At 32.4% G+C, this 72,089-nt stretch overlaps 1 protein-coding gene and 1 long non-coding RNA gene across 8 annotated transcripts in view; one reads left to right on the plus strand and one right to left on the minus strand.

Moving 5' to 3' along the window:
* The first annotated feature begins 15,733 nt into the window (after positions 1–15,733).
* Positions 15,734–52,822, plus strand: LOC143068435 (cytosolic phospholipase A2-like). 7 transcript variants are annotated; one of them, XM_076242498.1, is made up of 19 exons: positions 15,734–15,850; positions 30,935–30,991; positions 33,567–33,671; positions 37,271–37,295; positions 40,607–40,685; positions 41,203–41,349; positions 41,829–41,947; positions 42,597–42,634; positions 44,867–44,999; positions 45,142–45,278; positions 45,702–45,924; positions 46,600–46,714; positions 47,251–47,388; positions 47,759–47,851; positions 48,404–48,629; positions 50,100–50,230; positions 50,509–50,687; positions 51,080–51,266; positions 51,852–52,822. In XM_076242498.1, exons 1-19 carry the CDS (start codon positions 15,822–15,824, stop codon positions 52,538–52,540), a joined length of 2,850 nt encoding a protein of 949 aa, XP_076098613.1. In that variant the 5' UTR covers positions 15,734–15,821; the 3' UTR covers positions 52,541–52,822. The 7 variants fall into 7 exon arrangements, with proteins under 7 accessions (XP_076098613.1, XP_076098611.1, XP_076098616.1 ...); XM_076242496.1 differs by lacking the exon at positions 15,734–15,850 and adding an exon at positions 22,533–22,628; XM_076242501.1 differs by lacking the exon at positions 15,734–15,850 and adding an exon at positions 25,287–25,309.
* Positions 52,823–65,499: 12,677 nt separating this feature from the next.
* LOC143068436 (uncharacterized) overlaps positions 65,500–72,089 on the minus strand; it is a 7,017-nt gene continuing 427 nt past the window's right edge. The window contains exons 1-2 of the long non-coding RNA XR_012976169.1: positions 71,673–72,089; positions 65,500–66,066 (exon numbers count right to left, since the gene is read on the minus strand). The exon at positions 71,673–72,089 is cut by the window's right edge and continues 427 nt beyond it. This is a non-coding gene — a long non-coding RNA (uncharacterized LOC143068436). The remainder of the gene's footprint in view (positions 66,067–71,672) is intronic.

Raw genomic sequence — 72,089 nt, forward strand, 5'->3', positions numbered from 1 at the left:
TTGACGATGTCTAGATTGCAGGGAGTGCATGCACCCCATATATCCCAATGAACTTTAATTCAAAACTAGAAGGTCCCTTTCATATTGTAATCGCTTTCGCGATACCGATACAGATGGCCGACATCAAACAAAATATTTGGCGACAATGATAGGATTTCAGATGAGTGGATAGCTAGACTCGTCTGAGCTGGAGAATGACGAGGGTTTGTGAATGTCAAAATTTTTAGTACTTTGACCGGTCCACCGTGAATGGTGCTCTTATGCTGAGATTTTAAGAGCAGGTTGCGTTCATAGAAATGGAAGATGAACCCTTTCTGTTTGTCAATTATTATACGAAGAGAATGGCAATACTACCAGGTAGAAAATGAAGATAATGATCAAGACCTGAATGCACAGAAGGGAGTAGCTCCGCCAGTATGACAAGTTGATGAGAAATCTAAGAGAAGAAAACCCAGAAGCTTTCATTAACTACATTAGTCTGTCCATAGTACTTTACGATGAAGTCTGCATCACCAAACAAGATACAAGGTGGAGACAAACCCTTGATCCAGGACTGGAAATTGCCGGGACCATGAGACATCTAGTATCCGGTGACAGATAATGAATTTCTCCGCAGATGAAACTTCCCACATGCGTGCCGTCATTGAACGAAAAGCTCGTTGCGTGCAAGTGCCCTCAAAATACCGGATCTACTAATCATAACTCAAGGGCTAATTCTCCTAAGTCCTGATGGCCTTAATAGATGCGGACTATTAACTTACCTCGCTTGATGTTGGGCCAGATGCAGCAGCTACAGACACACAAGTGTACAACGAGTGTGAGCTGAAAAAGAAATACGGAACAAGAACATTGGGTTTCCTAATCCTGAACCACTTCCTGGAGATGACAGAAATATGCAATTTATTTTGTTGCTGAAAATGCATTTCAACTGAGAACTGACATGATGAAACCTTTTCCTTTCTGTAAATGGCAGCGGAAATATCTTCATCTACAGGCTGTCAAAAGCACGTAGAGTTGTTGAAAAATGCTGGACATTGCCAATGTTCATTGTGCTAACCGTGCACCAACACGGTGTAGAATGGTAACGGACTTATCAGTGTTTTGTCGGCGTTTCCGCACTTATCGTGTTCGGCAACGGACTTATTCGTGATCATATCAACACAAACACTAACGACTTTTCGTCTATTTGGCTCATTTTGTGTCACACTGTCTGAAAACAAAACGCTTGACTTTGCCACTGAATCTGTACATGATCAACATTCACCGTAAAAGTCCATTTAATCATATGAAAGAAATCTATATCTTGCTTCACATCTAGCATCTTGTTTATATCATTATCCTTTTAAATTAATAGAAAAAAGTAAAATATAAAAAATACTAAACTCCGAGGTAAATACTAAACGGGGAGTCCCTACGCAAATTGAAAAATCAAAAGCTCAAACCGATCACATGAATGGATAACAGCTGGCATATTCCTGACTTGGTACATTCATTTTCTTATGATTCACAGAATCTTGATCAGACTTTTGATAAATTTTCATCGAGAATGGTCCTTAAAACGCTATACTCAAACATGAAGTATAATTCGAGTAGCAGTTTACTGCATGCATTGCAGGAGATGCTTCAAAACCCTGTCGAGACACCTGGGATTGAAGTCATAAAACTTTGCTCAGTGCTTGGAGCACAAAAATCATGCTCGAAACATGAAATCAAGGATTTTGATTGGTTGATTTTTTAAGTATGAGTATAAAAAACTGACTCGAAAGTTTTATGACTTTCGGAGCAAATGCGACTTACTTTTTATTGGTCCTTGATTTGTATCTTCTTCATAGATTTTTGACAGTTGACTTTTGCTTCGTATTATACATACCCTTATATGGATTTATTGTGAACTCGTCACTAGAAGCTAAACAAAGTCTACCTCACTTTTAAAACAAATTATCGCCTGACATTACAGTGCGGAGTTATGACTACGCAGTCACGTCCGGTTGGAATGTAAGAGTCGTTTAAACACGTGCCTTGTGTTTTGGATTAAGATTTATTCGGTTTTTTTTTTAATCTTGAAGAGATTCTTAGTTGGTCCGATATAGATATAGATATAGAGTAGATATGCCCATCCATAAAACGTCACCAGTGTCTGAGCAGAAAGTTGATGAACCAGGGGTATGTCAAAGAACGTCTCGTCCTTTTTCTAAAAAAGTTCATCGGAAGATACCCAGAACTTGTTGATAAATATTCCGTATCAACTTCACAAATAATACAATATGGTCCTGAAGTATAGATTTTGCGAACTGACGTTGGTTATCATCTTAATAACGTGTAATAGTATTATTTTATTTGTCTTTATTAATATTACTTGTACTGTTAAGTCAATTTTTTGAGATATTCTTTTGAAGTGACTCTGTGGTTTTGTAAAACATCATACTTTGAACGACAAAATTATTTCATTTATTAATATTACTTTTACTTATGGATCTTGACATACTATGAATGACAAAACTATTTTATTCAATAATACTACTTTTTCTGTTAAGTCTGTTTTTATGATATACATTTGACGTGAAACTGTACTTATGTATCCCGTCATACTTTGAACCACACAATTATTTTATTAATTATTATTACTTTTACTGTTAAATCTGTTTTCTGTTATATCTACTTAACGTGACTCTGCATTTATGTATGCCGTCATACTTTGAATGACAAAATTATTTTTATGTCAACCTGTGCGAATTTCAAACGCGCAATTTTACACCAGTACTGAAAACATTATATCCTTTATGGGTAGACTTTACATAGATAAATTAAGTCGTATAAGAAAAACAAAATGAGTATGTTAAATTTGATGTATGCCTTTTTGTGCTTCTTCGTTACATTTGTTGTTTTCATAGTGATATTAAGATGATAACACAATATTGACTGCTGTACCCCTATTTTTGACATTTTTTACTCTTTGAGTACGTTTGTTTTGTTCATGCATCGTTGACAATGTAATGGAATTTGATACGACTGTCATACAAGTGAGAGGTTTAGCTAGCTATAAAACCAGGTTCAATCCACCATTTTCTACATTAGAGAATGCCTGTACCAAGTCAGGAATATGACAGTTGTTATCCATTCGTTTGATGTGTTTGGACTTTTGATTTTGCCTTTTGATTTTGGATTTTCCTTTTTGAATTTTCCTCGGAGTTCAGTATTTTTGTGTTTTTACTTTCCATTACATGGCTCAATGCTAACCCCTGTCAAATATACAATCTGTTTTTCAGAAACATTCCTTAGTGCCTTTCATTGATCCATAGATGTAATGGGTATTACATCTATGATTGATATATGCCTACCTTGTGAACGGGCTTGTTCATATTGCCTTAAATTGAATGCAAATACTAACCGTACAACAATGTGTATTGAATAATAAAAAATAAGTACTGAACTAAAGTTGTACAAAATTGCTTGACAATATACAAATAAATAAAGTATTGATCTATTCAAATTTAGTTTTGTCACTTAAAACGAAATTACAACATTCTATGTACATTTGAATTAACCCGTCAGATTATTTTTTTCAACCGCAATTCACAAAACCAATACTTTAAAAAAGAAGCTGGTTATAAAATGTCAATATGGTGAATCATCACTCAAATAGTTATAAATAATAAATTTTGAAGGATATTAATATGGTGTTTATTATCCAACTTCTATAAATTGGTTATACAAATTTTGATTTACTTCAATTCCTTTCACAGTCATTGTTGAAGATAAATTCTTTAATAACATCTCAAGCGACTTCATTCATTACGTTGGTTAATTTCCTTCTTTTTTTCTTTCTTTTTTTTCAAAATTTCTAGAATTATCTTTTAACTAGGTAAACATGTTCTTTGTTTAGAAATAAGAAATGGAATGTATTGAACCTACGCCTTTTGAAATGATACAATTAAACCCAAAGGACTATATTCATCAACGAGGCAGGTTTGTATACAAATAATACGGTTCTTAAACAGAAAACTGAGACTAAAACTTTGAACACTGTAAAAATTCAAACAACCAAAAACTGCAATACTTTTAAGTAGCCCTGAAAGAAAATAATATCATTGTCTTTTGTATTGGACACCTGTCGTGTTCACTTAGTCATATGAAATATGAAGACATTCAAACAGATTCTTACGACCGTATGTAAATTGAATTACCCCCCTTACGTTATATACTTCTGTATGAAACATTCAAGTTACCTGAATTCTTAATGAAATGACTTGCATATTAGATAAGGTGGGTTTTTTTTTCGATATTCCAAGTGACATTTGGACGGTGTTTTTAGTTTCAAAAATATGGATTTATAATAACAGATCTATTCAGACAAACAGATATGGCGGTCATGACTACAGATAGATGTCATCCTAAGGATATACTTGGGTATCGCCCAGCAGGACAATCAACGACAAAGAGAAGTGCTAGTTTGACTGCAAGGGTTGCCACGGTCTATACACGTTCCAACGTCAGGTCTGAACAGGGCCGTTTAATCAAATACCTTGGGTGGAAAGGTATAACATATATTTGAGGGGTCATAGGTCGCCTGTTATAATGCAAAATGCTGTCATTTTCCTACAAATGATCATTTTTCTGTCGAAACCCGTGTCTAAATAACATGTACAATACAGGGAAAAAAAACAGAAGTTAAGGGTTCGTATATCTGAACTGTTTAAAATAAATATCAATCAGGTTGTTGGGGAAATTTTATATACGGGAAAATATATATGCAGTAGAATGAAAATAACACTGGTGTGGCATGGACCGCAACATACGGAATTAATTTAATCTCATCTATCAGCGTATGAACAAAAGAACAAGTTGTTATAATAAAGTTTTATTTTAGTTTGATTACTCGTTATATAAGATGGAACATGAAATTGACATTAAAACGAAACCTTGAAACCGATAACAAAAAGATGACTGATGAACCATGGGCGTGTGGATGTCTTATCAAATGACCGAGTATATATGAATATAGACCGGTGTCTTTATAAAATGGCAAGCTCTAATTCGCTCCGAGTCTAGTATATTAATCAAACAGACTATTTCAGAGATATGCCATCATTATCAAATCCTCTATTGTATGTTTCCAGAAATGTATTGTTTTTTTTGTGTTTTAGTTTGTCACAAACATGTTTAATTTCTTTATATGACAGTACAGATTAATAGTAATAATATTTTTTTCGTCGGTGATTTATTTCAAGTTATCTCATATTTATATAACTTTTTAATAACAGTAAAACAAAAATCATGTTCAATACACGCAGGCAAACGGCCAAATCGGTTTTGATTTTTAAATTCACTTTCAAATAAGGTTATGCATAAGTGAGAAAAAATAATCAAAGATATTATGTATATTGCATACATTAACATTGTGTCGTCTGTCTTTAGAATGGTTTTGACTTATTTATCAAACGTCCATTTTCTTGCTCTGATATTTCCTCATACCTACATGTACTCAAACCAAGAAAAGGTTAACTAATTGTCAATACTAATAGTTTGTGTGGCTAATTTCGTATTAATTGTTTCCCTTTATTAAACTTAGTTGCACATTTAATTAACTACATTTTTAAACTTATTGCGTAAGCTTTGACCGAATCACCCAAAGGCCTATGTTTTTAAGCTGTTCTATAATATATAATTAAGTACATTGACGCATGAACTTATAAATATAAGAGTATATATAATTTTCAATATTAAAATGTTTTTATTTAAGATATGAACGATTTTATCAGGTAACAAGCTTTACAGTAATATTTATGAATTGTTCTTTCCTTTTTTAATATGAATGCATAGTAGGTTGTGTCCCTAGTGGACTTTGTTTGAAAGAACTAATTACTTACTCTGAGGCGAATTAGGACCAATTTTGCTGTTGAGTTCATGTCGCATTATTATATGTTACGGTTGGAACATTCTCCAACATCAATTTGTCAGAAATGGTTCTATTTAGTTAAATCTGATTCATATGTTGACTTAAATGAAGTCGGGAATATAGAACTAGTTTTTCACATTGTCCATTGATTGATAGCGTTTGACTTTGTCCGTTTATATATAGTTCCACTTTAAGAATTTGCCTTTGATATCGGTATTTATATTTTACTATTTTACATCTAATACTTGACAATGAGTGTCGGTGGAGAATTATACATTACGACAAAAGAGATAAATTCCTCCGCCTCATTTTTAGACATATACTCCGAATTTTATATAAACAATCGTCTCAGTACCCGAATCTATGACACCTTCATATGGGATATGCATTTCGCCAATTTGCAGTTGCTACCTTAGACTTTGTGATAGAGGGGAGACAGATACCAGAGGGAAAGTCAAACTCACAAGTGTCTGAGCAGAAGTTGATAAACCAGGGTGAAGTCACAGAGCGTCTCATCCTTATTCTAAGAAAAAATCATAGATACCCAGATGGTCTTAAAGTGTAGATCATGTGTACTGACGTTGTTTATCACCTTAATTACGTGTTACTGTGTTCTTTTGTTAATTTTTGTAAATATCCATTTGACGTGGCTCGGTACTTATGCATCCAGTTATTGTAGTATGGTAAACATATGTATTCTTGTCTTTCTTTTATGCTTATGTGCTTTGTCTATATGACTTTTTGTTTGTCTTTTTACCAATTTGTTTGTTATATAGTGATTAAGATCATAACACAATGGTGACTGCTGTACCCCTATTTTGATTACCTTTTATGTCTGTTTGTTTTGTTCGCACACAATTATCAATATGATGGATTTTCTGGCGGCTGTCAAACAAATCAGAATTTTGGCATGATGTAAAAAAAAAAGTTCAATCAACCATTTTCTACGTAAGAAAATACCTTAACCAAGTCATAAATATGACAGTTGTTCATTCGTTCAATGCGCTTGAGCTTTTACCATTTGATTAGAGACTTTCCGTTTTTATTTATCCTTGGAGATCGGCATTTGTTTTTGTTATGTTCCTTTATGATACATTGGTTAATGCAACATGAACTTTGGTTATAAAGAGTAACATTGCGAATGACATTAGAACAGCAGAATCTGCTTACACATCCGTCTTTTTCCCTCGTTTTTATAGTTGTAAACATTTTAGCGTGAAGAGTAGTCCCACATCATCAATTCGACCTGACATGGGTCTGTTTTTATACACCACGCACAACTAAACGGATACCCCGTTATGCATGAGCATTACTGCTGGTTGTGAGAAGTCAAGGAATTACCATGTAGCGACCCATCTCTCTAACATCATGTGTGATAGACTCGTCGTTTGGCTGTACTTTATTTATTGTCAGTTGACGCTTAGTGGCCAGCTTGAACCATATCAGTACTTTTGAACTTTTAAAAGGTCAGTTTGAAGGACATATTATCTTAAATTAATCCCTTGTAGGTTACTATATTTTCGAATATAGATTTTTATCATATGACTACTGATTAATAGCTCTTTTTTCTATTGATATAAAACCAGTTTTCTTCTTTTAAATATTTCATTGCTTTTAATTGACTGATTATGTGTAGTGTTTGAAATTCAACGGATGACAACATGAAATGAAAAGATTCTTTAAAGGATTGAGTTTTTTTTTTTTAATTTATATTGATTTTGTAACGTATACAGCCACTTTTCTAGACTTGTTTTGGTGGTCTTACAATATTTGTTCATATTTTAATCCTTTGTACTTAGACCTTGAACAGGGTCAAGTAGTGTAATGTCGTATTATAGAACGTCTATAGTAACACTTAGAATTAACACCAATATTGAGTTTCAATTCGAAAAATATTGATTCATTTCATCAAAATTTTGTAGTTTTGGTCCTCACACTTAAAAACACGTAATGATAAATTCTTGAGAATCTGCAACATATTAGTTCCTCAAATAAATATATATATTATACTCAATTTTCTGATTTTAAAGTTTTACTACGACAAACCTTCATTTGCGACGTTTACAAAACAGACTCGTTTGGTCTTAGATTTTAAATGTTTTGAAATAGTTCATTTTTAATTCTGCAACATCGTTTAATAACCAAAAACCCGAAAATCATGTTCTGTATTTTATCGCTGTTTTACGAAATTTTCTTTTGCATCAGAGTCGATTGATATGAAAATTATCGCTAGAACTAAAAGAGCACGTGGCGTTGCTAATGAAATTGACAACGTCGTCATAGGTAAAATAGCGATCAACAGATCTCAACTTGATTGCTTTTCTCACTTTCGCCGTCCCCGGTTCATGCAAGAAAATCAATCTCGTTGAGATGATCAACGATAATCTTTAAGTATTCTTATTATCACAATGGTTTCTTTCTCGACATATTGTGTAATTGCATTTTTTCTCTCTCAATAAATCAGTGGCAGTAGCGTATCAGTACATACACTTGAAATTCCCGTACAAATTTCGACCCACTTGAACCTAATGATTGTTAGTTTATTTCCGATGATAAATATATTGATATTCAGAACAGACATTTAAAAGTATGTCAAGTGTAAATGTCAAAGAATTTGCGCTACGAATCTATCCCCCATTTTAACAAGGATGATTTGGGGAATTCATAGGCTGTATTAACGCTACGGGACAATTTTTATGGCTGTTTTTACTACCCAAACAAATTTTCTGAAAATTCAGTTGAAAAGTACTAAATGTAGGTCATTTCTGAAATGCCCTGTGTGTGTATTAACCAAAGTGGTAAAAAGAATTTTAATGTCCTTGTGAGGTAACGAAATTCACTTCAATACATGTAGATGTTTGTACTATCAAGTTTTAACCATTTACTTAATAATATATAAGACTGATTTAATCAACCCTGTAAAAATAAATTCTACAGATTCGATGGTAAAATTCGTTATAACGAATAATACAATTCATGATAAAGATTTGAATCCGTGATCACGACTTTTCATTTTCGGGATCTATACCTATTCCTATTTTTAATATAGGGGGTCCAAATGGGCTTCAGTAGTAGTCTGCTTATCTGAACACTGTTTTTTGACGATGTTTTATATTTCTAAAGTAAACATGAACAGTTAATTCGATTAATAAAAACTAGTCGATCACCCACTCAAGTATACATTTTTGTTTTCCTGCAAGATATTTTTTTTTTACTTATCTCCGAAAAAAATATATAAATATTTACTCTCTATTAGGAGTGATTTACAATATCTAACCTTTTATTAAGAAAGGTTGCCTTAGAATCTCTGCTTTTTCGGAAGACTTTCACCAAGAGTTGTTCTAAAAGAGTCATATTTAAAAACTTCTTGAAAAAAATCTTTTAAAGAACTCAGACACTCACTCTAGCATGCATCTATCCATTAATAAGTAGTTATCAAAGGTACCAGGATTATAATTTTAATAGTACGCCAGACGCGCGTTTCGTCTACAAGACTCATCAGTGACGCTCATATCAAAATATGTATAAAGCCAAACAATTACAAAGTTGAAGAGCATTGAGGATCCAAAATTCCAAAACGTTGTGCCAAATACGGCTAAGGTAATCTATGCCTGGGATAAGAAAATCCTTAGTTTTTCGAAAAAATCAAAGTTTTGTTAACAGGAAATTTATATAAATGACCACATTATTGATATTCATGTCAACACCGAAAAATTGCAATCAGACTTGTGATTTTCACTTTTGTTGTCCCAGAGTTGTGAGAATTCTATTTTCAAAGTCGATCCTCATGTTTGACAGTTGCTCTAACGTATAATTTTGTTATGTCATTAATAATTAGTTATGTATTTCTCTGTACTGGATGTTCTTTATTAAAATTGAGAATGGAAATGGGGAGTGTGTCAAAGAGACAACAACCCAACCATAGAGCAGACAACAGCTGAAGGCCACCAATGAGTCTTTCAATGCAGTGAGAATCTCCCGCACCCGGATGAGTCCTTCAGCTGGCCTCTAAACAAATATGTATACCAGTTCAGTGATAATGGACGTCATATTAAACTCCGAATTATACACAAGAAACCAAAATTAAAAATTATACAAGACTAACAAAGGCCAGAGGCTCCTGACTTGGGACAGCGGCAGGTGTAGACATGTATTTTGATATCTCAACCCTCCTCCTATAACTCTAGCCAATGTAGAAAAAAACAAACGCACAACAATACGCAATTTATTTTGTTTGTACTTTATTCCTGTGAGTGTTGTCATTTTAACAGTATGTTTAACATTGTCATATAAACGGGAGGTCTGGCTAGACATAAAACTAATTTCAACCCACTTTTTTTCTAAAAATGTCCTGCACCAATTCAGGGATATGGCAGTTATTATTTACAGTCCGTTTCGTTGTATGTTGGCATTTGTTATTGTTATAGTTCAGTGTTTCTGTTGTTCCGTTGTTTTCCTATTATTATAGAAGTTGATGAGTTTCCCTCGGTTTTAGTTTGTTACCTTAATTTTTTTGTTGCTCAATTGTTCTATGACTATCGAACAGCGGTATACTACCAATGCCTTAAATAGTCGACTCTCTCCTATCTCTTGGAGTATTTTTGTTAATACTTTTTACCTTGAGCAATAAACTTCAAACCACCACATAATTAGCTTAGGAATGGTGATTTTCATGTCCGATCTTTCCGTCTTTTTAGTTCCAGATACATTGTACTACGGAACCCAACAGACTGGTTTCAAGTGGTGTTAATGAATGTACATCGAGCGTGACACTCTCTAATCTACAAGGCAACGGATTTCACGATATAACCGACATGGCTGCGTATTTGTACATCCCTCACAGCCAAACAGACGCTCCACATTTACAATGGTTTTACTTTCGGTCGAAAAAAGGACGATATCTTAATTCCCCAATCACCCTTTTGACATATCAATTAGACATCTATACTGCAAACGTCCATGGAAGTCTGCTTCACGACAGAGAGTTTTACAAACCGAGATTTTGATAATCTCAGGTTGTCACACTTCAAGAACTCTCTGGAATTAAGATGTGCATCCTTAATTAATCAAATTAAGCACGAATCTTATAACTAGTCTACCATCGCCTCATTTTAATTATAATCCTGGTACCTTTGAAAATTATTAAACAAAGATCTAACTCTATGGATTGATCATCCCATCATCCTGTTCAAAGTGATTAAACTCTTTGGAATCTGTATAACTTGCCGTGTCGTATGTTCAATATTTACTCAATCAGAGAACTAATTCTGTAGAAGGCGACTAGATAAGGGCAAGTTTGTATAAACATTTAATGTCAAAAACCTGGATTATTGCAGAGAAAACTTTTAAACTTGTGTTTACGGAAGCCTACGTTTTTATACTGGGTTAAAAAAACGTCACATTGGTTAGAAAAGAAGAGTTTTTGTGCATTCCAGAAAAATATTTTTGTTTCTGAAAAAGAGAGACACATTGAATACCAGTTTGTAAGTTTAAAAAATGTCAATGGTATACACATTATTACAAAACTTTTTTAATTGGGGAAACAACTAGTTATTTCAAAATAACACTAATTCAGATAATTTTCCTTTAATATTTCTGTTTTATCACTTACAGTAGAAAATTTAGCAACTGTTTCAAATTCCCATTGCTATATATCGATCTTTTTTTTATCCTATATAGATGATTCGGGACTTTATGTAATTCTTCCTGGGGATACGAAGGATGCATCCACTTACTGTTTAGTCTATTTTTGGTAATATTCATTAGGAGTGGCTAGGTAATTATACATCCCGTCATTGTTTTATTGTGCTTTGGTAAAATTTTGTATTCTTGTATTTCGTTTATGCAATATTTATATATAATTATGTGGTTTGTTTATTTGTTTTCTTCGTTTCCATTTTTGTGTGTTTTATAGGGATTAAGATTATAACTCAATGTTGACTGATGTACCTCTTTTTACATTTTTACCTATTAGTATAATGTGTTTCTTTTGTTCACACAATGGAATTTTATCCGACTGTCATTCGTGTGAGAGGTTTAGATAGCTATAACACTAGTTTCAATCGACCACTTTGTACAAACGAAATGCCTGTACCAAGTCAGGAAAACTGTGATAGTTGTTATCCACTCGTGTAATGTGTTGGAGCTTTTGATTTGACATTTGCTAGGGGTAAAATGGGTTGTTTGTTTCTCTCTTTTTAATATTAAATTGTAGTTAAGGGGAATTCTCATATTTGATTAATAACATACTATAAAGTATATCCAAATTATACTATTGAAAGAAAAAGTGTGAAATTTGAAAACCATTCATTTAAGATGACCCCTTCTGTAGCCATTTTTGTACAAATTTTTCAAACATCAATTGTATCAAAACTACAGATATAATGAATAATAGAGACAGGCCATTTTGTACATATACTAGGGGGAAACTTGATGGAATGCATTATAATTTACTGTTTCATTGCCTTTAAAAGAAAAAGAGTACTTTGTGGCAAATAAACCAAGATTTTTATAGAAAATCCACAGCCTTTAATACAGAGATTTTTGTTATAAAATTTGAAACATAGATTACTCACTTGCTTTTCTATGATGTGCTAGTGTTTATTTTTTACAAAAAGTTCTAACCAATCTGTAAATTCCAAAATACCTCGTGCTGAGTCACTAAAGTCGAACACACCTTAAAAGGTGTACTTGATTTGGTCCATATTTTTATTTGTTTTAACCAATAACTACATTAATAAACTTGTTTTAAGGAAATCGATGCTAGCACTGCATGCAATTATCCTATACCTATCAGTCATCAAATTGCCAAATATCACAGTACAAGGATAAAGGCTGTGGATTTTCTATAAAATTTCCATATGTTTAGCATTGAATCAACAGAAGGTTACATAATCCTTAAAGGGGCACTAGCTGTCAAATTCATGGTCACCGATTTGAATCAAATTCTCATATTTGATTTATAACAATGCAAAACATTTATCCAAACTATCAAAAGTCTAAAATAAACAGTTTACAGAGCATGGGGTAGATAATATACAGGTTCATTTCGTGTGTATTTTAGTCTAGACGCCATCTTATTACCTATCGATTTGACCTCAGATGACCATATAAGCGATGTAAACATAAATAAAGATATGAATAGTTTAAACCAACATGTGCAATTGGATTTTTATAGGTCTGTTTGATTTTATTTTATAGATTAAAAATATATGTTTCTCATTGTTTTTAACCGTATAAGAATGATTTTATATGCATCGAATTAGTAATCAAATGATTTACCGTAGTTTCACTTTCATTGTTGACATTCTTTTTCTTTAGATAACCAGTACACGTACAATGCATGCGTTGTCAATCTCTAGCTAGGGATTAAATTGAAGTTCACATGAATACGGATTTAAAGAGGTCGACTCATTCACCTGCAAGTGAATTACTAATTATCAATGTTTCTTAGCGTAATTTGACAAAATTGAACCTTTTTGGCTGCAAAAAAACGAATTGTTATTTCACTGTTTTACTTTCATTATTGATTGAACAGGAAAAAATCAAACTTTAGATTTTTTTTTTATATATCTCGTAGCTAGTGCCCCTTTAAGAGAGAAAACTCGGGGCGCATATGTTGTGCAAAGTTTTTCGATTGAGTGTCAAGTTGCGTTCGCATTAGTGTCTGATGTATCAAATACATTTGTAGCATCCCGTAATGGCAACGTTAAATTGTATATTCCATGTATCGCTATTTGCACTCAGAGAGCCATTGTGAGGAATTTAGTATGTCCGTAAAATGCATGTTGCATGTCTAAATATCTGCGCATATTTAACATTCCCTCTTATTCCGTAGGCAGTCTTATTTTCACGACCTCTACAAGTGCGATCCACTTATTTGTTTTATTACATAATTTGTTCTCGTCTTGAAAATATATAAAAAGTTATGTCACTTTGCGTTAAGCAAACAACAGGCAATCGTTTAATTACACACATAATATGTCATTTAAATCATGCAATTACTGAAGCACTGTCTACTGAGAGGGTGGTATCCTACGGGCTTATAGTGAAACTGCAGAGTTACCGAACTAGTATTAGTAAACAAATGTAAGATTCCGATGTCATGCTCAAAGAAGTGTTTCTCTAAATCTGTTTCATCAAGTACGCTGGTGACTAAATTCTTGAAAGCCAAAAATAGAAAATGAACGCGAGACTATAAAACAGAAAGGGTGCTAACACAAAAGCTAAAAACATAAAGACACGATTTGCATCAAAGAGTTAGTAGAATTTTCGTCGTTTATGATTTTGATTTTCTTGAATAAAATATAAGCGCGTCTTACTTTATTAGATGAAGAAACCCAACAATAAATGTTTGTTTTTCACGTTTCCATAAAATAGACAAAAGATATCAAAGGTATATTCAAATAAACGGAAATAAACTGACAACGTAACATCGAAGTTAGACTTTTCGTTACTGTCAATAATTTCTGTGATACATTGTTGATCTTCTAAATTTAGATGGGCGAATTTTCATATTATCAACAAAAGCATTCCAAGTCGGTATTCACTAGCTATAATATCGTAAACAAACTTCTTCAAAAATTTTGATTCAATCAGCTGATGACTACCGTATTTCCTTCACCTAATGTAAAAAAAGATGTGTTATGATTGCCAATGAGACAACTTTCCGCAAGAGACCTAAATGACACAGAAATTAACAACTATAGGTCACCGTACGGTCTTCATCAATGATCAAAGCCCATGCCGCATAGTTAGCTATAAAAGGCCCCGAAATGACAATGTAAAACAATTCAAACGAGAAAACTAACGGCCTAATTTATTTAAAAAAAATAACGAAAAACAATTATGTAACACATAAACAAACGACAACCACTGAATGACAGGCTCAAGTTGTTTTGAAGCTATAGCGCTGTCAATCTTTTACTAATTCTTTGCCATGGAACCTCTGTAAAGGTTGGGTTTTTAAATGAGAACATAGCTTCATAAATTGCATGCGTACGAAGCGCTTCTCTGGATAACCTTCCACAGGAACGCTGAAAGTCGAAAATTTTAGAGCCAGGAATGTATAAGAACCGAAACAGTTGAAGAGATATACAACCAAAAAGAACCTAAAGATAATATTTACCTGAGGATGTTGAAAGCTCAGTTCCTAAAAAAAAATCTTAATTCGTAAACGGACAATTTAGGGAATTTAAATATCATGTCAACTTGAGCTGGTGATACTCTCGGGTACTGATAGCTCACCATCAGCGGTATTAACCAGGTGCTGCGAAAAACTTAATAAATGTCATAGCTTATTGAATATGCGAGTTGTGATTATTATACTGATACAGGGTGGAACCGGAATAGAAATAGTGACGTCATAAGTATGAGAACTATGCAAGCTGTCTCGTTGGCGAGGGAACGATTTATTTAAGTGTACAAGTTAATAGACATCTGGCATTCTTTTAACGAGGAGAGCTTTTTATTACGTTTTATATAAGTAAAAGATACTGAATACAATAACATAATTTGGTTTCCTTCTTTTAGATTATTTGCCTTTGGCAACTTAACATTACCTGAATGTTGTATAACATAAATTATTCGTAAAATGTTTGTCTTTTTATGTATGAGTAATGCAACATTTTATTTTTATGGATTTCTCGTGTATAAACACTAAAGGAAATTAACTGTGGATAAATTGATTTGTTCCAAAACTTGTTTTCCTGTTTCAAGTAGCGTTTGTGGGATTTGTGTCATTTTCAATACGTTCTGATATTTTAACTTATATCTATTTATATATTTAAAACTTTTAAATATAACGTCATAATACCATAAGAGGTGTGCACAAGTGCTCGAGTCTGTTTAATAGACCATTCACAAACCGTGATCTTTCAACCACAATATTTTACTACACAGTTTTAAGACCATAAATATTTAGTATATGAACAGCATGGGAGTTTCACCAAGAGTGTAAGTAATTCTTTTCTCTACTAATTATTAGTTATTTTTCTGCCTTTTTCATTTTCATTTTTTGTTTTAGATGTTTGATTTTTTTGTTATCGATTATTAGCATCTGTAGTATCAGGATGTTTTTACTACATTAACCATTAACGGATTTGCGTACAACATCCCTTGGTTTAACGAGAATACCACCACACATTTTCTATATATAGACTAGAATATACCCTAGATCTCTTTTCATTCATAGAAATATTCAAGTTTTAAAATGACTAACGTTTTGATTTCGCTATTTTCAAAAATCATTGAGAACAGTTTTAGTGTGATGTTTTTTCAGTAATAAACTTTAGTTTGACCATCTATCGTGTTTTGGGTTGTTATACCAAGATTGCCACTCTCACGGGGTGGGGTGGAATGTCTGTACCATACTGACGTCGTTGACGATGGACATAATCAATTGGTAGTTTAAATTATCTTGTCTTGTATAAAGTATATCTGCAAGTGTTTTCTCTTACTGTTGGATGTGCATATTAGTTTTGTATAATTCACATGTTTTGCTGTAGATTTTTTACTCAATGGACTTTAAAATTATGTCGATAAAACAATTCTTGATTTTATATAAAAAAAAAAAAAGATGGGTTGTCATGATATTCAAGACGCATTAATGTTTTTATTAATAAAATCAGTTTGCATTGAAACAGAAACTGGTGGATTGTTGCTTGTTTACCGTCCAGTTGCAAATACTTCATGCAAATTCATTGCGAGAACAAATAAACAATGAAACAATATATTGGGTCGACTAGGATGATGGATGTGATGTGCGAGATGTCATTGAGATCAAAAGAGATTGGATAAGAATTCTCTTGATAATCAATATAGACAGCCCACAACTTTTACTGTATGTTTTATTCAATTTTAAGATAGAAGTTTCTTCAGTAAATGTTTGAAGATAGTATCATCCATTTATTAAGTGTGTATAGTGTTTATAAATAAGATATCACGCAACGTCATTTTGGTGTGGTGAGAAATGCTAACTTATCTAATAAAGATATAAAACGTTCTACTATCAACAAACATGAGTCTTTGTATATACTTATATCGATATGGGTTGGATTCGTTTGGTTGTCCACAACAGAACACGTATCTTACATAGTTTCTAAATATTTACCTTCAAACTTCACTTTGAATAAGTTTGCAATATCTTGTAATCTTTTAAATACTTTTTATATAACAGCTAGAGAGTTGAATTACTTAAAACTACAACAGCATATAGGTAACAAACAAAAGGCAATCAAAAGTTCACATGCACAGGAACGTATCTTCATTTTCAAATATAGTTTACACACAGTATTGAACAACATAATGATCCTTCGATACAAATAAAAGATAGATTTTCCCACACGTAGGAGTAAAATTAAATACTAAAATTTCATTCATACAAGTTTCCACTTTACTTGTTTGTCTATTTCCTTTTAAAAGAATGCTGAAAAGGGGTGGTTGCATAATCACATTGTTATTTGAAATAAAATGTTAATTCACACTCTTAATATATATTTATTTCATTGTCATTTATCCGTTTAAAGTATGACAATTGATTTTAAATATTTACTGTTTAAATTTGATTTAGTTATTGTTTTCTAAACTTGGGCGTCTTGGTCGTGTTGCGTATAGGAAGGGAATATACGATTTAGTGGTAATAAAAAGCTACATGAGCTTTCCTGTGATGATCATACCCATTTTTTATTATACACTATTCCATTATGAGCGTATGATATTATCCTACCGGTTACAATATTTTTCTTCGATTGTCTATTCAGACCAATAAGCAGAAAGATATGCTTTTGATTTTGTCAAATGCATGGATTTATGTTATGAGTTAATCAACCATCTCCCTCATTTTCATTCAATGATTATAGACGTTGTTCTTTGTGCTTTGTGGGGTCGTGTCGTAAACAGAGTCTTTGTGTTTCAGATGTATGTCTCATGTTGAACAGTTTATATTGGTGTATACTAGTACCTATTCTCGAGATAACTACCTATTCACTTTTTTCTTTCGATCTAGTTCTTGGCTAGTAACTATTTCAGTGTTTATAAAAAAAAAGTAGTTAAATAAATGTCAATAGGACAACAACCTCAATACAGGGGACGTCTGTTGTCTTTATCACTAAGTTTGTTTAGTTTCTGTATTTAATAGATCATTTGTCAGGCAAATCATAACAGTGTAGATTTATTCTCCCTTTATAATACATCATAATTGTTTACTTTAATGTAGCGTATAAACAAGTCGAAGATAAGTCCATCCAAGCAGGTACTAGGTCACATGTGTCCTATATACTCTTGCAATGAAGTTTGAGCTTCCGATCCTTGTTAGAGGTTAATATGTGATTTTGACATGAAAAACAGCAATACAAGTCAAGCTTCTTTGCATTGGATTCTTTCGTGTGCATGTGGAAACTTAGTGTTATGAATAAATACACGATGGCCCGTTTATAAACTTCTATTGCCTCCGGATTTTCCTTTTTATTTAACATTTTCAATGTATTACTATGGTACTATTGAAATTTACCATGTAAAACGTCTTACAATAGGTGCAAGTAAATAGTGTTTTCGATTTAAGTTTCACAATTGTGTTTACAGCCAGAAGATATTGGAAAAAAGCAGATTGAGAGAAAAAATCTGTGCATGAACGTTTTTTCAAAATAGATACTACAAGTACGTCAAAGACTTTCCTTGTTTGCTTGCTTTAGCTTTCGATCATTTCTATTTTTATGTTTGTGTTACCGTCCATTTTGATCAAAAACCACTGAATTAGTAACATTTTGTAAGAGAATGAAAATTGTATTTGAAATAGAGAAACACGACATGTCGATAAAATTACAAACTCATGATGTAAAACACAAGTGCTTTGATCAAATGATATGTAACCATATACCGGAAATGTAAATAGATGTCTGTCAGCATATTTCTGTCTCGTTTATGAATTACGAAATGAGTAAGACACTAAGGTTCCAATTCAATAAGACAAAGTTGACCCTAAATGAAATTAACAACTGGTATTTTTGCCCCTTTTAATCATAGATGTAGCTCCTTAATACATCCCTGGATTTTAAATGTTACCAGTTTGGTTTGATTGTTCCCAGTGATGGTAAACCCATAGAAGCACTTCGAAGTGCTATCCAAATAATAACGTGTTATTTAAAAATATTGTTATAGCATAAACCAGACAGTTCGTTTTCTACCATGAGTCCCTTTATATCTTTTATAAACGGTATTGGTTTTGTGCATTGTGTTGAAAGTCGTACTATGACATATTTGTTAACATACTCTTCATTTGGTCACTACCACGTATTTGTCTGATTTTGTAATCATATCACATCACCTTACATTTATATGAAATATGGGTAAGTGCAAATCGACCATCAATCGTGTCTGAACACAGAAACCTGTAGAAAGAGTGTCACACTCTCTGGTCCGTTAAGAACCCTTGCGACAACTCGTTAATGGATCCGATTATGTTATATGTTGCTATGTTTTACTAGTTCTTTTTTGATTGGCCATTTTCACAGTGATTTTTACAAATAAACTCAAAAATATGCTCTCTGTATTGATGGATTTATCATAGCTTTGTCATAGACTGTCGAAAACTTTGTACTCTACATGCGTCCCTGTCCCTCTGTCAAATGCGATTATTCATGTTTCAAATATAAATCAAAATTACGATATAAGAAAAATATTTATTTGATTGAATGTTTTTTCCGGTTTGCATTCTTCAGATATTTGTATCAATATTAATTCTAAGACCATTGTAATGGAAGGTGATTTCGCAAGTAACAAATATTCCGACGTTGAACTTTCAATTTTAAGCATGGTGCGATATTGCCCGACGTCATGTATTATGTTTGAAAGATTAATCCTATTGACTATTACAAACACATCCCTAATACACTATTAATCTGCATTCATATATAAATATTGTATATGAATTATAGCTTAAGCATTTGTACAACAGCTGGTATTTTATAATAGTGTATACCTTAAAATACCTTTACTAATGGTTCGAAAAATTCTAATCTGAGCTACGGAATATAAAGCTGACCACGAAAAATCGTGGAAAAATCCTATTAAAGATTTGATGTCTGACTTACCACACCTTAAGAAATAGAATTAATTGCTGAAATAAAATTTAAAACTTATCAATATGCTATAAAAAAAAATGACGAAGTCCTAAAAAGCATTTAAATAGTTTTATTGTCCATGATATAGTTACTCTGTCCTTTACATTTGAAGAAAGGGTCGTTGACTTGGTCTTGTATACAAAGGATCAAATCTCAGTACAGAAATTGTCTTTTAAACGTTTTAAAAGTATCATTTTTACTCTGTTGTCATGGCAGAGACCATCCTTTGTATCATATAGTAACTGTATATTGGACGCTTTGAACTGTTCATTTATTGGTTGTTCTAAAAGTGATGTCACAATAAATTGTCCCTGGATGTTTTACAAGTGACTATAAGGCTCTTGTACATTTCCTGTTATTAATCCGACTACTTGTACATCTCAATTTAAAGTGCAATAAATGAAGTGCATCTGTGTACTTATGAATATTTCATATGCACGCACTTCTCTTTTCTCTTGATTTCCGTCATTTAGAGTTTAAAACTTCTCATGTAAGTGATTTGTAATTGTGTTTTGGTTGTTGTATCATCCAAATATACACCCATATCTCAATGCATTCACATATTCAGATTCAAATTCAATAGTTTATAAAAGTTTCGCCACACACAACGTGCATTTAAAACAAAATAATTTATATAATATATAAATACATGTATACAATAAACATGTACATATAAAAACAAAAAAAATATATGTATGCGACATTCTTAAAAGAATTATGACATACTTTTTAAAAATATAACTTTAATCCAATTCATATATATAGTATACGACGAAGTTCTCCTTGTTAAAATGGCATTGCAGGTTTTGACAATAATATTACAAATATCGAAGTGATGATATATCATTTTATTTTTTTCTTTATCAGACAAATTTTAAAAAGTATCATTATAATACAATATATCAATAGGTATTGCATGTCTTAGATATAATGGACTATTTAAAAGTATGTGGTTTTTATGCTCTTAAATAATTGTAAATGGTGAAGCGACCAATCAAATAGGGTTAAATTCAACACATTAAAGTAAAATTGACGAAATCATAATGTATGGTCTTCTTTGAGAGGAGTACCACAACTATCTAAAATAAGTACAAGCAAGTGCTCGGATGGTCACAGGTGAAATGACCGAGATCTGTTTTTTCCAGTTTAGTTTATACACAAACTTTATTGGAGCATACCTCACTGATTTGGCCCATGTCTACTATTGTTGACGAGTATATGTTGCCCTTTAAATGTCCTTGTCATGTTGTATTCTTGTGTCGTTGGATCGCTGTCTCTGTGACGTATACCCATCATCAACTTTGATAAATGAGGCCCCTCATGGGGGGGGGGGGGGTCCTAGTAATCACATAATCACCATTTTTTTGCCAATATAATCACATAATCATTAAATATTTGCTTATCTTTAGTAATCAAATAATCATAAACTAAAAATACAGTCCTAGGTAATCAAATAATCATGAAATATTTGGCTTAATAATCAAATAATCATTAAAAAAACGGCCAAGTAATCACATAATCAAAAACCCCATGAGGGCCCTCATAAATAAGCATACCAGAATAAGTTGGGGTATATTTATAGTTTTATAAATGCGATTTTTGTACGTCTTGAATGAATCTGTTTGTCATTCTTATGCATTTAGTTAAATTAAGAGAAATATGCTCATTAAAGCCTCTGGCCAGGGGAATATTTTCCTCACTTCAAAACATAGTGACACTCAGTGACACGACGTAAAGCAATCACCCAGATTTTACTTCAATAGAAATATCAAATTCAGATATCAAGTTATACTTCCTTGTGAAACTGTATACAAGATAGTTCTTTACCGTCGAAGTAAAACATTGTGTTTATCTAATTAAAATTCATGTGATTTCAAATATAAATAGTACACTATGCTTGCAACATGAACTGTATGAGCATTAAAACACATCCAAACGTACACTTTAAATGACGCATGATCATCATGATCATATCATAAAACGTTGAATTTAAATATAATTAAAAGAAAAAAAGAGAAATATTGCTATTTGTTGGTCAAAGTAACTGAAGAGTGCTTGATTATCTTTTTAATTAAAGATCTTATTTTCTCAAATTATGAAGTAACATTACACAATTTAGTATTACAGTTTGTGGCAAAAACACTCTTTCTACTGTCAAATAAAATTTCGAAATTGAAATAGCAATTTACTGTTTATCAAGATTGTTAAGAATGTCATGTATATACCACTCACGTCGATGTCAGAACGGGTTAACAGTATATATTTAGCCAAGTTTATTCAATGAAAAACATTTATTATTTATTAGACCTAATTTAGTAAAGACTTTTAGAGTAATTTGGCATGCCTCAAAAATTACCGAACTGTTCATGCTTATCAATTAGTGAGGACAGTGTTATTTAATTTTAGTATACTATTAGTACAATAGATTACGGTTTATGTAAAGCAGCATGCAGTTCCTATGCATTATTTTACGATTAATCTGAATGTGTCATTCTTATAGTTTTAATTTTGTAAGATTATTGAAAGGATTATCCCCAAGTCTTTATATAAGTATTGGATATGTACGAGTACAGCCATACATATAATATGGATTACGAGAGTATGTTTGAAAAGCCGTAAGTTATTCAATTTAAGGTCAATATAGACACTAAAAATTAAAACAACATATTAAGACTTTTTTCAGTTTTGCAGGAAAGAATAACAATAATCATATGCAGTCCGAATTGATTTTAATCGAAGAATATCAGGTTATGAACAGCATTATTTAATACAGACTGTAAAGGCAGTTGTAGAGGGATACCATTCTTAGGGGAAATAAATGACAACCATATTTTGATCTTTTTAGAGGACTATTCTGATTAATCAGTTGCGTCAAGTAGATAAAAATACCGGTTCCTTTTTCTCTCTTTCGTACGCTTTCTTTATGCAACAGTGATTAATTTGCAGCTATGTCCAATTTGATGTATTTCCTTATTTCCGACAGCTGCATGTGCTTAGGTTCATCGACAATTCTTCGTCTCATTATTAACTCTATAACTATTTGTATAATGTGTCTAAAGAAACAAGACGAATTGTCGTTAGCAATTGTACTTACAAGAAAATGTAAATGATTCATATTGTTCTTATGTTTTCACTCGTAAAAGTTGTATCTTAAAATAGATACCGTGAGAAAGTTGTATCTTAACCATTCAGCAATAAGCATGATAAGGAAAAGGTTTCTGAACATTTGTTATAAAAATGACAAAAGCGCCATGGATCAACCAGCCAAGGCTTATATTACCTTTTGGACTAACACATGTTCCATTCAACTATGTGTTATTATTTTCTAAAGTTATTTGTTTGAAAATTGTTTAGACTTTTGATTATGTAAATTCTTGAACCAGGTTTAGTTTACGACTTATAGGCTATGTAATTCATCAATTCTGTGTTTTCTCAAGTTTCGGACTGAATCTAGTGTGTTTTATTATAGGAAAGGGGGCTTATCTAAGTACATATGTCTATATATAAAATCGAAGCATGACGTGTTAGACTCGTCGTCTAAGGTCCAAAGAAAATCTCTTTAATCCGATAACTAAATTAATGCGATTTTCATTTCATGCAACATTTTTGCACTTCGTGACTTACTGTCCAACACATTCGATGATCGATTTGTGTGTGGTTAAGCGTTGGCGGTAAATATTAAAACTGTTCCGAACAATATCATGATAATTTAACCTGCTTAAGTCCTGCTTTGTACAGAACTGTCGGATTTTTAACATTCCATAGCCAGCAATGTCAACCTGAATCGTCTTGACTTTGCTTTTACTCTACAATATAATGCTCTATGCTTAGCAGATACATCGCCAAGTATACCTTTTTTTAAGTATTTGGCTCACCCGGTCAGAAATTGACTAAAGTTGCTTCTTCTATACCACACTGGCGATTTTGTCCAACAGAATTGACTTAACCGGAATAATGATGGTTCAACTACCATTGGATTACTTTAAAAGAGCATTGTGTCTCTTACTGATATAAAAACTTAAAGACAATAAACCCGTTGAAAATACTTATGAAGAAGTGTTGTGCTGTTAACATATCAAAGGTGTAACCCCGTTCCTTCTGTTTCTTTTTTAATATCTCGAGAAAGACGTAAGGTTCGGAAAGTTTGAACATTCTCACGCTATCACATCTTTTTGAAAAAATTGTTTTCATTCCACTTTTTGAACTTGTGTATTGTATTTCTACAGAAGTCGCATGAACGTTAATATTCATGAGGGATTGGAAGTACCAAATATAACTTATGCCTTGCTTGTTGTTCAGATAAAATAACCTGCCTTGATTTTTTTTGTATTTACTGATCCAATTTCTGATTTAAATGATTTTCAATTCGTTATCTCGCGAACTGTACACATAACTGTGTCTTCTATTTTTCAAATAGACCCACTGGTGCGTCTCTAACAGCTTTGTTGTTTTTCAAAAGACTAACTTTTCTTTTCAATAGCTTTAATTCGTTCTGTAAATTAATCCGAATGCATCCAACAGTGAAGTTTGTTTTAATTCATTTAGATATATAAACAATGATATTTATAAAGAAATCGTGTCTATTTATATATGTCGTGTATACATGTTAAATAGGCATGTCAACACTATTTTCTTGTCCATTCATGGTTAGGTTATTTCTCTGTTGCAATTAATACATATGCGGATAAAACAATTAAAAAAGTAACCACTGATCATTTCAACGAGTGTATTCATTATAAAGTACATACATCCTCGATGAAGTAATCATGCAAAAAAGACATGGTATTTCTCCATACGTACATGAGCACAATACGTCAGCCAACAGACAATATGTGAGCAAATGATTATAAAACCACAAAAATGAAATGTTGTTTAATGCAGGATAACCTGAAGACATTTTCAAATAATCATTTATTCATTTTTAAGGCTAAATGTTGGATTTTAGCAGAATTATAAAGAAATTAGGATTGGTGAAATGGTTTAATGCAGCATATGTGTTTAATTTAAATTGTGGTTTACACGATTACAGATGATGTAGGTGTTGATCTCCAAGGTCTGTTCATATAATAAATCCTTTTTACACGTCATGGCTGTCCAGATGTCTGGGGAGAACTCAGAGTTATTTTATTGTTATTTAGTCAAGCAAATGAGGCAGAAGAAGTTACAATGTATTTTAATTTCCGAAGGCGTTTTCCTGACACTTTGATGTTATTTATTGATATCTATATATCTAATGCATAGTCTTTTTCAAAATCATTGTGATAATTCCAGACTTCGAAAGAACATATATGGACAGGTACATTTTCAGTAGCTTTAGTTGGTCACGGTACAAGCTTTGTTTTAGTTTATACAGTATACTGTGCAATCTTTGTATTGTATGGTCAACTGGAATGTTTTGATTTAGAAAATGTTTGGTAAAAATAGTTTCGAATTCACAACTCAGTGGTACAAGGTCAAATCACGTTGTAACGTGTCAAGTATCACGTCTATGCTGTGGATTAATGTTTAACGACATCAGTGTACTAGCAATTATTATTCCAAAACATAAATCAGCTAATCAAAACTTCGTATTGGTTATTTTTCTAAGTTCTTTAAGACCTGCATGTTTATTTTCTGCTAAGCTTTATGTTCGTGTTGCTTTTTGTATGCTTATATTTACGGCTTTCTTTGTTTAATAATTTGTTATATGTCAATATGTAAGTGCTAAAAGTTAATTTTTCTTTTATTTTTTTACTTTATTAAAACTACAACCACTTCTTTTAAAAAGAATTAACAGTAAAACATCATTTCCTGTTAAGTTAAGTTACTCAGCCCTGCACTCCATCATTCTTAAAATATATAACAAATTTTAAAAAAGCTGAAATATACATCATAAATCAGCATTTCCTACATGATTTTTTTATTCTTCTGACATACGAGTGATAATTTCATTGTCAAACAAACAAAACAGTAGACTTTAGTTCACAGAAAGGAGGTTACCAAGGAAGGCTATATTTAAAAATGTAATTATCAGGGCATACATGTCGGTATATAATGTGTATGTGCTTTAATTAGTATACATCTTCAGTCAGGTCAGACATTGTTTAAAGTATATTGTATCATGTATATGATTCTGATAACATGATAACGAGAGATCATTTGGTTTGGTGCATCATGTGTAATATAAACTAATCGTTTTTACATTCGCCAGAGGCGAGGGATAAACTCAATTTTTATATATTACAATGCACGTTATCAATCTTTATATAACCTTTAAACGTACTGAGAAGGCAAAGATCAAGCATGTTATCGATTAAATGGATACAAGTAACTGTGAATCAAATATAGACGGGTAAGACAGTCGCCAGTGTCCTATATTCAATTGTAATTATTTTTATAAATGCAATAGCTCATTTTATAATTTAAATTGACATGTTCTTACGTACACATTAGTTGTTTTGTGAATACCTACCGCAAGCATCTATGTCGGGATATTTTTGTTTTTTTTCAAATTGTCTATCTTAAATTTCAGTTCTACTCAAAGTTCAATATTTACTTCAGAATGCGGCTCTCCATGTGAAACAAGAACTATAGTTGACAATTTTCTACTAGACTAATGACAAACGAAAGACAACTCTTATTAAACACAGTAGTTCATCTGTAAACACAACTTTAAACTGACATGATATTTAGCGGTTTTTGAATCTTTTTTTAAATTGAAGTAGAATGAAACCTTTTCTATTATGATGCAGTAGAATATGAAAACTTGATATGATAGAAAGAGGGAACTCTTTTCTTGAATCTAGAATATTTCATGACTACCAGTTAGACTCTTAAACAAATTTGCAAAATATCTTGTTAGTGTGAAGAAAGCTGTAGTTAAAGCTTGGCATGTTCACTGATGCTAGTTATGCTTGTAACATCTGCTCGGTTTTTGTGCAATCGCTGAGTGTAGAATTAAAAGCAATGCTGCAAATGATAGATGCAAGAAGATGTGGTATGAGTGCAGATGAGACAACTATCCATCCAAGTCACAATTTGTTAAAAGTAAACCAGTTTGTTCTTATGATGTGTTGTTGCACCACTGTTCCAGGTTACAATGTGATTATCAATTAGCTCTTTAAATATCAATATGTTTAATAACCCTGCAACATTCTATATGTGCATGTTCCAAGTCAAGAGTCAGCAATTCAGTGGTTTACATTGGTTGCTGACTGTCATATTTGTTTTTCGTTCATTGTTTTGCCATAAACCAAGTAGTTTCACATTTTGTCAATGTTTATGAATTTGGTATGATATATATGTCTGTATGTTTGTCATGTTTGTGTATAACCAATGTGTATTGTCTTGGTATCAATCCTGTGATTTTGGATTTCAAACAAATAAAAATTGCTTACTTACTTACTTACTTACTGTATGGACTCTTTATAGTTCACTATATACACGATATAGGCTCTCTCATTGTTAAAGATCGTACGGTGACCTATATTTGGTTACATCCACGTCATTGTGGACTCTTTTCTTGTAATTATTTCATTGGTAGTCGTATCACATCTCCATAACTTATATTAACATATTAATGTACTCTCTTTGCTGCATGTATATATTCTTATCTACATATCTGAATATCTCTTTGTTGGATGTCTTTTTTGCGTTTGTAAGTACTGAATTTGTATTCTTTGTGACAATTCTATATTTGGATTTCAAGGCAAAAAAAAATATTTGATTTGATTTTAGTTGTTTATGACAATGTTTGTACGCGAACCAAATGTAAATACGTATCACTATAAATCTATTTATAAAAAAAAAGTTGATTTGCATATTAAACGCACCGTGACTTTACATGCATAGTTGACAGGAAACATTTTAACGTAGTGGATGTTATCTAGCATTCTTTTCTTTAAAAACACAAACAACTAATTGAAAGTGTGATTTATGAGATTTTCTTGGAAATGGGGCAGATTATAAAAGGCAATATAAAAGAATTTGTATAGTAGCACGACAATGGCTTTTGAAAAATATTCAGTAACGAAGAGATTTAATTTGTTTTTGTAAACGTTCTTGAAATGATTTTTACTTTCTTTTAAAACAAACTAGAAATCGACAATCCCAGTTTAATATAATTTCCAGTCAGTACCGAATGAATCGATGGTACCTGCTGTGTGCCATTGGAACTGTCTGTTTTCACCATAATCAGTACCGCCCCACAATGTATGCTTAACGTTTTTTATGCACGTAGTGTCTCACTCGCGGCAATATCAATTTAAAGAGTTCATTCAGATTTTAACAAAAAAAAACTGTCTTGTACACTAGCATTAGTAATGATTAATATGTTGCTTAAGAAGCTTTGTTTGGGTTTTTTTGTACTGCTTCCTTCAAATTGTCCGATAAACAGCCTGTTTCATTCTCAATTCTATGTTCTATTGCTTAACGTTTATTCGAAATAAAGAATGCTTACTAGTAACCCTAATAGTTCAGTTGATATAGAGTCAGCAGTCTTACGAAGGCTACAGAGCAACAGATATAGATCTATCACGGGGAGGGTCTGGATATTTAGGGTTAGGTTGAAGATGACATGTACTTGTCAAATAATGTTAAGCTGTTATTTCTTTAATTCTTTAAATTTGCTGTTGTGAAATATTTTAAAATTCTAAAAAGGTATGCAAAACAAAATATCTAAATAAGAATCTATGGACTGTAGACGATCTTAGTAAATTGTATATAAACGTGTTTATAGTTGAATATGAAAACAAGGAGATTGTTTGTCCTCAAGATGTTTTTTGGTTATTTTTGTACCCCATTCGCTGTTTCATTGATATCAATTTCAAATCTCATTTTATTCTTATATGAATGATGACACAATGGATGCTGGTAGTTGACAGTCTTGCGCTCTCAAGAGCACGTTCGTCGTGAGACCAAGTTCCTATAGAATTTGTAAAGGGTCTTTTTATTCCTGTTACATGATATTTTTCCATTTGATTTCTTTTTCTTACAAAGTATTTAAATGTTCTTCTGACATCGTTTTAAGGGTGTGCGAACTTATGTATAATTATGTATTATGATTCGGTGTTTTGTGTCAAATGATTTAACTTTATTGCATCCGGATCTTTAAAATCATTTCTATTGTAGACTATATCCAAGTTCCCATGAATTTGATAATCCTCCTTAATATTAAAATTAACGAATAGCGGGTAATATGACAAAGGAGACGGGTTTGAAATTAATATCCATCAAAATGATAAAACACACGTTACATTTACAGCTATAAACTTCCATGAACCCATTATGTATTACGTTTTGATTTATCATTGTAAAGATAATTTATATGTTATTCCCCAAAATATTTCCACATATTCTACGGACACATACCTACAAATAAGTCTTTGCTGCACTTTTTTCTTTGTTTACGATAAGATAAGATATTTTATTAGTATAAAGTTCTCAATTGTATGTGCACTTTTAATATTTGCAAAGTGTAGTTCAAAATGAATTTGTATGTAAATTAGACCGACTCCATGCGAAAAAGTACCAAAAAAATATATCATGTAACCAAAGGAGATCAGTTCTTTTGAGGTCATAAAAAAAAATTGCAAATAATTTTATACGGTAAAATAAAATTGGTAAACCTGTCACAAACTCATACGCCACATGAAAAGGCAATGTTTCATATTTTTATTAAGTTGTCGTGTAGAAAATAGTTAATGTTACTGACCATGCAGACAAAGCTGACCATGCAGACAAAGCAAATTTGATTCGAAACGATAACATTCGTGACATGGAAAAAGACAATATCTTTATAATCAGCTGTTAGTTTTCGCTACGATACTCTGCACCCTAGGAGCGTAGCATATCACAGACTCGGATCTAAATCAGATTGCCAAAAAGATGAAATTTCACAGTACATTCCATCCACTTTACTTCAGTGAATAGACATTTCTAAAAACAGTAAAATAAGAGGGGAACTATAAAAACAAAAATGCATTCTGACTAAGTTAAAAAGTTAAGTTACCAGATATTCGCCCAATTAAGTTGCCTTGATTTCTCCTCTGACCCTCTACAAAGACAAGTGGGCATGAATATGTTTGAGTCATTATTTAGAATGTTGAGAAAAAAATCACAAAGGTACTTTGACCTATAATGGTTTACTTTTACAAATTGTGACTTGGATGAGAGAGTTGTCTCATAGGCACTAATACCACATCTTCTTATATCTAATGACATCAATGGTTATCTATAAAACATTGCCCATAGGGTCAATCTGTTCTTATGTGCCTAATGTGAAGATGTTTTTTATCGGTTCAGCACGTCTGTTTCTGCTTTTTTTTTTAATACAACTGATGAACAGGTACTTGAGCACCAAATGTAACGCCGCCTTCTTGATTTACATAATTGTTGCAAGAAAATAGTTTTTGTAGCTAAGGCATATCATTACGGTGAGTTCTTTTTATCGACGGACTAACGTATCTCATTTTTTGGTTTTTTTATAATATGAATTACTGAAAAGTATAATATTTTCCCTCATCATTGAAGTGTTATAGTCTTCCTTGTTTGTATCGTATAAAACTCCTCTTACATGTTGTTACTGATAAAAACAATATTGAAAAGTATAATTTGAAAAAATACATAAACACACAAACTATTTCTGTTGTATATCTGTCAAAAATGGTAAATGTTATTAAATCTTTTTTTAATGAGCAGGTAACACTTATTTACGACGTTCTCAGACCTTGGAACTTGACTTATAAATAAATACAGACACTTGCCAATTGGTGATAAATGTACATGGCTCTCTAGATGTGTTCTGGCTTCCGATGAATAGCTGTCTCAATGACATATAGTATACAGAAATGCATCGATCAATTGCTGAAGACTCTAGATAGCTGTCTCAATAACGTATACCCTCACTTTCTTATATTCATTCCATATCATTTTTATTTTTCAGAAAAGACATAACAGATGCTATTCCCTTCCCATTTTACTGGAAAGGATGGAAACCACAGTAAGTGTTAAGTAATTAAGATTATTTTTTTTTTTGGAATCGTGTCTTAAAAGTGTCCCGACTAAGTTTTCAGACAATGCATTAAAAACTCGGCTCTTATGTAATCAATGAATAAACAGGCATATTAACGAGATTGTCCTCCATTTTTATAACAAAGTAGCTTCCAACGCTTCTGCACTACCCCTACAGGTATTTGTCTGCAAAATCGCATATTTTTGCTCTGTACAATAAATGGTGTTACTATACTAGAGTTTCTTTTATTCTATTTGAAAGTTAGTTTCTTGAAATATACAATACCTGTAAGGTTTCCATTTGCTGTTAAACCAATTTGAAAGTTAAGATATTCAACCATAAACAATTGATTTAAGAGCCGCCTCCATGCACCCATACAATACTCTAAATTTCAAGCCCTACAGAAATTAAAACCTTCAATAAACACAAACACTAAAATATATTTTTGATTTAACTGTAGTCATTTTCTTTATCAGTATTCTGGTTTCATTACATATATATTTATATCGAGATTTCTTTGAAATGGATTTTAAAATAAAATAATAACAATGGCACATGTCTTTTGTCTAGTCTAAGAAAATGAATATAAGTAATAGTATATCCAGGCTGCATGGCTAACTTGGAGAAGCAATATAGGATTATATAAAAATGTCCTAATTGGGATATTGTGTTACAGAATTAATTACCTTTGTTTGAATTAAACTACTGTAACTATTGTCAAGGCAAAGTTTTTTATAAATAGAAGTTCTGCAAAGTAATCCCCTTACCAATTCAATTTAATTAGAAGTCTTGACACTTTCCGGAAGAAGTCAAAAGAGACCTATTGACATTAGTACAAAAAGCTTAAATGCAAGAAATTCACACAACTTAAGTCTGCAATACATTAGAACTGATTTATTATACGCATATTCTTATGTGGATGGAATTGTATGCATGCAGATGCACTAAAAAATTCGTAGTAAGTTTTTGTATTTTATTTAACTTTGTTATCAATTGAAGGGTTTTTAACTGTTATATTTTAAATGTAGGGTTAATTTAAATGATCCTATGTTCATATGTGTATCAAATTTTATAATTTTATACCTCGAATAATGAACTGACCGTGCGACACCTTCATGTATAGTCAAAAACGTTAAACATAACCGTAGTAGTATTTCGAATAACCTTTGGAAACACTTTCCAGGAAAAAAACATAAATCATACTATTTATAGATTCAATGATACTCTGAAGTTGTTTTATTGTTCCATTTCCACGCCCCTTTTATTTCAGAAGCACAGTGTTCGGACAGTTTTTACTAAGCTTCACGGCTCAAACTTCTCTTATTTCTTACTTATGGCCTAACAAATCTGACAGGTTTTTTTCACACTTATTTCTATAAAAATTCCCCCAAAAAAACTTTTGATATCTGAGCTTTTCAAGAAATAGTAATATAAAACAAGCATCAAACTGTATATATTTGCAGATGTTAGTTGTGTTTTAACATTATTACATTATCAAACTGTCTGTAGGTTAGTGTCCCCGTTTTTAACATTATATTATTAAGCGGTCAAAAATGTCCTGTACACGTTTTTACATTATCAAACTGTCTTCAGGTTAGTATTCACGGTTTAACATTATTAAAATATTATATTTCAGTTATCAATGAAGTTATCTGCTCGTTGCATTTTATAGAAACAGGAACAATTCGAATATGCAGATTACATTATCTTGTCCACAGCAGATTAAAAGATATTTTTACACACAAAAAAGGATAAAAAATTATGAAAAAAGTATATAAAAATACCGAATTGCAGGGTAAATAATAAAAAGGGGGAACTACATAAAAACTGACAAATCCTGTTCCTGACTTGGTACATGTATTGTCCGAAGAAAAGAGTGTATAATACCGGTACGGTTGTGTTGTAGCTAGTTGGTTGAACCTCTTCAACCGAATGCCATTTGTTTAAAGTTTCGTTATACTGACAAATTTGGGTGAGTAAACAAACAGACATAATAGGTTGGTGTGACAATTATTGGGATCCAGTAGCCAAAAGTGTAAAATGTATTCGAAACTTACAGTTAGTGGTAGCCTAGACTCCAGTTCCGAGAAACACAGAATACACCTACAACATACTATAGATATCATAAAAGGGTGGAATATGGTGACTAATAGGCAGACCATGACAATCAGTTCTGTTTCAATAAATTTAGATAAATCAAATAAATATGTACACGGTAACCGTTATCTATAAATTCCTCTTTAAAATCTCAAAATTTGATTCGTAACTTTTACCTGTGCAAAAATTTCTATCTATATGCGGTGTAAGTAGGATACACAACTTAAAGTGAATAAATTTTACTTCAGTTTTAACTTTAAATAAGGTCATTCTCGCATGTAAATAATTGTTAAACTATTTTGACGGTCCCTGTTCATACACTAGAAAATAGTTGCGGATGAATAACAAGAGTTTAATTCCGGTTGACTTATAGTATAACTAGTGTTTGTTGCACACTGATGGATTATAATATGTGACAATATTTAAGGTTGTATAATGTTGTATATGTGACAGTCATTTATTACAGGAGCAGCCCAGTAAGAAAGGTACCATCGTACAGTGTTAATAATAGGAAGGAGGAACCTGTGTTATCACCCAGGTCTAAAGAAAAAAAGATGTCCTTTTCAAGAGTGTAAGTTTTTTTCCAGTTAAACTTTTAAAACACTCAGAGTTAAAACATAGCTAAAACCGGAAATGTAATATGGTTTTTTATATAATAAATGATATACTTATTCTAAAAATAAATTGTCCTGACCTTCGGATTTAAAAAATTTCTATATGACATACTTAAATTTAAATTGATGGGGACAATACACTTAAATTTAAAACACGTAGGTACTTCAGGCGTCTGTAAACTGTATGTTTTTGGTGACATAGACAGATCTACGTTAAAATCACCAGTTAACTTTTGGCTAAGAATGGCAAGCATGATAAATAAAAAGGAAAACACAAATTATTGTGTAACAGAAACCATAAATATTATTTTACTAACTTTAAATAGATTTAATATTAAATCCCTGTGGTCATATCGAAGACGGTTAATGTAGTCATGCTAAACTTTATTCAACTTTTTACCAACCATAATTCTCATTTAAATGTTTTAACTTAGTTTCAAAGATACCTCAGCAAAGAAAATCACTGTATAATGTTTTAAAATAAGAAGAAATAAAGCTTTTGCCCTAAACGACTGTACCAGGAGAGATATACCACAAATATATAATTGGTTTGTTTTTATTATAACCATAAATATTATAGTAGATCTACATTATGTATGCCATAACGTATAAGTAAACAAAACTCAAATGTATCTTATGTCACCGCTGTATGCTTATATGACACCATTAAATGAAGGTCAAGTACAAACTTATTCACGTGTACCGGTTATGTCTTAGTTTCTCGCTTAGTTTAGAAAAGAATCATCTTTGAAATGTAACAGCGGTGACAGAACAATCTATACTCGTGTTTTAAAAGCAACTTTTTAAAAGAAGGCAGATCAAGGGACACCTGTTTGCATGTAAAATACAACCGAAAAGCATAAACAACATTTTACCTGGGGGAATATTTTACAGTAGTTGACTTTAACTTAAGATGAACAGATAAAGGCCACGTTTAAAAGTGTGTTTATCTAAAAATCTTTAGAAACTATAAACATTTATCATTTTGTTAATGCAATTAAACCCCTCTCCTATATTTCAGTCTACCATATTTGATGTGAGTTTACAGTTTTGTGCACATCTTTTTGCATATAACTGGTTTTCATTTTATTTTTGGTGTATTGGTTTGAATGCTACGGTTATACATTGAAGGTATATTTAATTTGATATCCCACTTAGATTTTTATGTAAATTAAGGAGAGTCACAATTAAAATAATATGATACTTAAACAAACGTGTTCATAGCAATCTGAAATGCTACATGAGTGTGTGTATTTACATTTAGGCTATATATGCCACTTTATATAATGTATGCCAATGTCATAATTGCCCAGCCAAATCGTCTTAAACACTATAACGTCAAATACTGACAAAATGCCTCTAGTCAAAACCATTTAATTTCAATTACAGAACCATAAACTAATATTTTCGTACAATAAAAGGCAGTAGACGAGCTTCTGTGAGTTTTTTTTACTAACTAAAAGTCAAAGTACAACTAACGGTATACCAAACAATAAGGCGGGTATTTCTAACAGCAGGGGCCTCGCTGATAGAATGGCATAAGTAGTGTATCACTAGCCTCACAACACGGATGGTATGAGTTCGAGCCCCGCATATGGCAGGTGTGTTCGGCTGAATTGACTATGAAAAAAACACCAGAATAATAAAAACCGATAGAAACCAAAAAACGACGGATCTGGGAAAAAAGAGGAGAGAGCCAAAACAAAATGTCCTGTCCCTAAGTACCTATGTCTTCTTTCATTATAGCTGTGAAATTTCTTCTTAAATTCAATTCATAAATTATGTCGGGTTTTTCAAGTACCTGTTTGTGTGGCTTTTCATGGTAAAGTAACCTCTTCATTGTTGGCAGTCATACAACATCTTCTCACCGTATGTTGATTTTGTTTTTATTCAAAGCTCTGTGGGATCTGGGGTTTCTATAATATTGTAGTTTACATACATGTTTTTATTCAGATTAGACGAAACTAATTTGAAGATTAGCGAACATTTTGTTTTATTACAATGTATAGTCATAATGCGAAATTACATAGAAAAAGTTAGTCCATGTCTTTATCTCTTCATTCATGTCTTGAAATGTAGATGGAAAGGAGGGTACATGTTAAGTCAAGTAATATATAACAGTTTCAAATATCTCCTGTGAACTTAAATCTCATGAATCACTCTATTTATTCATCATGGTTTGTTCATATTCATTGCTTGTATAGTAGCACCCCTAGGTAATGTCCTGGTCTCTTTTGTTTTGAGGGTTTCATCTCTAACTTTTTTATGAATGGTTTAACGATGTCCTGGTATGGATGTCAATCGGGAAATCTTACACCTAGGTCGCAATTAGAATATAACATCGGGTGATGATGAATAGCTCGCCTCATTGTTGTTATTAAATGGTACATTTTTAAAGCAAGTTATATATTTAGAAACACCAAACACCAAGTTACCGTTATTGGAGGAAAACGAAACAGAAAATTCATTCTCCATTTTTAGAATGATTAAAACTTTATCTTGAAGTTTGGTGCGCAAAGGGTCGACGAAGAATTCAACTTTTTTATGTTTTAGTTTTCTTTCCATTACTCCCATTTTTTACTGCATGGGTTATTGGAATATGGTTATCCCCAGTCCGGCATTTTTGTATATAACACTTGATAAAGTAGGACGCCTTTAGGATGTACATGTTGTATAAATAAGGAACCACGTTTGGTTGGATGGAGATCTTCCTAATATTTGATGTCTTAATGTAGGTTGCGTGCAATGCTCCATACTCGTGAAAGAATTTCTGCAACAACTCGCGGTGAATCGTATGTGGCCTATTGGCCAAACCTTCGACAATAAATTAGTCTGATTTTAGATTGCATATTTGCTGCATGTCTTTTCGATGCTGGATTGGTAAAACGTGTGATAAAAGAACCTCCATGGGAGTATATACCTTGGATAATTTTACTTCCATGGTACCCGCACCAATGAACCAAACACAAAATAAAACGGAAACGTCCATATGATAACATTCAGGTTGCTTTTTTGTTCAGAAACTGGTGATGGGAGGTTAAAATGCCAAACAGTATTATTATTTTCATGCTGTGAAATTCATATATATTCTCTATAAATACATGCATATACATATATATTACAAAGTATCTTGTTATAATGAAATTACAGCGAACCGTTCAGATATATTAAAAGTTTTGAATGGAATGCTTTCCTCCTTGACACATATCTTTAAATACTCTTTAATATTAATCTTAATAGATACGCTTCACGAGTGATTTTTCGATGAGGTGATATTTTGGTGAACACAGGGAGATTTAATTTGAATATTTCTATACAATCAAGTCCTCTATAAATAGTCCTATATGCTCGTTATCTGTCAGAAGTTTTTCTATATTCCAATATGAACGTATTCGGAACTAATAGCGAGAAAAAGTAAGTTCTTTCATATTTACTTTCCTTAAAAGAGTTACGAAAGATACCAGAGCGACATTCAAAAAGAAATTAATAAGTATTACTTCCTGTGTGATAAAAGTTGGACAATAATTAATTACGTAATTTTGTTTTTGAATTTCAGGTTTGATCCATATCAAGTTTTTGAGGTAAGTTTTAATAACGTTTTTTTCTGCTTGTTTTTATAAGATTTTTTTTATAATGAGATCATATAACATACAATATTTCGCTTTTGTAAGAAAAATACCCTAAATTTCATATTTAAGCATAGCTCGGTATACATTTTTTGGTCTTGACTTATAGTGTTCTGATTTTGTTGAGACACCATATAAAACTGAGATGATTTTTTTCTACCTACACTCATCCATTGTTATCATGTTTCATATGAAAAAATCTGCAAAAAAATGTCATCGAAACATTTCGTCAAGTTCTCTACATACCTTATAGGAACTTTAGTCGCAGATCTTTTGCGAAATATAGGATAATACCGATATGCAAGGAAGTTGTTCAGCTTAGTAATGTAATGATTTGATGTGAGATGCAGCCTAATAATTTATCAATTCACTTTGAAATATTTTTTGGTAACCTGTTCCAAGAAAAGGAAATTTCAGTTTAAAACCAAGGTCCCATGTTTTGAAGTGACAAAGTGAAAAACCTTTATCTCTTTGAATATTGATTATTTATCAAATTTTGACACTATTCTGCTTAGCATGCATACAAATTTATACGGTTTTGACTCCCTTTCGTCAAATATATACGTAGGTAATATGCGTATTAGAATACTGACTAAAAAGTTTAAAGTTCTCGTATTGTCACTGGGATATTCAAAGCTTATATTGTAATGTAAATACAGATTTAACAACACAAATATGTGTCATCTCAAGACAGTTAAAAGTGTAGTCTTATAAAGAGACCTCAATTTGAATGGCTTTGCTTACGAGTACTTTGTTCCAATTATACCAACTATCTATACAAATTTGTTAGAAGTTTTAAATTTCTATACTTATGATTTGATTTAAATATTGAAACCTATAACAATACTTTGCTTACGTGTAGTTGTATATTAATTATTAAAATATGCACAAATATAGTTGGAGCTGAATAACTAAATGACAATATTTTTAACACGTGTACATATATCTCTGGCATATGACTTTTTTTAAACTTTATTCCAGAAAAGATTTCATATGCAAATTTAGATTATACTTTAAAACTTTTGTTCGTAATGCATTCCAAAGAAAGCATCATATCAGTGTTCGTAAAACTGAACGATATTTCTGTGTTCTTTTTTAAAGGAGAAAGGAACAGTTAAATTTGTAAATTTAAGAATATATTGCCTGTTCCCGATTAAGATTTTTTGAACTACCATAATCATGTTAAAGAAAATTACAAAGTCTAAGGGAGGGAGGCAATACCTTTTGATATGTTAACCTGTTTTGGCCCTTTTCAAGGTGTTGTAAACTTTTATCTGAGATAAATTTAAGCTATCAACTGTTTTCAACCAACTTTGTTAACTGTTATCAGCATTTTTGCATTTTTTGTTAACTGTTATTTTGCCAAAATCAAGGTGTTGTTACCATGTTAACAGACCCCCTTTTGCCCCCCCTCGTTTAGGTGATGACAGATCTGTTAGGTTTTGCACTCTTAAAAACAATGAACCCCTTCAAGGCGGTGACATAGTTGATAAGTTTGGAAGTGTTCCATCACAAAAGGATAAATAGCTATATACTACAGTTAAAAAGGATTGTATACAGTCATCCCATGTAATGTAATTAAAAAGTCCGGTCCTCCCTGGTTAGGAAAACCCATACATTTGCTATAATTTGTATCAACATGAGATTCTTTTTACCAGCCCAAACAACTAGGGTTAATTTCTATGTTGATGACGTTTTTTCTTATGGAGTACACGCAGGATGTCTTACAAAATGAACCACTTGAACAACTTATTATAAACGAATAAGATGTGTATATATCATATACGAAGTTGTGTGCGACACAAGTTGTCTTTAAAGTTTTAAAATCATTTCAAAATATGACGGAAATAATATTTTTATAGATGAACTAAAATAATATGAAGTGCAGAATAAATCTAGTACATCGATTTTTATTATCTCTAGTATTTACACAAGTATACAGAGTATTTTTAAACCTCTTGTAAATTATCTACTTCTTTCAGTATACATTTTTTAAATAATCAGGAAGATTAAACCCAATCTGTTCAAGCTAGTTTGGTTTGATATAAAAGAATCAATGTAAAGAATAACAGAGACGAACATCCTGATCCACAGCGTGCAATTAAAAGGACGGGTGTAGCGGACAAAATATTCGAAGAATTTGAAACTTGCTATACTTTTTGTGTTCTGTATCAATAAAGTCGACGAATAATATCTCTTTTTAAGAAGGTTTACATCGACATATTGAGCAATTGCATTGGCCTATGATATCTTAAATGTGCATGAAGTATTTACCACTTGACATTACATAACAGCACTTAAGCAATAGGTTTGTGTTTATATTCAGAAATATACGCAGTTGTGCAATTTAAAACAGGAATTGCTTATCTTTCATGAGAACACTAGTTTAAAGTGAGGTTCTTTGTGTCCAAGAACTTTTTGTTTGTCTGTCACTGGTCATGTCTTATCCTCTTTGTTTTGGTTTTAGCCTATTTAATATCAGCCAAGTCAATACCTGTGTTGTTTCAGTGTTTGTTGGGTTAAGTTTATTTACATATTGTTGTGAACTGTTCTATTCCAGAGATTGCATAGAAGTAATCGAAATATATCATAACTTATCATGTATAGTGTTTATTACTTCAAGCATGAAACAACAGTTTGATTGTAAACCCATGCAGCGTAAATGAATGAATTATCATTTAACAAACCGATATGCACTTTAATGCGTTACATTTGATAATACGATTACAATATTTGAAAGCAAAAAATGCATTAAATTTGTCACCTTTGAATTCTATATAGATAAATTACATGTGAATAAGGATGAAATTCAATAAAAAAAAAATGCACTGATGCTACCTAACGAATTTCAGAGGACATTTTTCTCTTTCAAAAGTCCCAATTCACCAATCTAGTTGAATAATCCTAAATATATAAAAACGTATATATATATATATATATATATATATATATATATATATATATATATATATATATATATATATATATATATATATATATATATATATATGCCAATCAAAAAGATATGGGAACTTTTGACCTATTTCACAAAGTACAATGTATGATACTTTTCAGTCTTTCGATCATAGAAGTTTTCGTTAGTCCTTGAAACCATGAACCATATAGGATATTCGATCATATTTTGTAAAGTGACAAGCGTGTTTGCAGGTTTTCACCTTTTAGAACTACAATTCATCTTTTGCATTTCATTAAATATGATATTACTGTGTCGAAACTTTCTAACATTTTTCACCATTTTGTTTTAGGTAGAACATCGACCATGTTTAATTCTCACCGTCAAGGTCGTCAGAGGCAAAAATATAACACATGGATGGTATGATTACGGTAAACATTTATTTTTTTATCCGATTAAAGCAAATTCAAATACTTGTCATGTCAGCCAAGCAGCTCGATCAACTTTATTCAAATTATAGGCCACACTCTCAGGTAACACTTCCATTATAAATTATTCAAAGTACATGAAAATGAGACGATTTATATGATATGTTAAGGTATACATGCATTATAAACGGTTTAACACAAGTTTAATATTGCTCTCACAATTTGACTGATGGTTGTTATATTACTTTCAATTTAATACTTGTACTGTAGCCATTCTGATAAGGTTTCTAATTTCAACTAGTTGCCCCTAACATCTTAAGTTCCGAGAAAGCAAGACAAATATCAGTGTTTTCACATTAAACCAAAGTCAACCTGGGAGTTTTACCTTCATTACTTTTGCTTTGGTATATGTATTTGTTACTCTGCTACTCTTTTCCTTTTGCATTTGACCTTATGAACTTTTCTTAAGAATAGCGTGTTTGTTGCAGAATTTTAATTGATGTTCTTTTTGTAAATACAGTTGATACACCCGACCCTTATATTATACTCAATGTGAAAACCTCACCAGAGGGTCGTCGTCGGACTGAAACAAAGGATAATGACGTCAATCCGGTATGGAACGAAGAATTCACATTTCTCATTGATGATAGAGAAACTAATAAACTACGTAAGTTTTAAGTCTATAATGATTTTCATCTATAATATGAAATGTAAAATATAACAGATATAGATGCTTATGAAACAAAATATCGTAGCTGTCGATACGGTTCTAAGACAACGGTTGTTTGTTTGACACCAATATCGTAACTGTTACTTTTGTCCTCTAGATTAGTTCATAAGTATTTTCTTCGAGTCTAAATGTTGATAGAGAGCAGAGTCAGAAACTTTTTTTTAATAAATGACAGACGTGATTTAGTAGTCAAAAGAGGCAGTGTCGGATCCAGAAATTCTCACACGTCGGGCAAACTAATTGCCTAAGAGGGGACCAGCTCCGGTCATGCTCCAGTGATTCCCTATATAATGAAATCTTCATTACAGTGTGACACTCGTTTATATAACCTCGCTAATAACAAATATAACCTCGTTAATAACAAAAAATACACTCATAGTTTATGTTTTAATGAAATTGAAATCTTCCTTTTTCAGAAATGATATTAATGGAGGCTAATTACGGCAATCTTGACCAAGTGATTGGAGAAGTATACTTTGATCTCAAGGAAATTCCATTAAGAACCAGAGTCAACAAAATATTTTCATTTAATGAGGTAAAAAAAATATATAAATAAATTAAATTCCGTATTCTGTTAAAGTGAATCGTATGATCCGGATACTGTGGATTCATTAATATTCGTTGGATTCAATTTTCGTTGAATTCGTGGGTACAGGTAAACCACGACATTAGATGTTCAACGAATGACAAATTCCCATAGGCTTGTATGTATACTTCATCAAAACCACGAAATTAAATGTCCAGAATCATGAAAGTTTTCTTTAATCCACAAAAATGGTACCATCGAAAATAAATGTTGAATCAATTTCATTTTACATGTCTTTAGTGAATTCTTCAATTCCAATTTAAAACGCTGAAAATAACCTCATTTCTTTCCTTTATACATGTAGTATAAATTAACAATAATTTTGAAAATTTCCGGAACTGTAAATCTAAAACAGGGAAGTTATGTCATATGAAATCCACGGATATATACAAATTGCATATCAGCTGATATTCTTGGACAAGGATGTCTATAGAAAAGGAACTATTTGTTTTTTCATTTTCTGATATTCAGATAAAAGATAACAATTTACGTGAAGAACCAGATAATATAATACTAATCTAAAGTTTCAAATCAAGGAAAATAACCGTAATCGATAACAGTAACAACATTAAATACCCTCTTTTTTTTATTATTTCAGAAATCTGAAGTAGAATTTGAGTTTGAAACACACTTCGAGTAAGTATTTACATATATGCTTATAGATTTTTGAAAGTTGGATGAAATAACATCGAACTAGATATGAATGAAATATTTTGTATTCAGACGTTAAACAAACCTTTTGCATGCAATATAACTAAATGTAAACCATATTATAAACTCCCCTTAAATACAAGACAACGCACTTCTACATATCATTGTTATTTCTTGTCGACTTGATCACATCATTAACGTGTAATCTGCTTAAATGTAATCAATTGTAGTATAAAAGTAGAGTGACCAAGTCAACGAATATATTAACGAACTTTAATGGACCACCCTATCTGCAGGACAAATCATACTGTTATATTTAGAGAAATATTTAAACTTATAAAACACAACTTTTATTCAAACATTTTACCCTTGGACGTACAAATAAGGGGTTTGGTGTAAGTTATGTCTTGATATAATTCGAAGAAGTTTTAAGAACCTATACTAAAAGACAACCACAGCGATGAAGTCATTTTTGAAAGGTAGTTTTACCATAAATTGTCTTAGCATTGATCTCAACATCATAAGCGTCCTCCTGTATCCTTACTGCCTTCTTCTTCAAATGTAGCAATCCTATTTGATAAATATGACATTTCTTGGATTCAGTCTTTTTTTCAAATTTTCCAAACTAGTTTGACATCTTCGTACTTCCAAGTGGGATACACAAAATCCATTTGAATTTAGATTTTCAATACTTTTGTCTTATTTAAACACATGGTGTAGTTGTAATACCAAGTCAAAATGAAATGGGGTCAAAACTGTTTGCTTAATTTTACTGTATACATTATGCCATCGCCAATACTGTCACATCTTGCTGGCAGGAAGTTCAGAATCATTACCTTCGCCACCTTAAGCTTAAGCGTCAATATATATCTACAGCAAAAATTATGCAAAAAGGCGAGGAAAGTGTTGTTTGAGATCTGCAAAAAGTATTGAAAATGATGTTGGGTAAGTCCCATTAGATATATCTGAGGACTGCATTTAACTAGGAACTATTGAAGCGGCTGCGTGTAATGTATTGCTTTCATTTATAACTAATTTCAAATTCTGACAGCCTTTATCCAGATTTTAAATAGCTGCCTGCTTGAATGGCTTCAGAAATGAAAATTGAACTAATGAACTCTTTATTTAATCTGCCCTGCCCTTTTTGTTTATGAATATCGATTTAGTTTCTGTCCTAGATAAATGTTATTTGAAGTCTAGTTTTGGTCAGTTTTGATATGATGAAATTTCTGTTGTGTTTGTACGATTTGTGCTTATATGAAATACTAGCAATCCGGCTGAAAGGCGTAGATTGGGTCATAACAGACTAAATATCAGGTTGTGTAAACTCAGCTCCGTTTCAAAAGATTTGTGATAATTATATCTTTATAAAACAACATCATCAAGCGAACTTTATGGTGGTACATATCTTCTTTTCTTGAATTCACAACATTATAAGGGGTTCATTTTTGCAGTTAGAGAGGAAAGTATTTTACTTGATTAAATTGAATATCTAATCCTTATTCTTTTTTAAAAACTGAATGGAAACGAATAAGGATCCACAGATGGAAATATAGTTTTACAATACGCACTAAGAGTTTTAGCTGATCCTAAAATTACAAATCAAAAGTTTGAGGACTATATTATAGAAACAAAAGTCGTCTGTGGTTGCATTTTAAATAAGATTTTGGCTTTGCAGGAAAAGTATTTTAGCCTGCAGTTATGCGGTCCACTAAAGTCGTAAAATAAGAACTTTTCTTGATTTGTCACTTTACTAAAGAGCTCATTTAAAAGCTTATTTCAACCATGATAGATTCTTGTACCAACAAAAAGCACATTATACTTTCTGAACTGTTGCATTACTGTACTTCAGCAATTAAAAAATTATGCATGACATTGTCGTTTAAAGAGTATCCTCACAGAAGAATTCAGAAGAAGAAAAAATAACCAAATAGGAAATTCTAAATAAATTGTTGAATGTTTCATAAAAAATGTATCTTTTACCGAATTTGCATCCAATTGATTATGAACAAAACATGGAAATAAAAAAACTTTCAAAAAAAGAAAATTGTATTGTAAGAGAAAATTGAAGTAAAAATCTCTTATTTGCCGAGATCTAGTGAAACAACGGTACCAAATGTCAAATTGTCACGCAAAATAAACTTGTAAATTGCCATTTCACTGGAGAATAGAGAAATATCTTTTTCATCATACTAACCGGGTACTCTAATTTTTTAGTGAGAATCCAACTCTGCGATACAGTTTATGTTTGTGTGACGAAGAAAAAGAGTTCATAGAACACAGAACCGAGAAAGTAATGAAAACAATGAAGGATTTGCTGGGAGATAAAGCACCAGAAACAAGAGAGGAGGTAATATGTCTAACATGTACTGTTTTCGCGAAGCATTGCGTCTGCTATTCAACATCAATTCGCTTAGTTTTTGTTAAAAAAGATATCAATATAAGAAATTTAAAATTTATGATCTTTAATAAGCTTGAAATTTTTCTTGCAGACGCCGAGAATCGCTGTTATTGGTTCAGGCGGTGGTTTTAGGGCTATGGTTGGTATGAGTGGTGTCCTAAAGGCCCTAGCAGATTCTAAAATATTGGACTGCGTTACATTTTTAGGTGGACTGTCAGGTTCTTCTTGGTGAGTTCATAAATGTAAAATTTACAATTTACTAAAGTTACTAGAAGAGACATATTTACATAGATCATAGTTATAGATAAACATAAAGTTATAAAAATGTAGACAGTGTTTATAAATATATTCTACCTACAATTATTAGGCTATTGACCTTAAGGGCAATTCTTTGTGTGTTTACCTGAAATAGGTAAAGTGACCTTTTCTAATGATAAGTCATAAAAGGACATTAAAGACACAAACAAAAGTATACTGTTACATTTTAGCTTAATTGGTTTGACTGACGTACGTGACAGAAGTACATGTATGTTGTTTTTTTCTATGAAGCAGATAATCAATAAATATGCTTTTTATTTATGTCCATATACATAACAAAATAAACTGATTGTAATTAGACAATGTATGACAATGTATTTGCATGATTTTTAGGTACATCTCTACCTTATATTCACACAAAGACTGGCCAACAATGAACCCTGGTGCTATGCAAGAAGAACTGAAAAACAATATAGATTCTAGTCTTCTATGGTTACTTACGCCATTGAGTATAAAACGTTACATTGATCGGATTCTTGTTAAACGTCAAAATGGGCAACCAGTCAGCTTCACAGATATATTTGGACACTTAGTTGGAGAAACACTGGTAAAAGATGTAAGTGTACAATGTTTAACTTCGTTGCTTAATTTATCCCTTGTCTATTTATAATTTATGTAAAATTGATAAAAAGAGAAATTAAATAACTCTTTTTGACATAACAAAATCATACATACTTTTATAGATAGATATAAGAAATTAGTTGTGGTGTAAGTGCCAATGAAACAACTCTTCATCCAACTTGTAAAAGTAAACCATTAATGGTAAAAGTACGGTTTCAACACGGAGCCTTGGACGAACAGAAAGCTATAAAGGGCCCAAAAATTGCTAGTGTAAAACATTTAAAACGGGAAAACCAACGGTCTAATCTATATAAAAAAAACGAGAAACGAGAAACACTTTTGAATCATATCAACAAATGACAAAGGGTTGAAAAAATAAAGGTTACAATGGTATACTGCTGTGAGATATTAAAAAAATAAAAAAAAAAACAATAACCTTGAATAGATAACATGGTTTACTTGGGTTATTCATCCAGGTGAACGTTGACATCCTAAATACGTAAAGGTTTAAGAAAAATAACTGTTTTAGCGCATCTTACAAGCAAAATTGTATCAGTTGTTGAGCAAGTCATTTTTCCTTGGTTAACCATTTATTCAAATGTATATTTTTGGCACAGACTTTCGTAAATAACTACAATTAATTTTTGTAAATCTGTTCCTTCTGTTGTAGAGGTTGCATACAAAACTTACAGACTTGCAAGACAAAATAGCAGGCGGAGCAGCACCAATGCCTTTAATGACATGTGTTAACGTTAAATCAGATAGATCTGCTAGAAGTTTTCACGGTAATAATTTAAAGCTACTAGTACTTTTAAATCAAGTTTAAATTTTATTTAGATAGCTTGTTCTTCGGATTGAAGTACAAGAAGTCTTAAACATTGTCAAATTTCATGAGTGTAACCCACGATTTGTATGCAACACATGATTATCGTCTGTTATAACATAGATTAGGAGATGGTTTTACTTTAAAATAAAAAAATCCGTTGTCGTTGAGCTTAATGTTTTGACGCTGGAATGGAACAATCACAAAAAACAGTCAAATTAGTGGTATTTCAAATTGTAATGCGACCTATTGTGATTTCGGAAATCTCTTTCTTCATATAATTATCATGAATTTACGATTTAAAAAAATATTTACTGACATCTAGGAAATGGTATTAATTTACAGAGATAACTCTAGAAAATATATTGAATGAGACACTAGAAACGTCGAGAAGTCTTGTATACAGACATTCGTTCGAAATATAAATTATTGCATTTTTCTGCTTTCGCTACATTGGTAACTTATAATCTTTATGGATGTTTCTTTTTCTCTTTTCAGAATGGGTCGAATTTAACCCGTTTGAAATTGGAATGCCAAAATATGGTACATTTATGAAAACAGAATTGTTTGGAAGTAAATTTTTCATGGGAAAGTTGTGTACTGAATACGAAGAACAACCGCTGCATTTTTTACAAGGTATTACATTTTATATAGATGATGGATTTAGTTTGATACACAATATACAACGGATATCAGATATTTGAATGTATTATGTGATGTTTTGTTGGTTAATAATGCTTCTGTTAATGGTCCATAATTACTAAATCAAAGTAAGCTAGGGTTGTCCTGGTTGAAAAAGGACTTATTGCTTTTCAACCAGGATTGATATTTTTTATGATAAACATAAAATAGAAACTTTTACTGCAACTTTCAAATGATCGAAAATATATTATATAACTCAGAGAATAATCAGCTCAAGTAAGGCTAGATCAGAAATTAAAGAATAATTTTATCCAAGTGTGTTTGTGTTGTTACTCTAATAAATGATATATGATTGTCCTTTCAGGTATTTGGGGCAGTGCCTTCTGCATTTTATTCAAACGTTTATTGGATGACAATAAAAAGCTTGACCCTGTGGAAATGATCAGACAAGAAATGGGTAAATATGTTTGCTTAATTACTAAAACAGAGTTTTCTTATTAAATTAATTTTGATATTTCCTTTAAAAAGATCTGTAAAAAAGAAATGAGGAATGCATATGAAGTATTTATATTGGCGCAGTGAAAATAATGCATGTAATTAGGCTGAACAGAAATTGATACTGGACCTATTTATCCTTCTGGAGCTACATGTGTCTCCGATTCATATTTTTGTTGCGTTCTGTTTCTCAACTGCTAGTTGTTTCGTAGTATTTTGTTGACTGTTGTTTCAACGGTCTTTTTGTTTATTCGATTTTCTCAACTAATCAAACGGGTCCGTAATTATTAAAAAAAAGTTATCATCGGAAAGTGGGATTTAACAATAACGACCAGTCAACACTTTTGTTTCTTCTGTCCTTCTTTTGTCTTTTTAAATGATTGTATATTTCTATTGACATCTGTTTTCTTGTTTGAACATTTATTCTAATTATCAAATTGTGTATAACCAATCATTGGAAAACATTTAAACCTTTTCTAAACATTATTTCATCTCTTCTCATCTGTTTTCATAGTTAAGCAGATCGAGCAAAGCAGGGAGGATGAAAGTAGTGACAGTAGTGATGAAAGCGACGAAACAGAAGTAGAGGAAAAACCTCGGAGTTCTCGACAGTTTACATTTGACGTACCACAAACTAATGGGACTAAAGAGAATGGTCAAGCACCAAAACGGCAATCCACAAAACGAAGAACTAAACAAAAGGGTTATTGGAATAATTTTCTCAGCAATATTTTGGAAAAGTAAGTTTTAAAATGATAAACTGGATTCTATAGACAACCCAATTCAGGAAGAAACTGAACAAAGTGTGGGATTTTAGATGTGTTAAGTTTAAAAAGATTGTTAAAGCTTTCGAACGAAATAAATTGTTTTCCAGTTAAAATTTACAAAACAGATTTTTTTATATGAAAAAATGATTAATATACAACAAGTTTCAAGTAGAGAATGATTTAATCCTTTTCCTGTCAATTTATTTTATTTTTCAAGATTTTATCAGTAGAATAATGTTAAAACAAGAATGTGTCTAAAGTACACGGATGCCCCACTCGCACTATCCTTTTCCATGTTCTATGGACCGTGAAATTGGGTAATAATCTAATTTGGCATTAAAATTAGTAAGATTATACTATAGGGAACATATGTACTAAGTTTTAAGTTGATTGGACTTCAATTTCATCAAAAACTACCTTGACTAAAAACTTTAACCTTAAACTCCCAGTTTCATTTTCTATGTTCAGTGGATCGTGAAATTGGGGTCAAAAGTCTAATTTGGCTTTAGAATTAGAAAGATCATATCATAAGCAACAAATGTACTAAGTTTCAAGTTGATTGGACTTCAGCTTCATCAAAAACTACCTTGACCAAAAACTTTAACCACAAGACTTGTGTTTTTCTATTCATATATGCACTTTGACACATCCTTTTATACTTAAACCTTTTTATTTTCATTCATTTCCTTCCCTGTACATTCAGAGAAGGCCAATCCTTCTATTAGCGTTATTTGATTAGAAGCATAACAGTTAATCAAAAATAAAGATCGTGGTGCAAAAACCTTCTTTTCCAATGATTTACAAAAATCTGTGTTTTATCTCTGTATTGTCATCAGTCATGGTCGCCCTTTTTCGCGATGTTACAATAATTCAAAGGAAAGCAAGAACATTTGATGCCATAATTTAATTTGACCAATGAAGACCAAATAAAAACATGTGTTGAATGAGTATAGATAATCTCTTAAGAATGGATATTATGTTTAGCACTTCTATTATCAAATAGGTTATGGTCTAAAATACCATTGATCAATTGTATAGTTCTCATGAGCATAGACAAAACATTTTCAGAAACACATAAAAGTATAATTAGATATAAGAAATCCTACTTCATGCAACGACTGCAGGGTTGATGGAAACTACATGCATTTATTTTACTTATATTTTGTTTGATTTGTTCTTACTCTGAAATCGGTTCTCATTCAGTAGATTAAACTGTCACGTTTTTCAGCAAGCGTTTTGAAGTGTTGAACACCAGAGCAGGCCGAGCTGGTGCGTTACATAATTTCATAAAAGTATACTCAAATATGAAAAAACCTACTTCATGCAACGACTTCAGGGTTGATTGAAACTACATGCATTTATCTTACTTATATTTAGTTTGATTTGTTCTTTCTTTGAAATCGGTTCTCATTCAGTAGATTAAACTGTCACGTTTTATTTCAGCAAACGTTTTGAAGTGTTGAACACCAGAGCAGGCCGAGCTGGTGTAGTACATAATTTCATGAGAGGATTGTCACTTACCAAAACCTTCCCACTGTCTCCTTTTACTCCAGATACTGCAAACAAAGATACTGGTAATCTTTTATTTCAAGGTTAAATTCATAATAAAACTAACAACAAAAGTGTTGTTACTATATGAAACAAACAATTATCAATTTCAAATTGAATCTTCTTTAACTGCAACATTATGTAAATTTAACTGATATGTTTTATTTCTTTTACTTACTTCTTGCTTTCATTTTAACATTTTAAAGATATAAGGTTATTCTATTTATAACTGATTTAAAAAAAAAAACCAACAGAATATCGTAAGCAATTGATTGACTCATTTACGTAAATTTTTGCATTACAGATGATTTTGATGGCATCCATGAACTGCATCCAACCAATGTTAAACATTTGTATATGGTTGATGCAGGATTAACGTTTAACTCACCCTTCCCTCTTGTCCTGAGACCACAGAGAGCTGTAGATATCATTCTATCATTTGATTTTAGTGCCAGGCCTGGAGATCAGTCACCACCATTTAAGGTACATGTTTGTATATTTTTTTATAATGCAAGGGAGGTTATCTTGAATATAAATGGTTTATTTTTCAATTACAAGGGCAACATATGGATATTGCAAACAAATGTGATATGAATATACCCTGAAATGAGGGCAGTAAAAACATGCACATGCATTCGAAATACAAATATGAAACAAACAGCTGAGACTTGCATATTTTTTGTTGTTGTTACTTTATTTATCACTGAAGATTAAATGATTTAACATAAGATTTATAAAATGAACAGCAAAATACGGTAGACTAAAACATTTTTTGTATATTCATTGTCATTCAATAGTTAATCATGGGTGTCTGATTTCTTCTTGATAGTGAAATTACAGAGTCAAATACTAATTTGCTTTTATTTTATTTAAAGGAAATTTTACTGGCAGAAAAATGGGCAAGACTGAATAAATTACCTTTCCCGCCAATTGATGTCACTGTGTTTGATAGAGAAGGAATGAAAGAGTTGTACATATTCAAGCATCCGACTGACCCTCATTGTCCCGTAGTGTTACATTTTGTCCTAGTGAATATAGACTTCAGAGAATTCACAAAACCTGGTAAGATTACTATTTCTAATCATATTTATTTCCTTTATTCTGATATTCTTAATTTTATTCTGTTTAAATGTTGTATTAAAATATTTCCCATATTGCCATATATTAAAACAAACCTAAAAACAAGGAACATTTGAAATAGATAAACATGTGTGTTGAAATTAATTGAATAAATAATGTTGTATACAAATTGATATGTATGCTTTTTGTCAGTTGAACGTGCTAGAATGACGAAATCTTGGTAATTCATTTAATAAGAAAACGAATATTATTTATAAAAAGTATAATAACAAAAATACCGAACTCCGAGGAAAATTCCAAACGGAAAGTCCCTAATCAAATTACAAAATCAAATGATAAAACCCATCAAACGAATGCACAACAACTGTCGTATTCCTTACTTGGTACAGGTATTCTCAAATGTAGAAAATGGTGGATTAAACCTGGTTTTATAGCGCTAAACATAAGTTTCTGTAGGATTCTTTTAAAAAATGTGTGTTAATTATAATAATAATATTCGTCTAGAGTAAGGAATAAAATGACTTGATATATGAGAGGTTTTAAAATGCAATTGATATATTTTTTTAGGTGTCCGAAGAACTGCGGAGGAAAAGGAATTTGCTGATTTTGATATTTTTGACGACCCTGCAACACCATATTCAACATTTAATTTCAAATATACACATGATGCTTTTGATAAATTGTCAAAATTAACTGAATTCAATACATTGTCTAATATTGACGCAATCAAGACAGCAATGCTGAATACAATTGAAAAAAAGAGAACCACTCCCCCAAAGATTCCAATACAACTTAATGAAGTGAGTAGATTGCGACGGGTTAGCAAGAAAAATAAGGCGAAATTGAGTAGGTATTTATCAAGGTTGTCTTCATGTCGGGACAGTCGAACAAGTGTCACGATTGAAGAAGAGGAAGAAAACGATGAAAATGGACATAGAAAGATATCAAAAACACTCAGTGATGCTCCAATAATTTGCAAGAAGCCTGGTCTTGAAAGAAAAATGGCAGTATCGGAAAGAAAAAGGAGAACAAACAAGAGCATAGGAGGACTTGGTGGGTTATCCTCACCAAGAGAAGAGGATGAATCCGACGAATTAGACTCTAGTAATGCTTCGGTGAAACTTAGAACAATTGGGGGACGAAAACGAAAAGATGGTACGTTTCATGATGCTCATGATCACTGGTCAATGAATAGGTGCAATTCTATCCAATCAGACGAAGAAGATGATCAGTTTTATTCAATGGCAAGTTCGTGATAGTTTGATATAGTGGCGAAAAGTCATTCCAATTGGCTATGCGATTGATCTGGATTTAAGTTCAGTTTGTCACATCCTCAAGAGTTTGCTCACAAGGAGTAATAATCAGTTACTGTCAGTCTACATGAAAAATATATTGTAACATTAATGTGACAAGATATGCAAGAGTTATCCCGCCTTCATCGAACTTTACCATTGATGTCATATTTGTTATCATTTAATTTCTTAACAAATAGGAATTGTCCGAATTGTTGATTATTTGCAATAAATGAATAATATATATATTGTAGTTATTCAATTACATTGCATGTAAAAATAACAATAAAAAAAGTGATCAATGTCCATTTAATTTCATGTTTTTTTCACAAATATTGTCAATTTTTCCAGTTTGAATTTGTTCATGATTGCCCAGTGTGTGCTGGGAAACAAAAAAAAGTAAATTATAAAAATACCAAACTCCCAAAGAAAATTCTAATCGGAAAGTCCCTTATTTTATTTAAAATGACAAAAATTAAAAGCTTTTAAAAACATCAAACAACTAACATGTTCCTTATTGGGTACAGGCATTTCCTTATGTAGAAAATGGCGGAATAAACCATGTCAAATTGACAATGCCATTGTTAAAACAAAACAAGGAAGACCAAAAGATAGTACTATGAACAAAACATATAAAATTAAACTCTTTAAGGTACATGTATGATGTCAATTTGTTGTGCATAAATGTAATCATAACAATTTTGGAATGAATTCAAGAAGTTACAAATATATTGTAAGTCCTGAATAGCCGTGGTGTCTATTTTCAAATGATTGTCTATTCATCAGAGACTAGTATGACTTAGTGTGCAAGTGACTTCGTAAAGAAGGTGTTGTCGATCATATTCCAAAGACTTGTAAGAACTTTATGGTGGAAAAGTAACTGGACGGAATCAAAGACATAAGGAGTTTATATATAGTGGAAAAAAACCTACACTCGCCGCCTCTATATAATAGATAATTGTATTACTTGGTGTGATAGGGCACTTGCCATCGTATTGGTAGGTGTCATGGTTTATATCTCAACACTGACTTGCACGTTGCTAATGTCACAACCTCATGGCGGAAACGTTATTGGGAAGAATCAAAGACACAAGAAAGTTTATATTAAGTTAAAGAGCCTATATTGCAACCGCCTCTTTCATTCTGTCTTTTTTTTAAACTTTTTTTCATAACACAACTTTTGCGGGACTACAAAACTGGTAAAACATACTTTTTTATAGAAAAAAAAACTGGTGAATTGGTATTTCAAAGCTTGCGTTGTCTGTTATGATTTTATTGTTTGAGTAAGTTTGCTTACATGGAAGCCATTGCACCAAGGGTTCATGCGGGTAGAGTTCAAGTCATTCTTTATTCTGATTCACGATAATCATCATGATTTGGTTATCTGAAAAGTATGCGTCACAGATGACCACGTATATGTTATATCTGTCGAAGCCACTATCGTACTTATTTCATCGAAAGTTATTTGTCCGATTTTTAGTTGTCTAGAGGTTGCCAATAGCTGAGTATGAACTGTTTACTTACCCTTCCACAACACACGAGCTTCCCACTAGTTTCTTAATAATTCGTGTTGCCTTTTCTTTTCCTTCTTTTTTTTCTCTGAAATTTGTACTAATTTGTTTTTTTCTATGTATTTTATTTTTCAATGGCTGTGTTGTTCAATCGATATTAGTCTTGTCTATTGTCCACAAAACGGTCTTTTCATGTCTAACTGTCACACTAAGTAATATATCTTGGTTTGGTCACTTTCAGGTACCAATTCTTTAAAAATTGATAATGTCTTCAATTATACAAATGGCAGCGTGCTACTTAGGGTTACCTATAATCTGTGTATATCTTTCATCAACATATGTTAAGCGGGGTGAAATGACTGATCTTATGAGTTAACTCGCTATAGATTCATTGATTACGATTTGCTTACGTCAGGCGCTAGTTTCGTATTCAAAGACTCGTCAGGGGCTAACAATGCCATGGCGAAGAACGAAAACGATAAAAGGCATACTTCAATACACAGAACATAACATATCATATTAAAGTATTGAGGGTATGATATAAATTTGCTGTGCAAATTTGCAATAATAACTATTTTGGAATGAATTCAAGAAGTTTTAAACATCTTGGCGGAAAAATTCTTACATTATTTGACTGAATCAAAGACATAAGAAGTTTAACATTAGTGAAAGCCCGATACATCCGCCGCCTCGTTTATTCTGTCATTTTTAAATACCTTAAGGGAGCTACCATTTGATTTTTATGGGGGGGGGGGGCTAGGATGAAAAATTTTGTCCTGCATTTTTTTTTAGTTGTAATCTCTGTCCTGCCTTTTTATTTTTCACTCTGTTTGGTCCTGCCTTTTTTTTATTAGTTTATCCTGACTTTTACCTAAATTGTCATCCTGCCTTTTTTTTTTTGGCAAAGTGTATCATCCTGCCTTTTTTTTTACTCAAAACTCCTGTCCTGCCTATTTTTTTCAAATTTCATCCTAGCCCCCCCCCCCCCCCCCATAAAAATCAAATGGTAGCTCCCTAAGCCGGAAATACTTGCTCACCTTTAGCAAAACCACAGTACTGGTTATAAATCATTCTACTTAAAAACGCAAATTGGCAATTTTGTATTCCAGGGCTTGCGTTGGCTGGCATGATTACATTGATGGAGTGTGTTTGCTTATATGAAAGCCATTGAACCAAGGATTCATGCAGGAAGAGATGAAATCATCCATTTTTAAAATTTCGGACGCCATCATGGTTTGGTTCAACAAAAGATTTTCGTCACTGATGACCACGGATGTTTCACATGTCGTAGCCACTATCCATTCCTCATTTCCTTCTTTGTTACATCATCATAGGTGATTCTATCTGATCTTTACTTGAGGTTGCCAATAGAGGGTCATTAAACGAGTACCTTTCCAAAGCACATAAACTTACCGCTAGTTTTTATAAGGATTCAAGTTGCTTTTTCTTTATTCATGCTTCTTTTCTGTCTTGCATTTGTGCTTTTTGATTGGTTTTTATTCAACGACCTCGTTGTTCGTTCGATGATAGTCTTTTTCTTCGTTGTCCATAAAATTATGTTTTTAATGTGATGTTTCTGTTGTGTCGGAATATTCCTCTTATATTGGATGCGTTTCCCTCAGTAATAGTTTGTAACCCGGATTTTTTTTTTTCAATCGATTTATGAATTTCGAACAGCGGTATACTATTGTTGCCTTTATTCATGTGTTCAAATTCGATGCTATATCAGGATTCAATAATTTTCGGGTACCAATGGTATAGCAATTTGTAAAAGAGGGACGAAACATAATAGAGGGACAGTCAAACTCATAGACTGAAAATATACTGACACCGCCATGGCTAACAATAAAAAGATTAACAGACAAATAATAGTAATAACAAAAAAACATAGAAAAATAAAGACTCACCAACACGAACCCCATCAAAAAACTTGGGGAGACCTCAGGTGCTTCGCAAGGGTAAGCAGATCCTGCTCCACATGTGGCACCAGTCGTGTTGATTATAGTATTACAAATCCAGTAAAGAGTCTTATTCGGTAGGTCACAATCGTGAAAAGGGAAGAGTATTGTAGTTACGACATAAGGAATATATCCGATATCATCTGTGAAACGGATATTCCATAACGGTCAACAAACTCGTGATGGCGCCCGTAAAATTTACAAAGAGGTGATTTCAAGTTCACCATTTTGGAACTCTTGGTTTGAAAGCTTCCTTATGAGAAGCAATCCTCTATTTAGAAAATACAATCCCAGGAATATCGTATCAATGGGGAGATATATATATTCCGTATGCAGGGGCTGCTGAAATGTTGCTTCATAGAAACGGAAAGTTCACTATTGGGGATTTTTTTCTTAGAAATTCAAATGTGATGTCACTTTGTGCGTTGATGGCTTTGCTTAACTTTTATATGCTGGTTTAGGTTGTTTTTTGTAATGAATCCGTTTTTATTCCATAGTTATTCACCACTTCGGTTTTATCATGTATATCTATTATATAGTCATTTTATAAAATATATACCGTTTGCAAAAGTATGAATTATTCTTAACAATAAGGATGTTCTTATCCCAGGCAGAAAACCCTTGCCGTATTAGGCACAACTTTTTGGGACTTTTGGTCCTCAACGCTCTTCAACTTTGTACTTGTTGGCTTTCGACCTTTTTTCGTCTAGCGTCACTGGTTAGTCTTGTGTGGACGAAACGCGCTACTGGCGTATTAAATTTTAAATCTGGTACATTTTGTTAGCTATTATTCGTGTGTTTCTCTGTCCTATATGTTCTCTCATTTATTTGTATTGTAGTCCTGTCATGTACTGTTGTAATTTTAATGTTATATCTAACATTGCCATAAAGCGGGAGGTTTTGAATGCCACAAAACCAGGTTCAACTCACCATTTTGTCTTAAATGTCCAGTACCAAGTCAGGAAAAAAGCCAATTTTATATCATAGTTCGTTTCTGTGTGTGTTACATTTTAATGTTGTGTTTCTGTTGTGTCGTAGTTCTCCTCTTATATTTGATGTGTGTCCCTTAGTTTTTAGTTGTAACCCGGATTTATTTTTTTCTCAATCGATTTATAAATTTCGAACAGCGGTATACTACAGTTTCTTTTATTTGTTTTGTACGTGGTACCCTCGGTTTTAGTTTGTTACCCCGATTTTGTTTTTTGTCCATGGATTTATGAGTTTTGAACAGCAGTATACTACTGTTGCCTTTATTTACCCATAGTTATGAGAGAGTTCATATCTGTTCGTCCTTGGTTTTCTGAGTTGCATTTCGTGGATCTTTTTCGATTGTTCGTCTGTTTAGGGGTTACATTACGAAGAATATCACGGTGTGGTCTATCTAGTATATATGATTGTGTATGCTCCTGAAAATCTTTTCCCCTTTTCTGTAATTATTTGAGTCATGAAATACAAATTACAAAATCCATTGAAATAAAGTAGAGGACAATTTCTGATTAGGTTTTTGGCAATGCTAAAGAGAACTTTTAATTCAGGCCCGGTCTGAAAGAATATATATAAAACAAAATAGTTCCTATGCATATAGTTGAAACTTTGTCAAGTTTGATATGAACTGAAAGCTTATGGACTTAAACCTTTGTTTACAATTTCTCATGAATAATAAAAAAGGGTATGAAAATAAAATAGAAGGGTATATTTTTTCCTGTTCTTCTAATCAGAAGTGTTAGTACTTTTTTGTATAAAAACTTCTGGGAAGCAGTGTGCTGTAATATACAATTAAAGGTATGCTGATTTTCTAGCACAAGTCAGAATAAATTATAATAGTTTTAATATGAAACGACTGTCACTTGCGTTGAACTCATTTTAAAAGACGAAATAGCTATAATTGCTTGAAATTGATTAATTTATTATAGAGAGCACTGAGCTTTTTTTAATCATAACCCTCCCCTTTCAAACTTGACAAACAAAAAGAAATCATTGTCTTGTCTTTGGGGTCCTTAAATTTTTTACATTTGTTAGCTATAGTCAAATGAGTTTACGAAGATATTCACCGTCTACCCTTGACCAGTGACTGTCTAATACGACAATTACACTCCGTCTTTTGATATATGGAAAAAGGAAATATTTAAATGATCCCTGCTGGATCACAAGAAAATTAAATGAAAAGTCTTATGTTTGATACAAAAAGATAGCTATTGATTTTTCTATATTCTAAAAGTCTGTCTCAATTAGAGACGCAACTCCATCATACTGTACTAAAAATCATCAAATTACACGTAAAATTACAAGGAACAAAGCATAAATATTGTAATTATTACATCCATATATCGATTAATTTCTTCCTTCTTTCCGGTAGTTGTCTAATGTTGTACTTAAGGTGGCTCGGCCCTTTACCAATGCGCATATTTTAACGCATGTTTCTTACGACGAGTGCCTTGGAAACGGTCGTTTTAAGGGGTCTTCTCAAAAATAGCTTTGACGACCTTGGAACGCGGGCGTGTATGAAAGCACCCTTGACGATGTAAACAAGTGAGGCTAAACGTTCTTCAAAACAGGAAATACGAACGGTCAGAAATTCACAGTGCTTTCTTCATTTTTCGCATAAAAGTTTAAAAGGAGAAAAATATACATGATTTAAGCATAACATTAAAAAAAAAGAATATATAAATACTGACAAGGTCACATGTATGACGTCGACGGTAGTTGGTGCCGCTTCGCTCCCAAAACGCATTCTCATCTTACACGGTCGCCTCTTCGGTCCGTTCGTACCATATTTTGAATTCACTTAAATACCAGTTGAATTAAATGATGTCGTGGATATTTATTTTTGAAAATGTTTTGCCAATGACGCAATGATTAACTGTAAACAAATGATAGCGATGTAAACAACTTCATGTCATCGTACAGCTTTCAAAAACAGGTAAACTTGTGACCCGTATCAGAGACATATATGTGTATATATTATGTCTCTGCCCGTATAGTATGGTTTAAAACATCGGGGCGGGTTTGTTATCATGATATAATCCGTTTGGCGTTTTATAACAGTTTGTTTCTGTCATAAATATATTTAAAACTTGAAATATCTTTATTTCCAAGTATTTTTAGGAGTTTATTCCCGAGTATGCGATATATTTTTCCACTGCAAAATTTTGATAATTATAGTTATACCAAAACAAATTTGAAAATGCCAATTTTCTAACAGACTTTATACTTAACATTTTCATTTAAAGATATGTTTACCTGCACGAAAATCATCTGATAATTTTTCTCGTATCACAATTCCATTATTTCCGGAACACTAGACTTAGTCCTATAATCTAAGACATCGGGACCAATGTTTTCTATTTTTATGATACTTTTCTATTACTTATTTTATGAATTGTTATTTCGTTGATTTGCAATTTTCTGTTGTATCTATCAATATGTCAACCGAGTTCATATTAAAAAAAAAAGAAATATCAGCATTAAAACTAAAATAATTGAATCAGAGCACTGAATGTTATTAAAATAGACTAATAGATCCAGCAACGATCAATCGGGCGGATCCAGCCATTTTAAAAGGGGGTTCCCAACCCAGGACAAAAAGGGGGTGTTCCAACTATATTTCCCCATTCAAAGGCATTGATCGTCCAAAAAAGGGGGAACCCGGAACCCTCCCCCTGGATCCATCACTGTCAAAAGTAACCGGGACTGGCCTAGTATTCCGACCTTATATATCGGTCTATGATATAATTCCTAAATACTGCATGCTTTGCGGAGAACCGCAAAATTTTTGGTTTCACCATGTCGGGATTTTGCTAGGACATACACCCGCAGCGTGCCGGGCAGTCTCAAACACTACTAAAGACTTTATATATAAAAAATCTATACTACTACTAGGTTCAGGAAAAGGTGGGATTGTAATTTAAAAGCTACGCCCTGAAGAACGCTATATTAGCCGGTGATGTTGGCAAACTTTAACTTTAATCTTAATTTTTGAAATGCTTTTTTAAAAGGTAAGCTAATAAGGAAAGTTTTTGATTAGGCACTGGCTACGGTTACATGGAAATGTAACAATAATAAAAATATTATTGTTACATTGGAGACTAAATGCCGGAATGCATGGTTGGGTGAGGACCTGATTAATTACGAATGTAACAATAACTATTGAGGCTACGGTTACATAGCGTTATTGTTACATGAAAAACAGCAATGTACGATGGAACTTGTAATATGTACTAAATAATAAAAGTTTAAGGCGAAGTGTACGTAATTAAACTACACAATGGATTTTTTAAAAATTTTACATGTAGATTCTGCTTGTAAAAATAAATCTGAAAATAAAATAAAAAAAGGGGGTAACCGTTTTCGTTTTTGAGATACGAGCTGTTGAAGTTAACAGCATCATACACCAAAATTACAAAGGATATATAGGGAAAATCGTGAAATTCGGCAGGAATTGTTACATTTCCAAGATTTTCTATTATATTAGACAATCGATTTTTTTTAAAATTTATGAGACGATTCTAAAATGTCTGAGGAATCGATTGGTGCAAAGAAAGTCCTTAGCAACCGTGCTACTTTTCAAGCTATACCCTGTTAAAGTTGAATCTTGAGTGTAAAAAAACAAAAAACAACGACAACGTTATTGACGTCGCCGCAACAGTTACGACGCATCATATAGTCCTATACTTGTATGAAATATATACCGTTTTGTTGGAGCTCGTGTTGCTCGGTCTTTAGTTCTTTATGTTACGTTTGTGTACTATTGTATAATATTGTATTTGTCTATTATATTCGGGTCCGTGCGGAGATCGCCAACTAGAGAACGGTTGACATTTTCTTCTTTATGAACTAGAACTATTTTCGACCTTGATGCCTTATTTTTTGTTAAAATCTAAACACTGCGACGTGTTTTCAAAATCTTTGTTCCCATAAAACTTCATTTCATCAAGGTCTCTTCTCAGAATATCAGCCATCAGTCTAGCACAGGATAACAAATCAATATTTAAGAAAATTTAAGTTTGTGGTAATTCTTAGTACATTTGGGTAAATTAATCTTATCTTTGTGCCGCATAAGCATCTCTATAATTCAACACATCCCTGAGCCACGACATTATATATTTTATGCATTGCATGCGCTTCTTTGTATCACAATCCAGACCGGCTAGTAACCGTTATATAACTTTACACGTCTGAAGACGAATATTTGCATGAAACATTTTTGTATGATTTTTATTTCTGGAACAGTCCTTTTCCGAAAGTCGGGCTGGACCTTTACTTTTATGTGCATTCGGGATTTACACAAATTGTAACCCGAATAATTCAGTCGTATTATTCAGCTGATGTACGACTGCTACATTGCTCTTGTGGGAGAAAATCGGACATGGGAAGGGCTTGAATTATTCGAGTTACTCAAATTGAAACTCGGGAATATATTTCTAGCTGTTCGGAATTCGCGGAAACAAATGATTGTATTTCGGCATTACGGTATTGAATCAATAGAGATACCAATAATTTCTTTTAACAAATTCGAATACCAGTCAGTTTATAGGACTTCAGTTTGAAATAGGGGCGGCAATCCATTCATTTTATCCAATCAATTGGAAGGGGGAGGTCAACATTGATAGTCAAAAAGCCTTGAAATATTCGATAAAAAACGTTGAATGTAAATTATATGAACTCCAAAGTCTCATATTATAAGACTAGTAAACCACAAAATGCCTTCTACGCGTCTAAAACAAAAACAAAACACAGTGTTATTAAGTCAGGCTGCACACAGAACAATGTACAGAACGCTGTGATTTCTAATTGGAGTTATTTAGATAATTTCTATGAGGTTTAAGACAGCACAGGCGATTCATTATAGACCGCAGAAAGTAGTTTCTCTTTCGTGTGTCCTTTCTTGGAGTAAGGGAGATAACTTGCGTAACTAACGACGAACGTTTTTAATCCCGTATTCCGCTAGAGGCGTGCAATTACGTACACTTCGCCTTAAGACATTTATTTTATATTTACAATACATACAATGTCTTTATTTTTTTTTATTTACAATGACAGTTTATAAATATCCAGTAAGTGGTTTTTGGAGCATGTTTAAGTCCGACACATCATTTTGACGAATCCACTCCAAGCAGCCATCACACACCAGTAATAAGGGGGCAGGACCTTTTTCGGGATGCGGGATCGGGTGTTTTTTTAAGCTCGGGATTTCGAGATTGATCTTTCGGGATGTCGGGATTTATTTTTTTTTAATTCGGGACCTCGGGACTTCATGTTTTTAAGCCCGGGATTTCGGGATCAGGACCCCTCCTACCCTCCGCTGTGAACGTCTGTATCGCATACCGTGCAATTCAATTCTGCGATATTCCTTTTAGAAGATAAGGAAATCTTTAATGTTACAAATGGAAGTTTTTAACGACCTTGACTGGCTATACAGCCCTTGCACGGTCGGTCTTTAATGTTTGCCATGCTTTCGGTGAGACATACTATTTTACTCTCGCAATGTTGATATTCTCATCCGATCTTTTGGTTGAAAGCATGTGGTGTAGTTTCATGTTGTCTTTCAATATGATTGCATTGCCGTCCATTACGGATGTTAGGTTTACCTCAGATTTCAGTATCCAACTTAGCAGTTAACAAATTTTGCATCATTTTTTTAGAGTTGCTTTTGTATAGAGCTATAGCTATAGAGCTGTATGAAATTTGTGTCTTGATATTGTTTCATTTTCGTTTCAAACGCATCCCAAGTTTTTCATCCAAAACTAAATTGATAAAATAAATCTCTTCATTCATTGTTCAAAGTATATAATGACAGTAATAAGAGAAGGTGTGCAGTTAAATACTTCAAAAAGTGAACACGTTATCAGCCCCAGTTCTCAACAACAAACTATATTTTTCGCATTAATTTTGACACTACTAATCTGAGGTATTTTTATTACCTTTAAGATTAATATGTAAAACTACTTAAACACCATTTGTATAATAATAATACTTATTAATTATCATTATTACAAGTATTAATTAGTACATATGAAAGAATTAAGCAACACAACTTAAGAAATTTAAATTTAATAAATTTAGCGTACATTGATGTTTTTCATGTAACAATAACACAATGTAACCGTAGCCTCAATAATTATTGTTACATTCGTAATTAATCGGTTCCTTGCCCAACTTTGCATTCCGGTAATTAGTCTCCGATGTAACAATAATATTTTTATTATTGTTACATTTCCATGTAACCGTAGCCAGTGCCTTTTGATTAAAACAAATGATTCCAAATATTATAGTTGAGTGATGTCAATGCGGCAAAAAAATGTGAATGACAATTTTGTTTGTGAACAGATTTGATCTTACCGTGGCAAAGAAATGCATAACTAATCATCGATCTATGCGTGATGATAAAAGGAGATAATGTTTTTTTTATTTATAATATTGAATTTTAAATATGAACTTTGGTGGATAGTTGTTTCATTGGCAATCATACCACATCTGCTTATTTTCATATCGTATGGTCAACATAGAAATATGACTAATCTGACAGATGACCCCTTGAATATACAGGGTGTTCAAACAGCTGCAGTGGCGGATCCAGAAATTTTCATAAGTGGGGGCCCACTGACTGACCTAAGAGGGGGCCCGCTCCAGTCACGCTTCAGTGATTCCCTATATAAGCAACCAAATTTTTTCCCAAAAAGGGGGGACCCGGGCCCCCTGGCCCCCCCTAAATCCGCCTCTGAGCTGGATGTATACATACGAAGCCTCGTAGGGTAAAAAGGGGGAATTTCGCCTACACTTGCACCAAGCGTAATTGTCCATTCATTTTTTTTTATGGCAGTCCATATATCTAGCTCCCGTCTTACTTTGCATAACTTTCATAATTGATACTTATCTGCATGTTCTCATCCGTATTATGCTTGAAATACTTGCCAGTGATCATTCAGTATGCACAACTTTAATTTTCATTATGTGCAGTCATATAAAAAAAACGTAATTTCTGGGACTTTTATTTGTTTGACTATGTGGTATATCAGTTTATAGTAATTGTTGAAGTCCGTACGGGGATATAATTGTTATCTTCTATGTAAATTGGTCTCTGGTGAAGAGTTGCCTCATAAACAATGACACCCCATCTTCCTATTTTTATACCCTACGCAAGGAAGTGGTGCAGGGTATAACATTTTTGACCCGTCTGTCCGTCCATCAGCCAGTCTATCAGTCCTGTTTCTTGTCATCACAACTCCTCTCAAACCGCCCAACAAAATTTCAGGAACCCTTTTTAGATAATAAGGACATACTATGCAGATGTGCATATCGACAGGAAATTATGATTCAAACTTTTTCTAGGAGTTATGCCCCTTTGAACTTATTTGCTTCAATATACTACTGCAAGTTTGTCATCGCATCTCCTCTCAAACCGCACAATAGAATTTTATGAAACCTTTTTAGATAAGGACATACTATTTAGATATACATATTTTTTTCTAGGAGTTATGCCCCTTTGAACCTATTTGCTTCAATATACTACTGCAACAGTTTGTCACTGCATCTCCTCTCAAACCGCACAACAGAATTTCATAAAACCTTTTTAGATAATAAGGACATACCATGTAGATGTGCATATCGACAGGAAATTACGAATTATTTTTCTAGGAGTTATGCCCCTTTGAACTTATTTGCTGCAGTATACTACTGCAAACAGCTTGTCATCGAAACTCCTCTGAAACCACACAACAGAATTTCATGAAACTTTGTAGATAATAAGGACATACTATGTAGATGTGCATATCGACAGGAAATTATCATGATTTAATTTTTTTTTCTTAGTTATTTTATTTCTCTAGTGGCAATGTGGGGACTGACTGCCAAAGCGGGGCTGGCTTCAGTTATTTGCAATATAATCCACCAATGAGCCCCCACCCTATGTCGGACTCTGTAACAATCATCCCATCAACCAAAAATTTTGAAACATATTTAGAATTCAAGAAACAGACAAGTCCATGAAAATGAGGTTAAGTTCAGATAAACCCTGTAAGACAGACATATTTGTTATTCATTATTTTGTACATAAATCACCCATTAGTTTTCTCATTTTAAATGTTTTAAATTGTTCATTTGTCATTTCGAGACCTTTAAAACCAACTATGCAGAATATGTTTTACTCATTATTGAAGTCCATATGGTGACCTACAGGTATAGTTATTTCTGTGTTATTTGGTCTGTTGTGTCTCATTTACAATCATATCACATCCTCTCATTTGATATTTTAATTTGTGATAAGACATTTAATAATCATTTCATACACCAAATATACATGAAGATGACCTATTGATTACACAATATTGACTACTACATGTACCTATTAGTATTTATTATTTTTGAGTATATGTCCGACATGCTGACGACGGACAGTCAATGGTATACCATAATATGTCATGAAAACTGGTGTTAAAAAAAAGGCTCAACTAAATCAAATTTTTGAAACGTGATTGATTTTATTCCTCTAATATCTATGAGATCAAATTTATAAAACATCTATTAATATAATTAATTTCAATGTACTAGTATACATGTAAGAATTGTTGCCATTTATACATCATGTACATGTACAATCATTAGCTGATCAGCTCTATATTTTCTTTATTTTTATTCTCCTAAGTCCTTCACTGTTTTATTTATAAGAGTAGACTCATATATATGATCTGTATTCATCATTGGGACAGGTAGCTATATATATAGGTGAAGTAGGTCCTTTTGATTTGATTTTTTTAAAGGATTTTGACAGCACTAAAGCATATACATGTAGTTCCAATTTATAGTTGATCTTAGCTCCTTAAGTGGATTGTGGCAACATATATTGCATATATACAATCATATAGAATGTTGTTCTTAAGTTTCAGCACTTTACGCATAGTTTCCGGTTGCAAGACTAGAATATGATACTGGCTTCTCATGAAATTCTGTCAGTACTTTGCCAATAGTTTCCAAGTAAAGTTGAACATTCCAAGCTCACTCCTTCCATTTGCAATGTACTTGCAGCCTGAAATTAAATATCAGAGTAATTCTGTCAGAAAATCAACAATTATTGACATTCAAAAGCATATAGATGTAGACTAGTTCATAATGGTAATGTGTCCATGGGACACAGATGAGCAGCGGCTTGCATATAAAGGATGAAAAGGGTGACACCACCCAAATTTGTACTTGATCTGAGTGTTGTTGTAGTAAGCATTGCATATAAGTTTCAGAACATTTGGATGAAGCAAACTTGTGTTAAAGAAAGGTACAAAATTTCAGCATTTTTTTAATTTGTAAAGGGGCATAACTCTAGAAAAGTAAAAGCGACCCCACCAAAAATTCAAACTTCATGTGTGTTTGTTGGTACAATGTAGTAAGCATATATATGGCCAACTAAAATTAATTAGATTTTCATCCAAAATTTTGAAAAAAATGGGGCGGGTGGGAGGATTTTATTTTTTAAATTTTATTTCATATATATGAAACCTTCTTGTCACGTGTTATTCGATCATATATGCAAGTGTAATAATAAGCTTATATTATGTAAATACATCCATTAGGTATCGTGTATAAGACAATAGCAATCAAAACCAAGGAGGAACCAAAGACTCATAAAACCAAAAGACATTTACACCAACAGTTACAAGTACTAAGTAGGAAACAACACAAACTCCAATTAAAACCAGGAATGAAATCAGGTGCTCCGGAAAGGCAAGCATTTCCTGCACCGTATACGGCACCCGTCATGTTATTTCTTTCTTCAGTTCGGTAATGATAGAAGGATGTTATGACTGAGGACGAATATCACTGAGATATGATTTCTGACACACTTTTGTCATTATGGCCAATCAGCTCATGATGGCAACCATAAAATTGAGTGATGACCTTAATTTGATGATTCATAGCCCTGTCTTAGCAACTTTTGAGAAAGCAGTATTCCTGGTTCAACAAAATCAGTGTACATGTACTTTGAGCTAGCTCTAGAGTAACGTATCAATATTGAAACACATTTACTCCATATGCTGGTGCCCCTTTTTCAAATTTGTAAATATATATCTCCTATTGGCAACCACTGTTCTACATGTAATTGCCGCTTTAGAAACCTATTTTATAGTAAACAGCAGAAATGTGAGGAAATGCTCTCTTCAGTTGGACTACCTACGTCATGAAATATATTTTGCTTTCTAAGCTGTGTTTTGTTGTCCTAATAAAATGAAGCAAATCCATTGGTATGCAACACAAGTACAATAAGTACAGAATAAAATGAAAACTCAAACAGTGTTGAAATAATAGGGTTGGTCCTTAATATGCAAGATGCAAATATAATTACAATGTAGAACAGAGTTGTTTAATGACTCTATCGTGGGTATAGGGACAGAGGATGATTGCTGGTTTCTTTTACAAAAAACGAAAGACATGGCTAAATTTATTTCTAAGAGCTTGCTGTTAATTAATAAATTAAAAATCCGTATGTTTGTCGATTTGCTGAACTCAATATACGGTCATTAATCTAAAAAGTCCATGCTTGTGTCAACTTCTTTATTCCAGTCAAATGTGTTCCACGATTCTGACGCTATTTGGGTTTCTTTCACAGTCCAAATTTCTTGACACAAAGTCATTGTATAAATAAACTAAATCCAAGGTGTTTTACTCACAAACATTTGTCATTTGTGACATAGTGTACGGCGATTTGCGTTCTTGGACACAGCGAATATTTCACGCCTTTCTCGTAATCAATCTTTTAGTTTATTCTCGGTAAATGATGTTGTCATCATAGATCAGCAGAATATATCGACTTAATCATCAAGTTAGAATACTCTAAGAAATACAAAAACCGAAATTTGCAACAGGAAGTTTTACACGAAACGAAATATCGACGGTTTTCGGTAACGGAAATGAACAAAATCTGGAAATCATATTTTTTTTCAAAAATAAAAAAAATCGGGGCGGGAAGATTTCAGAGGGGCGGGCGGGGATGAAAATCTATCAATTAATTTTAATTGGCCTATATGCATTAATTGTGTATTAGTTTCATAACATTGGTAGAGGCAAACTGAAGTTGGAGAACAGAAACCAAATTTGGTAGGTAAGACTGACAATGCAAGGGTAACCTTAAAAGAACTAAAATGGTCTAAATTAATATGTGTTTATTTGATAATAGGTTCGTTTTCATTTATTTTGTTTTCCCTTGAGAAAACATAAAATATTTTTTTATAATTTAATTTGGTTGAATATACATGTATATCGAATTTCTGAACAGAAAATAATGAAAATGAGACACAAAAAAAATATAACCAAAAAATAAACCTGTGATAATACTGCTTCTATTGGTACCAGGATGCTTAAAATCAATCCAAAATATTTTTTTTTTGAAAAAATGTATACACCTAGTTGTTAATGTCTGTGTCATTTTGGTCTTTTGTGGATAGTGTCTCATTGGCAATCGTACCACATCTTCTTTTTTATATTATATACAATATATATGAACAGCTAAAAATCTCAAGTGACAAATACTTATGGCCGCATTCTGTACATGTTTAACCCTGATACTTCTATTACTAGACCTTAAGACATTTTTGTATACCTAACAGAATTAGGGGGGGGTTAATGGTAAACAAATTGTGATTGATAAAGATGAATCCTTCTTTTGCCTCCTACTGTAGGGTTTATCATTTACAAATTAGGCCAATTATATCATATTCTCAAGAAAATAAAGAAGTCAATCAAACCCCAGACCTTAATAGAGGGGTGGACTGGGGTAAGGAGACAGGGGAATGAGGGAGCAGGGAAAAGGGGGCATCTTTGAAATATATTTTGTCTTGGGGCAAGGAGATGGAAGAATTGAAGTAAAAAGGGGGGGATTTTAGAGTAAAATGGGAAGGGAAATATAGTTGGGGTCAAGGAGTAGAAACTGTCCCGATGGAAGTTATGGGGTACCCCACATACATATGACCCTAGTCCGAGATTTCTCTGACGTCCAACGGCTGTTTTGCCAGACAAGCTGGGTCTAATCTCGGACTAATATGAACCTAACTTGGCTACGAAATAAGTTATTAAAAATGATGATTAAAAAAGACTAATTCATTGACACTAACCATTGCTAACGGTAGCGTAAAAATGACAGTAGATGTCATCCCTTCCTCTTCCAATCGGCCGTTTGCACACGGATATTTTGCAAAACTGGCCAGACATGTTTACAACTTGTCTGTAAAAGGTAAAATTAACACATAAATAAGATACCAGCTATAACGATCTATAATATTAAACATGGAACAGAAATTGAGCCCGTGCAAGGTTTCAGCCGCAGTGATTTTCAACAGTAGGTCCGAGACCACAATTGTCGTCCCTTGATTTTCGTTGTTCACGAATATAGTCCCTAGTGTTAACAGTGGGTTACTTGCCAATAATTTTTATACCCCTTCCAAATTTATTTCTCCATGTTTAATGCCTCAAATTGTAAGTAGGGGGTTGAAACTACACTGTAAAAAAATTTGGGTCCAGAATTTTACAGGAAAGTAGTGATTTGGTCCAGCTGAAAAAGGTTAAAAATTAGCACTTCGGAAGCTGTCAAAAGATTTCAAGACACTCTAAACACAAAATTGTCCATATTTTGAGTTAGAGGCGATGAAGTTTTCTATATTTTTGATATAATTTGTCCCAAAAGTAGTACAACACACTGTAAAAATTTCATTGAGAAAGTGCAGGTGGGATTTTTTTAATTTTCATTTATGTTCTAAAAGAAATGCACTACGAATTAATTGTGTTCTCGGACCTAAGAGGTGAAGTCTGTAAATATAGAATCTGTACTTTGGCAACTTCCCTAAATGATTTGATGGTTTCAATTTGTCAAATAGCATGAAACTAAAGGATTTAAACTTTTATTTTATAGAATTTCTGCAAAAATGACCAATTTTGGCATTTTATGGTCAAAATAGGCATTTTAAGGCTTTTTCAATAATGATGCATACATGGCATCCTGACTTTTTATCTGACAGGTTTTCATGTGTCAATACTTGTGTTTATATGCCTTTATCTAGTTCTTTTACTTGTTTATGAACTCAGAATCTACAGAAAAGAACATTATCTCAGACAATATGTACAAAATGTGTTGTATAAATGACCCTTGTCTAACGCCCTGTTTGGATGAAGTCAAAAGTGGGGTTCTTGGTACATAAAATTTGAAGTCCACAATAAAGACCTCACTAAATTTGTATCAAAAGCACTTTACAATGTCTATTGTACCTGTTCCATCTCACATAATATCTTTCTTTTCTTCTGTAGGATAGCAAGTGGTTTAGATATAAGCCTGTTGAGACTAAAATTGCATTCAAGTTTTTCATTAAAAAGGCAAAAATCTTTGTATCAGACCATACTGTCTGTAAGAAAAGTTAATTGCAAGAGCCTTTTTGGGCTCAGATTTGTTGTATCATGTCACATGAGTATAGAAATGATAAAAAGACACAATTTTTTATTTCTTATAGCCTCAATATGCATTTTTTAATGTAAATATGTGGCATGGCCAAAATTGACCCTTATTTCTTTCCAGTCTTACTTGGCTTAAGACCCTTTTAAAATAATATGATATGTTATTTGTGACTTTTCTTTCCATTTAAAGTACATTTAATACATATGTAAGGATTATTTATAACCAAAAAGTTTAACAAATTTAAAATTGCTGGAAAATATTACATCTTCATGTAAGGCCCCCTTTCATTGAAAAACCTCAATTTTTAGGCCCAGGCTGATATAAATTTGACTTTTGAATAATTATGCTAAGTCTGATAAATCAAATGAGTACTCTTTTGCTTTTAGTACATAATAAATGATATATTAGGGCATCTAAAAAGTATTTTTTTGCAATATTTTAATTTTCAAATCCCAAAATGTTGATAGTTGAAATTATTCAATTTTAACGTCAAAATTTAACACGCAAAGATGAGTATAGAATTTAGCACATTGTCTATAATATATATCCTATTGTTATGAAACTTTGCAAGCAGTGTTATAATTTATTAAGCTCTGGTCATACCAAGTTTTTTTAAGATTTGTCAACTCTTTCTATCCTATTAGGTCCGAGACCACAATTGTCGTCCCTTGATTTTCGTTGTTCACGAATATAGTCCCTAGTGTTAACAGTGGGTTACTTGCCAATAATTTTTATACCCCTTCCAAATTTATTTCTCCATGTTTAATGCCTCAAATTGTAAGTAGGGGGTTGAAACTACACTGTAAAAAAATTTGGGTCCAGAATTTTACAGGAAAGTAGTGATTTGGTCCAGCTGAAAAAGGTTAAAAATTAGCACTTCGGAAGCTGTCAAAAGATTTCAAGACACTCTAAACACAAAATTGTCCATATTTTGAGTTAGAGGCGATGAAGTTTTCTATATTTTTGATATAATTTGTCCCAAAAGTAGTACAACACACTGTAAAAATTTCATTGAGAAAGCGCAGGTGGGATTTTTTTTATTTTCATTTATGTTCTAAAAGAAATGCACTACGAATTAATTGTGTTCTCGGACCAGTAGCGAGTATTTTGAGACAACCCCCATGTTTGTATTTTTCGTTATAGAGATAACATTTGACTGCCTAATATATCGAAATCTATGTTTTCTTAAGTAATAACTCTACCTTCATCGTTGTATATTCGCCACAATGTCTGTTATGCATGTACATGGTCGTATTCATCAATATAGTATGCTGCTCGGCAATGGCGACCTTGAAATTCCTCTGGTCCGATAATAGCGCCAAATTAGAGGGAAGCAACTCGCGCCAGACAAAATTACCGTATTTCACCAAAATAATCAAAATTTCACTTTTTGATAACAAACAGTAATACGATAACCACATTTATATTCAGCAATCGTTTATTGATATAATTACAAACATTATTTTATCAAAGCCATCAATAAAGAATTCACAATTAAGTAATTAATGGAGTGCAATGAAATTAGACCTTATGGGGTAGAGGGGTTAAACAAAAGCTCGTAACTTTTTTAAAAGCCTGGTGACCCCCATTTTATTTTACCTTAAAATGTTCGAAAAGTT

This window comes from Mytilus galloprovincialis, chromosome 3 (assembly GCF_965363235.1).
Source record: "Mytilus galloprovincialis chromosome 3, xbMytGall1.hap1.1, whole genome shotgun sequence".
Lineage (NCBI taxonomy): Eukaryota > Metazoa > Mollusca > Bivalvia > Mytilida > Mytilidae > Mytilus > Mytilus galloprovincialis.

Excerpts from the sequence above, each read along its gene's own strand:
- LOC143068435 (XM_076242496.1), top strand. The coding sequence starts at position 22,573 with ATGTACGAGTACAGCCATACATATAATATGGATTACGAGAGTATGTTT. Across the intron at positions 46,715-47,250 it reads ATCTGCTAGAAGTTTTCACG|AATGGGTCGAATTTAACCCG; the intron begins GTAATAATTTAA and ends TTCTCTTTTCAG. Across the intron at positions 50,688-51,079 it reads ATCAGTCACCACCATTTAAG|GAAATTTTACTGGCAGAAAA; the intron begins GTACATGTTTGT and ends TTTTATTTAAAG.